The 56,203-nt window shown below is 36.3% G+C and overlaps 3 protein-coding genes across 3 annotated transcripts in view; all 3 read right to left on the bottom strand.

The window, feature by feature from the left end:
* Positions 1–14,777: 14,777 nt before the first annotated feature.
* Positions 14,778–17,744, bottom strand: LOC121243532 (pentatricopeptide repeat-containing protein At1g79540). Its single transcript, XM_041141660.1, has one exon. It carries the CDS (start codon positions 17,536–17,538, stop codon positions 15,163–15,165), a length of 2,376 nt encoding a protein of 791 aa, XP_040997594.1. The 5' UTR covers positions 17,539–17,744; the 3' UTR covers positions 14,778–15,162.
* An 11,938-nt stretch (positions 17,745–29,682) lies between these two features.
* On the bottom strand, positions 29,683–30,138 carry LOC121243003. The gene has a single exon (XM_041141048.1). It carries the CDS (start codon positions 30,063–30,065, stop codon positions 29,817–29,819), a length of 249 nt encoding a protein of 82 aa, XP_040996982.1. The 5' UTR covers positions 30,066–30,138; the 3' UTR covers positions 29,683–29,816.
* A 24,366-nt stretch (positions 30,139–54,504) lies between these two features.
* Positions 54,505–56,203, bottom strand: part of LOC121243097 — a 6,322-nt gene continuing 4,623 nt past the window's right edge. The window contains exon 5 of the mRNA XM_041141157.1: positions 54,505–54,949. Within this exon, the coding sequence (XP_040997091.1) occupies positions 54,560–54,949 (390 nt within the window). The 3' untranslated portion in view covers positions 54,505–54,559. The remainder of the gene's footprint in view (positions 54,950–56,203) is intronic.

Here is a 56,203-nt window from a genome sequence, read left to right as displayed (position 1 = left end):
CTATACTAATAATAGCAGTACTGTCACAATGAATTAATATAGGTGAAACTGGTTTTTTCCACAATGGAATCTCATGTAGTACGTCTCTCAACCAATTTGCTTCCTCACTCGCTGAAGCCAAAGCTATAAACTTAGCTTCCATAGTTGAGTTAGCAATAATAGTTTAGTTTTTAGACTTCCAACATACAACACCACCACCTAAGATAAAAATATCACAAGTAGTTGAAAGATAATCACCTGAGAATATATTCCAATTGGCATCACTAAAGCCTTTGAGTACAATATGATATTTTCTATAAAACAAACCATAATATTTTGAATTAGATAAATAGTTTGTTATCCGATCCATTGCATACTAATGGTCTCTTACTTGCTTGGTAGAAAATCTACTAAGTACTCCTACTGCATAAGAAATGTCAGGTCTAGTACAATTAGTTGCATAACGTAAACTACCAATCATGCTAGCATATTCCTTTTGATTAATCATATCATCATCATTTTTAATAAAAAATAAATTAACCTTAGGATCAAAAGAAGTAACAACATGCTTGCATCCAACATAATTATATTGCTTTAATAATTTTTCTACTTAATACGATTGATCAAGAAAAATACCATCACATGTTTTGATGATTTTCATACCCAAAATAAAATTAGCTTCGTCAAGATCTTTCATATCAAAATGATCACTAAGCATGCTTTTTGTTTTATCTATAACATGCAAATTAGAACCAAATATCAATAAATCATCCACATATAAAATAATAATAACATGAAAATTATCTCAAGATTTATAATAAATACATTTATCACTCTCATTTGGCTTATAGCCATTCTCAATCATGCAAGAGTCCAATTTCTCATGTCACTGTTTAGGGGCCTATTTTAAGTCATATAGGGGTTTTGTCAACTTACACACTTTTCGTTCTTGGACAGGCTCTACAAAGCTTTCGGGTTATTTCTTCATCTAGGTTCCCATTCAAAAAAATTGTTTTAAAATCCATTTGATGAATTTTTAAATTATAGATTGTTGCAACGACAATCAATAATCTAATGGATGTTATTATTGTAAATGGAGAAAATGTATAGAAAAAATCAAGATCAGTTTTTTGTTTAAAATCTTTTGCAACAAGCCTAGACTTGAATTTTTCAACTGTTCAATTCGGTCTAGATTTTTTCCTAAAGACCCATTTACACCTTATAGTTTTGCAACCTGGTGGTAACTCAACTAATTTTCAAGTTTTGTTAGAAGTTGTTGAATCCATCTCATCACTCACAACCTCGTTCCAAAACACATAATTAGATTATGCTAAAGCTTCTTATAGAGTATATGAGTTTTCCTCAATATTATAAATATAATAGTCGGGACCAAAATCTTTCTCAATTCTAGCTCTCTTACTCCTTATTAATTCAAATCTTTCTTCATTTTCATGAGGAGTAGATAAACTAGCTTCAGAAAAAATGTTTTGTCTAAATTCTTGACCTTTACTATTTTTGAATTTAAAAGGAAATTTTTCTTCGTGAAAAATCACAATTCAAAAATCACTTTATTTTCAACATCAACAAATCTATAAGTTGTGCTATTTTTTGCATATTCAAGAAAGATACAAGTGTCTAACACCCAATTTGGCCCTTTTAGGATCCGTTAGCCTTACAAATGCCAAACAGCCCAAAATTTTAAAATATCCCAAATTTGGCTTATACCCTCTCCAAAATTCAAAGGTGTAGTTTTTGAATTTTTAAAAAGCACTCTATTTAAAATATGACAAACATTCAAAATTACTTCACCCCAAAAACTTGAGGGAGCACCTGAATCAATAAGCATCACATTTATCAATTCAATTAACGTTCTATTTTCCTTTCGGCCACACTATTAGATTTAGGTGAGTATGGTGCAATAGTTTCATAGATAATTCTCAATGATTGAACAAAGTAATTAAACTCATTTGAATCATACTTTCAGTCTCTATCAATTTTGAATCTTTTAATCTTTCTACCAAATTGATTTTCAACTTCATAGAGGAAATCTTTAAATTTTTAAAAAGCACCACTTTTATTTTTTAATAAATAAACATACATGTATTTTAAAAAATCATCAATAAAAGTGATAAAATATCTATTTCCTCCACGAGTTAAGATTCCTTCAAATTCACAAAGATTTGTGTGAATTAAATCTAACAATTTGTGTTTTTCTCAACAATTTTAATAGGCCGTTTTGTAATTTTCGCTTGACTAAAAGTTTCACATTTTTGAAAATTCTCTTTCAGTTTGAGAATTAATCCTAAACTACTCATGATTGCAACATATCTACTATTAATATGACCTAAATGTGCATGCCAAAAATTTAAAGAAGAAAGCATATAAACAAAAACATTTGATGCTTTATTATCAACATTCAATTTAAACATTTCATCACAAACATAACCCTTACCACAAAAACTCCATTTTTAGTAATAACATATTGATCAGATTTCATAGTTTGCTTGAAGCCAGCTTTGTTGAGTAGAAAGCTTGACATCAAATTATTTCTCATAGACGGTGTATAGAACACATCTTTGAGTGTCAATATACGTCCAGAAGTGAATTGCAACTCGAGCTCACCACTCCCAAGGACCTTGGTTTTGCTTGAATCACCAAGCATAATAGTTTTCTCTTCTTCTAATATAGTATACTTTTTGAACTAATCTTTATCATAGCAGACATGCATATTGGCACCGAAATCTGCCATTTCTTCATCAAATTGAACCATGTTAATGTCTATAATTATTGCTACAAATGGCTCCTCAGTTATATTCACTTAAGAATTATTTCCTTGTTTTCGAAACTTACTAATTCAAGTAAAGTGCTCACTCTTGCCATTGACAAAACAAGCTTGATTTTGCTAAGGAGATTCTTGGTTCTTATTCTTTTAGCTGGAAAAGCCTTTTTTGTGAGGTCTACTAATATGGGTATGTCCAACAAGAGTCACATAACATCATGTCAAATAAGCAAGGTTGAAGCCCAAATGGAAGTGATCCTGATGCAACAACCGATTGGGTTTTAAGTCCATCATAACCAGCTCAATATACATCCATTTTAAGACTTTCTTATGTCTAAATTGAAGTTCAAGACGTCATATTTCCAACCAAACAAGTTTCAGTCTATTTGGCAGTGCGCAATGGAGATATGACCGTTTTAACTGGAGTGGTTGGGGCTGCCCGAAATTTCAAGATCCCATTTTCTTCCTACTTGACATTTGATAGCATGCTTTGTCCTCTTGACTACTTTCCCATGAATCTAGCATACTTGTCTTTAGATTATTCTCAATCCTATGCTTGGAGGGTTGTTCTAAACTTCTTTAAGTATTTGTGTTTGTAAGTGCCGAGTAGACTGGAGTTTATGAATTGAATCAACCTTTGGCTTTGTGAGAAGAGAGAATTTTCCTTCTTGTAATTATGTATCTCTTTGGTATAATCCTTAGAATGGTGAATTCCTACAGTTCTATACCCCTTGTTTTAATCCTTTGAGTGGTGATATTCTATATCCCTTTGGTGTTATTTCTTGGGTGGTGAACTCCTATCTTTCATTTCTTGGTAGGCCATGGCAGTATGATAGGAAAACTGTCCATAATGGTTTCAAAAATACCTATTCTTTTGTAAAAGATGGAGTTAAGTGACTTTAGCCCCACTAAAAAGGGAAATTACTCCTAAACCTTCTAAATAGGAGGGTTGCAGTTACTTTCTATAGGTGAAGTTGAGAAAACTTTAACTGAATGTGCGAAGGGGTATGCTCCTGTGGTAGTTGAAAAAAAAGACCCCATTGAAATTTCACTTATAATACAACTACTTTTTGAGGAATTCCCTGATGTTATTCCTGAAGAACTTCCACTGGGGCTTCCACCTATAAGGAGTATACAACACCATGTTGATCTTATTCTAGGTTCTGTTTTATCTAACAAAGCAGCCTATAGGATGAACCCAAGGGAGCACGAAGAGTTGCAAAGGCAAGTTGATGATCTCCAAGGCCTTGTGCGAGAAAGCATGAGTTGTTTTGCCATTCCAACACTTCTCGTACCGAAAAAGGATGGCTCGTGGCGTATGTGCATTGACAGTAGGGCTGTCAACAAAATCACCATCTGGTACCACTTTCCCATCCTGTGGTTGGATGATCTCCTGGATTAGCATCATGGCTCCACAATCTTTTCAAACATCGATCTTTGTAGCAGATATCATCAAATTTGCATTGGTGATGAATGGAAGACAACAGTCAAAACAAGATATGGTCTTTATGAATGGATGGTCATGCCATTTGGACTATCTAATGCTCTGAGTACTTTTATGCGCCTTATGAATCATATTTTCAAACCATTTATAAGTCAATTTGTTGTTGTTTACTTTGATGATATCTTAGTTTACAGCAAGTCTCAAGAGCAACATATGGAACATCGTCATCAAGTTTTCCAAACCCTACGAGAACAAAAGTTGTATGTTAACTTGAAGAAGTGTCCTTTCTTCACCAATAGCCTTATGTTCTTTTGGCTATGTTGTTTGCAAAGAAGGAATCATGATGGATCTTAAAGGAGAGACGTTCAAGACTTCTCAAACAGAAAGCAACAAAGGCCCCAGTCCTTACACTCCCAGATTGCTCCAAAGTGTTCGAAGTTGATTGCAATGCCTCTAATTTAGGAGTTGATGGTGTTCTCAGTCAAGAAGGTAAGCCAATTGCCTTCTTTAGTGAAAAACTCAATGAATCTCAAAAGAAGTATTCCACCTATGACAAAGAATTCTATGCTCTTATTCGTGCCTTGGATCATTGGAGTTATTATCTACTCTTTAAGGAGTTTATACTTCATTCAGACCATGAAGTTTTGAAGTACTTAAACAGTCAACAAAAACTCAGCAAGCGACATGCAAAGTGGAGTGAATTTTTGCAAGCTTTTTCATTCTCTATCAATCCCAAGTCAGGTAAACTCAATCAAGTTGCCAATGCTCTGAGTCGATGACACTCTTTACTTAATACCATGCAAGTGCAAGTTTTGGGTTTTGAAATTGTCAAGGAACTTTATAAAGATGATCCTGATTTTGGCAATACATGGAAGGAATGTTCTAAAAGTCCTAACAACCATTTCCTGTTACAAGATGGGTTTCTCTTCAAAGACAATCACTTGTGCATTTCTCAATGTTCGTTGCAAGAAGCCATTATCAAATAAGCCCATGGAGGAGATATTGCTGGTCATTTTGGTAAAGACAAAACTTTAACTCTTGTGCAGGAACATTTTATTTGGCCAAAAATGGTGCGAGATGTTGTGTGACATCTCGGACCATTTTGGCAATGTTGAATTTGCCACCTCGCAAAGAGTCACAAATAGAACACCAAGCTATACATCCCATTACCTGTTCCTAATGCTCCATAGGAATATATTAGTCTTGATTTTGTTGTAGGTTTGCCAAGAACTCAAAGAAACAAAGACTCCATTATGGTGGTAGTTGATCGATTCTCAAAGATGGCTCATTTTGTTCCTTGCAACAAAACTCTTAATGCATCTCATGTTGCCAACTTATACTTTAGAGAAATAGTTAAGTTTCATGGCATTCATAAGACGATCACCTCTGATTGTGATTCCTAGTTTGTCGGACATTTTTGGCATACTCTTTGGCGAAAGCTTGTCACTATCCTTCAATTCAACTCTGCTTATCATCCCCAAACAAACAGTCAAACTAAAGTTATTGAATGGAGTTTGGAAAATCTCTTGAGTAGCATTGTAGGGAAGAACATCCGTCAATGGAATCTCCTCCTAGCTCAAGCTGAATTTGCCTATAATTGGTCTACAAGCCAAACCACTGGTTGTAGCCCATTTGAAGCTGTCTATGGTCTTAAACCCATTAGCCATTTTGATTTGGCTCCACTTCCCACTAGTACTCAATTTAGTGGAGATGCCTATGAGTGAACGAATGAGATCAAGAAGTTACATGAATAGATTCGAAGCCATATTGAAAAGCAAAATGAGAAGTACCGCACACAAACAAATAAACATAGAAAGCCTGCAGCTTTCAAGGAAGGAGATCTGGTATGGATTCATCTTCGAAATGAGCCTTTTCCCGCGAAACGTCGGTCTAAACTTCTACCACAAGCTGATGGTCCATTTAAGGTACTTCAATGCATTGGGAAAAATGCTTACAAGATTGAACTCTATGGAGATTATGGTATATCTGTAACTTTCAATGTGAGTGACTTATCTCCCTATGAAGAAAATGAAGAAATCGTGGACTTGAGAGCAAGTCCTCAGCAACCGGGGGAGCCTGACATGAGTATGTCCAACAAGTGTCACATAACATCATGTCAAGTAAGCAAGGTTGAAGCCTAAATGGAAGTCATCCTGATGCAACAACCGATTGGGTTTTTAGTCCATCATAACCGGCCCAATATATATCTATTTTAAGACTTTTTTATGTCTAAATTGAAGTTCAAGACGTCATATTTCCAACCAGACAAGTTTCAATCTACTTGGAGGTGCACACATGGAGATATGAGCATTTTAACTGGAGTGGTTGGGGCCGCCCGAAATTTCAGGATCACATTTTCTTCCTACTTGACATTTAATGGCATGCTTGGTCCCCTTGACTACTTTCCCACGAATCTAGCATGTTTGTCTTTAGATTATTTTCAATCCTATGCTTAGATGGTTGTTCTAAGCTTCTATAAGTATTTATGTTTTTAAGTGTAGAGTAGACTGGAGTTTATGAATTGAATCAACATTTGGTTTTGTGAGAAGAGAGAATTCTCCTTCTTGTAATTCTATATCTCTTTGGTATAATCCTTAGAGTGGTGAATTCTTTTAGTTCTATATCCCTTATTTTAATCCTTTGGGTGGTGATATTCTATATCCCTTTGGTGTTATTTCTTGGGTGGTGAACTCTAATTTTTCATTTCTTTGTTTGTTTGTTGAGTTTCCTTCATCTCCATTTCAATCCGGTATCTTCTACTAAATTTTTTGAAATTTTTTCTTTGCGGCTTCAAATGACTATCGCTTGAAATCTGACCTTTGGGCAAAGCCACCATTTTTAGAAATTAAATTTACCTTCGTTATGGAAGTCTCATTTTCATTTTGAACCATCAAAATATCTTGGCCTCTAGCTTCCTCTTTACCCAAACACGCGTAATTAAGGTCTCTAACGATGTCTCCTTTTGTTTGTGGCATATCAAATTTTGAAACTCCCTCAATAAAGGTGGTAGCTTGTCAATGATGCCACAAACAGTTAGATTGTCTCCAATTTTGATGCCATCGGATCGAACTTCTGCTATAACCATTTGGGAATCTTGCACTTGCTCTGCAACGGACTTTCCATCTACCAGTTGATATCAAAAGAAGCGACTTACCGCATATTTCTTTGCTCCAACTTCTTCCATGCCATATTTATTCTGTAAGACTTTCCAAATTTTCTTTGCAGAGAAGTAAGTAGTATTGTAGAAATAAAAAAATTGATCTGCAAGACAATTCAAAAGGTAACATCGATAATTATACTCATCTTTTGTATATTTTTCAATTTTTTCTTCATGAGCTTTCACTCATGCTTCAGTTCTGTTCTCGATAGTGATCGTATTAGGATTTTTTGTAGTGAGAACATAGGAGACATTGAGAAGGCTTAGATAGAAGAGCACATTGCACTTCCATATCTTGAAATGGACTCCCTTGAAGCAGAATGGCTTGTTGAGGTCTCCAACACTTTCTGTGGATTTTTCATTTGTAAGCTCCATATGAATCTCCTTAAAATTGTTAGGAAATACGCAGTAATAAAATAACAATTACAATGAAATAAAAAATGCAAATAAAATCAGTTTGGACTGAAGCACTAAAATCCCGTTCTCTTTATGGAGATCCAATCCCTCTGCGGTATGTAAAGTTTCAAATAAGAGGGTGCAATAGATCTCCTCTTGATTTGTCTCCTCCAAGATACAACAACTCAATTGATCATCATATAATTTGAACTAACTTTGTACAAGTGATTGAGCCCAAAACTTCTCTAAAAATAACACATCTCTCTTGTCTGGAAAATTCTCAATAATCTCTAAACACTACATTTTTTTTTTAGCTTCTCACTATAGACAAAAAAAAACTTCAAGATTTTTCTTACCCTACGTACACCCCAATACTCTATTTCTTAAAGCCAATTCTTTTTTTCAAAATACTATACATTAGTTTATTTTTTTCAAATGTGCTCTCCTCCTAGATTCTAGGAACCCAAAAAAGATACAAACGGCTAGCTTTCTCCATAGCCTTTAAAAGCAAATGTTGAAATTTTTTTATTAGTCGGTTATTCACTTTGAAATTTTAGATGTCGAAAATAAATGAATAAATCTTTTTCAACATAAGAAAATGATTCGGTGTAATCCCTCCTCAACAAAATAAGGTTTGAAGGAACGCAACGGTTATATAAAAAAATCATACTAACAAAAACAATCTATTAAAAAATGTCAACATCTTGCAGCAGCCGATGTCATAACCACACTTCACGCCCATGGTCCGTTTTGTTGCAACTTGTGTTGCTCCGCCACAGCATCCACCTCCACACTCCACGGCCCACTCCTTGTCGTAGGTATAAGCTATATAAATATATACATATATACCCTTTTGTTGAGTAGTGAAAATTGAAGAAGAGAAAAATGGTCAGAGGAGGAAAGTAGTCAATTTTCCATCGGTGGTAATAATAGTGGTGGGAGTATTAATATAGTTTTGACTTTTTTTTTCCCTTGCAGTGTATTGTGGACCTGTAGTTTGCACGTAACTATATTTAATATATATTCTTATTTCCTTTTTTTAATTTTATATTATATAGTTCCATGGGTTTTGGGATTGACCCTTAGATATATTCTACGGAACTTGGCATTTGTAGGGTTTGATATTTCTCTGTTTTTTTTTTTTTTTTTTTTTGCTAGGGCAGGGTTTGATCTCTGATTTTTTGAACATCTTTGATATCTATGGATCATTTGGTGATATCCTCTAAACGGCACTTAAGTTTTATTGGATTAACCTAAATACGACTCGTTTAACCCGTTTTCATGTAAATATATTGAACTAACCTGTATATTTATTTTGAACTAATTAAAATAATTTCATTTATAATATGAAAATAATTATATAAATCATTTACAATTACAAATGGATTTATGATAACAAAAATATTTTATGATCAATATCCAAATCAATCATATATAAAAGAAATTTAATATTTCCATAAAATGACATTACATATTACAAAAAAGTTTAATAGTTTGAGATATTTAGTAGTCAAATACTAATACTAATATTACTTTTCAACAATAGTAAAAGCATATAAAATTAAACAATTATGGAATTTAAAAATATAATTTATTTATGTTCTAAGGGTTGATTGTGGGTTTTGGGAGTTGATCTGTGATTGACCCTTTTATTAATAATGTCTTATCGAGTCAACCTATTTTGACCTCATTAATATCACACTCAAATTCAATAATTTTGTGTCATATTCATGTTGATTTCATAGGTCGTGTCATATATTGTTACTCCTAATTGTTAAGACTGTTCACCCAACCTGAACGGGCCAAAATCTACTTTCGACTCAACTTGAATTTAGTTTGAGTTAGAAGAAATATTTATGAACCAAAAAGGTCCAGTCGAATTTCTAACCCGACAGACTTCCGATTTTATTTTTATATTTATTTTTATTTTAATTAGATTTCTTTTGGGTGATTCAGACAATGTAGGTAGATAATTGCGTTGGGTTGGATCGATACGATACATTTCGAAATATTATGGGTGTAACTAGTCCGGTTTTGAATAAATTTAAGACTGAACCGGTATGTACCGGTTTTACATTTTCGAAAACCGATTACACACTGATTACCCTCCTAAACCAGTACTTCCGGTTTTACCGGTTTAGGTCTAGTTCGGTCCAGTTTTCCTATTTTAATAAAATGCAAATTTGTAAAAAAAAAATAATAATAAATAAAAAAATAAATAAAAATAAAAATAAAAAATAAAAATCTATTTATAAAAAATCTGTTACTATTACAAAAGTCTGATTTACTAAAAAAATCCAATAACTGATTTAGAAGTGCATATGGAATTAGAAATTGGGGTCCAGTGAAATTGAGCTATAACAATGCATAATCAAACAACAGTCCAGTGATGATTCACAAAAAACAGATATTTGGAATTGGGGTCCCTACGAGCATATTTAATGGCTGAACCTTATTCACAAAAAACAGTCATGACACCCCATTTTTAAATAAATTAACAGATGGTAATTAAATAATTTCATTTTGTTACAAAGGGGCAGAAAGATTAGTATATAGCATTAATCCAATCATACATTGTTTACAAGGTTGGACCAAACAATGCAAACATTGTCACAGACTCAAAGTCATATTTCTAACGCTTTCTCACCAACCAAACATAGTCACAGTCACAGACAATGAAAATAAATTCAAGAATCATTAACAAAAATTAAAATGAACAAGCAAAGTAGCAGATTAATGAGTAATGACTATGTAAATACTAAATAGTAAATACAAAGTTACATTACAACAACAAAAAAATCATAAATAATCGTGGCCCATGTGATGACTGATGAGGGAGAGAAATGCAGGAGAGAGGAAGAGAAAGTACCGTGGGTCCGTGAGAAATGCATGGCTATGAGAGGGTTTGTGTGCGACGGCGATTGGTGCGAGAGGTGAGGGGAGGTGCGACGACGAGAGTATGGGTCTGTGTGAAGCGGTGCGACGGCGAGAGGTGAGGGTCTATGTGCAATGGGCCAACGGCTGCGTGAGTGACTAGTGAGGCAGGAAGGAAGGGAATATGGGTGTAAATTTTAACTGAAAATAGAATTCGATCGGACTAGTTCACGATAATATATATTTAAATTATTTTTTTAATATTATATATAATATTTTTTATTATATAATATATAATAATATATATTATAATTATATATAAGATATTATATAATTATCACTATGACCATATATTATTATATAGTATTAATATCATTATTAATATATTATATAGTATTAGTATCACTATATCATTATAATATATATATATATATATATCTATATATATACTATATGTAGTAGTAACACTATAATAGTATAATAAATAATATTAGTATATATTAATATATTATAAGAGTTATTGCATAATATATGTATAATAGTATAGTTAACTTAATGTGTTAGTATTAATATCACTATAAATATAGTATATAGTATTAGTAATAATTTAGTATCAATGTATTATTATATAATATATAATATATATTATATGTTTCATAATGAATAGCATATAGTATTAGTACATTGACATATTCTAAGTTAGTGACAAATTAGTAATTAACATCATAAATAAATTTCTTTTTATTGCAGACTTTTTGTATAATATTTTGTTTTATAGCAGAGTTTTTTATACATGGCAGAATTTTTATAGCAGAATTTGTTTTACATAGCAGATTTTTTTTTATAAAGCAAATATTTAAAGCAGAATTTTTTTTACATAGCAAATTTTTTTTATAAAGTAGATTTTTGTAAATGGTAACAGATTTTTTAAAGCAGTTTTTTTTTATAAACAGATTTTTTTATGAAAAATTTGCAATTATTTAAACTAGAAAATCGGACCGAACCAGATCAAAAACTGATAAAATTGGAGGTATCAGTTTAGGAGGATAATCGGTGCGTAATCGATTTTGAAAAATATAAAATTAGTGTATATTGATTTAATCTTAAATTTTATCTAAAATCAGATCAAACCGAATTGATTACACTCCTGGAAGAGAACTGAGGGGACTTGACTGGGGCCTGGGGCTGATTTTAGGATTTATTGGAGAGGAAAAGATGTTGTTTCGGCTGCTGGGCAGATGGGCTTTTTGAGTCCACTAGGCTTTCTGGCTCATTGGGCTTTTTTTTTAATACCTATATAAATATATACGTATTTAATATACTAAATATACATACATGAGACATATCTATACTGTATACACACTAAAATTTATAGTATATTATACTATGATATTTATATTATACACACTAATACTCTATATAGCTTTAGTGCTATTAATAATAACATATTAAGTTAACCATATTATTATAAACTTATACTTACAAGTCTCATAATATATTAATATATACTAGTACTATATATTATATTATTTTAGCGTTACTATCACATATAGTGATATTAATACTATATATAGACTATATAGTCATACATTAAGGAATATAATAATACATTGATACTAAAATATATATAGTTATAGTGATTTAGTTATAATGATTAATATAACTATATAATAGTATTAGTATTATACTATCAATATAACTATATATTTGTAATATTAGTTATAGTGAATAAGTGATTTAGTATAACTATATTAGTATAAGTATAACTATAGTCTATATTACTATATTAGAGTATTTATATTAATATAAATATTAGTATTAGTTATAGTGATTAGAATAACTATACATCAGTATTTGTTATAGTGAGTTTAATTTATTATAACTATATCATTGACTATATCATTGATAGTGATAGTATTAGTATACTAATACTAATAGTGTTAGTAATTTATTATTACTATATCATTATTTCATATGATAGTGATTTATATAGTAATTTATATATAGACTTAAAGTATATTACTAATAGTAATATATTATTAGACTATTAGTATTAGGCCATAAATTGTAAATTGTAATTAATATACATTAAATACTAATGTATATTAGTATTACTAATTTACTAATATACTTATAAAAAATTTATTAGGCCATACAAATTTGGTAATAATATTTGAGTGATTTTCTTCTTTTTTGGTAAATAATATTTTAGTGATCTTATTTACAAATTTGGTATATAAATTCAAATCTTTTGATATTTAGGATTGTTTTTCAATTTTAAGCTGATTTTAAGTGATAAAAAAAATATTGGTCTGATTTATCAATTTCAGTTTAAAGTTTTATGAGTTTAGTTTATTTTTAAATTAATTTATTATTTATCAATTTTATGATTTATTAATTTTATTTTTAAGTATTTTTTCTCAATTTAAGTGGTTCTTGTGATAAAATATTATTAATATATATATATTTATATATATATTATGTTTAAAGCATATGATCAATTAAATTTTTATGTTTAAGATTAAAATTTTATTTTATAAATTATAATAATATTATTTTATATATAATTATATTTTATAGTATTATATATTATATATAAAATTATATATAATATTAAAAAGATAATTTAAAATACATATTATATGGAACTAGTCCAGTCCGGGCTAAAAAGCCTAGAACCGGAACCAAACCTGTTCTGGCCTATTTTCTCCTTACAAAAACTAGTTCCGAACTGGATTGGTCTAAAACTAGACCGGTTCAAACCGGTCTAGACTAATTTTTCGAGTTTTTTTTATACCCCTAAGAAATATTATTAAAACCTTTTCGGTTTTGGGTCGGCCATGCGCCTTTATTTTACATATTTTTCTTTTTCTTATTTTAATACTTTACTTTTTAATATCTTTATGCTTTTGAATTATTATCTTAATTTATTTTCATGTTTTATCTAGTTTTTTTTTATTGTAATATTTTAGTTATCCTTTAAAAAAGTAGTTTATGATTTTTAACTTTTATGTGTTTAAAAGAATTTTCATCTAAAGTTTGTATTTTATTAATCTTTTTTAATTTAGTTATTTTTTTTTTTAGTTTTTGTAACTTTAATTGGTAACTTTATTTATGCTATTTCATTGAGGCTTTTTTTTTTTTTTTTTTTATAATTTTGTTCATATAATTTCACTGTTCATGCTTACGTGGCATGTTAGCTCTACATTTTAAAACTTTAAAATGCTGACTAGATGTACAAATTCCACGTGTTCTTCTCTTATTGCTATCGATGTTTTTCGTCAAGAGATCGATAGAGGAACCATTTTTAAATTTGATCCAAACCACAGGTGTTAGTTATAAACTTTTTGGATTCGGTTGAATAGTGAGATGAGATGAGATGAGATAGTTTTAGATGAGTTGAATTAAATATTATTATAATATTATTTTTTAATATTATTATTATTTTTAGATTTGAAAAAGTTAAATTATTTATTATATTTTGTGTGAGAATTTAGAAAAGTATTCTGAGAATATCTCGATACTATTTATTATTTTATTATTACTTTTCACATATTTAAGCTGCGTTTGGACAATGAAGTATTCTCAGGTATTCTGTGAATAATAGTAAAAAAATAATAAAAAAAATAATAATAGAATATTGAATAGTAGAGAATAGTAGGTAAAAAATAATAATAAAATAATAAATAATAATAAAGTATTTTCAGAATACCATTCTCAGTATTCAAACTAGACCTAATTTTTGGAGGGAGAATTTGATGTGGCATCCTGTTTGATAATTGAAAGAAATTGCGATGACGTGCAGCAGAGATCTGCTGGTTCCTGGAATCAAGCAAACTGGTCCTGAAACTTCAAATAAATATAGGTTTGTTTAAAGAAATTTATAAATATAATACCATATCCAGGTAAAAAGTCATGGGTGCAAACAATTCTTTGGGCCACACTCTCGTGAAAAGCTAGCGATTTAACCAGTTTTGTATAAGAAAATTTTCGAGAGTGCAATGCATGGAACCAGAATTTACTTTGCAGAGGTAGGTCTAAAGGACCGTGCCTTGGAGAGGTTCTCCGATATAAAAAAAAAAAAAAGTAATAATAATAATAAAAATAAATAAATAAATAAAAACTAAAGAGGTAAAAGAGAACCATGCTGAATAAACCACATAATGAATTGTGGAAACAGCTTCTAATTCTTCATAAAATGAATTTCATCCTGCTGTTTCAAGTCAGTAATGTTACAAAAAGTTCAGGTATGCATTACAAAAAAGTTATTAGTATTCATAGGAAATTATCAATGTCATCGACTTCCTCAGAAGTACACCTTTTTACTTATTAACAAACCAATTCCACCCCCATGAACCTACACAAGCAGTCTGGTAAAAATAAAAAAAATAAAATAAATCTCGGGGAGGGGATTTGGTGTCCATTTTAATCAAACCTATTGTTTTACAACAGCTGTCCCAATGAAGTTCAGCTAAAGAATATTGTACCAGAAGAGTCTGTCCCTGACTGCAAGTCATCCACCATAGGCAGCAATCATCCAGGGGAAACATTTTCCGTGTCCCTTGTGTTCCAGCTACCACTACCAAGAAGAAGAAACTTTGTAGATGGGTAAAGATGGACATCCAAATCATATCCAAAAGACTTCATTCTACTTACAAGGCTTGCGACATGCTTCTTATATCGGGAACGAAGTAAGCATTTTAGCAGCTCGTTAACAGGTCGTGGTGACATCATGAAACCACTCTCTAAGGTATATAGGAACACATTTATAGCCAGGTCCAGATTCCCTTCCTGGCATAGACCATGAATCAACTTTGCACAACTTGGGGCAGTGATAATGACCTTGTACTCCTTGAGAATTGAAAATATTGTCATAGCTTCGTTCATTTTTCTTACCTCACAAAATCCAATGAGCAAAATGGTATATGGACTCGACTCAAAATTGTGCATTTTAAAATCCATTTCAAGTATGCCTCGGATTGCCTTTTCCACTACTCCTTTCTCAAAATATTCCTCCACTGCTCTGATGGCTTCCTCTTCCGTGCCTGGAAGGTTTCTCAGATACTTTAACCAAAGACTAAAAGCTAATGAAACCTTCCCTTTCCTGTTTGACCAGGTCATAAGTGATTTATAAACTGAAAAGCTAGGTGTAATCCCATTCTTCTCCATTTGATGGAAGACCCCAAATGCATCCTCTTCTCTGTCAACCCTTTGAAGCCCATCTATAAGTGTTCCATATGTAACGGAATCAGGAGATAACCCTTTCAGTTGCAGGTCCTTGAAGAGCTTGAAAGCACCATTGATGTTCCCAGTCTTGCAAAAACCATTGATCAGAACATTGTAACTTGTAATATTGGGCATGGCCCCACTACTATCAGCAAGACGCATGAGAAGTCTGTAGGCCTTAAGAATTAATCCTGAATCACACAGTTGATCTACCATTTTTTGGAGGCTGGCACTATCAAGAACTGGATTGGAACCTTGAGAGAGCCGAAGAAATATAGAAGGATTTCTCCCTATCTCCATCCTGTAGAACAAAAGATGAGCTTCCTCAAGCTGGCCGGCCTTACAAAGTCCATCAATAAGAGCATTGAAGGTCACAACAGAAGGAACACAACCAAGTTTCTCCATCTCATTAAACATCAGTTGTGCCTCCTTGACCAGCCCATTTCTACACATACCACAAATAAGAATGGTGTAAGTACAGGCATTAGGAAAGCAATCCTGCTTTGAAATCTCAAGTTGGAGGGACTGAGCCTCATCCAGAAGACCCATATCACAAAACCCTTTAATCACAGCATTGTAACAATAAGTATCAGGAACCAAATCCCTCTGAGTCATCTCAGCCAACAATTTCAAAGCCTCCTGAACCTTGCCTCCATCAGATAACCCCCGAATCATTATAGAGTACAAAACCAAATCCGGCTTTACATCCTCCTTGAGCAATTTTCTGAACCACGCATGTGCTTCGTTATCTCTCTTAGCTCTAAACAAACCATCAATCAAAGAACTGTACCCATTGAGTCTAAGTGCATACCCATCCCTCTCGAAGGTTCGCAAAAGTGCATAAGCTTCATCAATCCTACCTAATTTACAGAATCCATTAAGCAAAGCATTGTGAGTAATATCATCGGGGCGCCCACTCTCTCTCATCATATTGAACAGTCGATGTGCCTCACTGGGCCTCTCTGCCTGACACAATCCTGATATACTAATAGTATAGGTTCTCTTGTTGGGCAGGATACCCCTCTGGATCATTTCGTCAAACAGATTGAGTGCATCCCGGGTCTTGCCAGTTTTGAAAAGTCCATTCATCAAGATGCCGTAGGTAGCCGAATCCGTAGTACAATTTGACTTCAACATATTATTATATATTGCTAACGCTAACAAAAACACCCCCTTTCGAACCATAACATTCAATATACAATTGTAGGTAAACACGTCAGGCTTACAGTCGTAATCTTTCATTGTCGAGAAGGCTTCGACGGCCTTTTCTGCCATTCCCATCTTCGCATATCCTGCAATCAACACAGTAAAAGCATTGGAAGTGATCGGTATCCGAAATTTTTTGAGGTCTTGGAGAGTTTTCCAGTACAAGTCAAACCCATGTTTATCCCTGACAAGCATGTCAATGACAAGATTATCAGAGGCCCGGCTACGGAGACGTTTTTTCTGCGTTGCCCAGATGAAGAATCGAAAACCCTGCTGCGGGTCCCGGTGTTGTTGGATGACGTAGGAGACGATGTTGGATGAGAGAGAGGGGACTAGGCGTTCCAAGGCGGGTTCCATTGGGCTAACCTCATGGAGGATGGAAATGACTTGATTGGAAACAGTAGTTTTGAGATGGCTGAAACATTGCAGCTCTGGAGAGGAGGCGGGTGTTCGGATGAACAGAGTCGAGAGTTTCATCGCCTCATTGAGGTCGTGGAAGCGGCACAGGCAGAGATCTTACTGTTATTGTGGAAGATCTATCATTGCAATTGCTGGGATTGGAGTTGGATTGAGGATTGGTTTGAGAGTTTTGCAGCAGTAGCAATTTGCAAAGCTATGGAGTGAAATGCTAGTCTCCGTGAGGTGGAGAGAGCTATGGGTCATTCAACTCTTGGAAGGGAACTCATTAGATGTTGTCATGACTATATAATATGAGAAGCTCTCTTCAGACTCGTCATCACCCAGATTGTAAAGGACACACTACGGATCCTACGGACGGCCTTGTTTGGGTAACGAGATGCGAACGTTCCAAATTTCTGGTAATTTTCTTCTTAAATATTTTCAAAACAAAATATTTTTTAATTTTTAATTTTTAAGATTTTCATTTAATTATTATCTAATCATTATAATTTTTACAAACTTCAAAACAAAATATTAAAGCATAAATTTGTACAACAGCCTGGAAAGCTCACAATAAATAATACATAAAATATAAATAAAGAGAGATATACGAATTTACGTGATTCGGTATAAAAATTTAATTTACGTGGTTCGGTATAAAAACTTACATCGAATAGTTATTTGATGACAAGACCTACTATGATGAGTGATTTTACGATCTCTCATTGCATCACTCATCTCTCAATATAATGGAGGAAATTGAAAATTTTGGAGATTGAAAAAGTTACCATCCTTCTGAAGAGACGAGAATTTTGGAGTCATTGTGCGTAGTAGAGCCCCCAAATTTGAGGAAATTCCCTCCCTTGGAGTAGGGGTGGCAAATTCTATTTTCGTGCCGTATTAAGTCATAAATATTCGACTATATAAATCAATCCTAACCCAACCCATTAAGTTAAACGTGTCAAATTTCTAAACTTTAACCCAACCTATTTAGATAACGGATCGTATCGTGTTATCCATTTTAACCCGTTTAATAATTAATTAGAAATATATTAACATGATACGACTCATTTAAACCTGTTTGTTTCATTTAAATGGGTTGAACTAAAAAGCATAACTCATTTGTCTTGACTAATATAATTTCACATAAAAGTTAAAATCTATATTTATTAATAACCACAATATTTTAAAAAATATATATCAATATTTTTCAAATTTTAACATATAATAAAACCAATATTACTAACCATAAAATAACAAATATGAGTATAGATCTAAAATTATAATCCCAACAATAAAAACAATAAAAATATTGGCATACTAAAAAAGATCAATATTACAACTTAACAATAATAAAATGTTAATTTTGAAATAAATTCTAAACGGGTCAAAATGGGTTGATTTCGTATTAAGCAGGTTGACCTGTTATTGACCCGTTTATAAGTTGTGTCTTATCAAGTCAACCCGTTTTGACCCGAACCCATTAACATTAAATCCAAACTCGCTAATTTCGTGACGTATTCGTGTTGGATTCACGAGTCGTGTTACATATTGTCACCCCTACCTTGGAGTAATTGAGTCATACTTGTCTTATGAAGCCTTTTCCTTTTACGTGTTTGAGTCAACTTACATTATCTCTTCTTGACCTTATATCTGGGCTTGATTCTTGGATGTTGATTTTATACCCAACAAATGCCCGCGATTCTTAAGATCGATTTGTTCAACAAGAAGACATTGAGAATTTTTAAGTCAACCGTTATAGAGATGGTCTGTAGATATAAATTTTGAGAAGTTTCTTTGCGTGAACGTTTTCCTAATAATTGAGTGTTTGGATGGTCGTTTGTAACTATTTATTGTGAGCAAAGAGCGCATATTTTCGTATTTAGCAATCGTTTTTATTTTTGTCGGCGCTAGTTGATTTTTTGCCTTTTAAGGCAATTTGTTGTTTGGGGGGGGTGTGTCCATCATAACTTGCACTTAGATGGTCAGGGAGCACATCGGCTCTCTAGGTCCATTCTAGTGAGTTGTTCAACCCATCGACTTGCTCTCAAAGGCAACCCATTCTAGGGAGTTTTGTTTAGAGGGTAATTCCTGGCCATGCACAATACACGTGTTCACGGTTCTGTTTACATGAGATTGTGCATATCATCATCTTGTACATTATCTCTTATTAGTAGTCTTGTCATAACTATTTAACCTATCTTTGATTTCGTTTATCGGAATCATAGACTTTGATGCAAAGGTAGATCTAGTAGAGGTACCCGAGGAAGAATGACCAACTCAGCCCGAACAATAGATATGGAGGCATGTCTCCATTAATAGTAACTATATTTGTTAATGCCAAAAATCGCATAACGGGCCGAAATGAGAGAAAGAGTCATCCTTAGCCCACGGTAGTGCCTCGATCGGTGTCGTCAGATGCCCACAGTTATTCGCAGGGAGTCAAAGGACTCAAATTTGTGTGCGAGGTAATAGGCAGGTAAGGGACTGTCACTGCCCAAAGTTCACGGCGAATCAAAAGACCCTACTTTGTACGTGAGGGTCGAGCAATCAAGGGATTGTCATTGCCCGTAGTTTGTGGCGAGTTAAGGGATTCATCTTAGTACGGGAGGGTTGGGCAGTCAAGGAACTGTTACCGCCCAAAGTTTGTGGCGAGTTAAGGTACTCGGCTTTGAGTTTGTTGGTAGTAACCCATAATAAGTGGTCAGGGAGCCTGTCTACCCCCTAGGTCCATCTCAAGCAGTTGCCAAGCTCGTCAACTCGCTCCTGAAGGTAACTCGTGCGAGGTAGTTGTGGCACAAGTGTACACACTTTGTATTTGCTGGAGAAGATGTTGCACTAGTGCTATTGTTCAGGTGCGAGTCCACTGACTCGACTTTTATGTGCATGATGGTCAGACAGTCAAGGGACTGTCATTGCCTATTGGTTTGCGACAAGTCTAGCGACTCGACCTTTGCAACACCCCACTTAAAAACCCCTTAGGCCTTAACCTTAGTAGCTATGACCCTAGTTAATTAGGAGTTAGGCTATTTGAAAGTAAGAACATTTTCGGAACTTGAGTTGGCAAAAAGGACTGTATACTTTGGGTTTAGTAGAATTATTAGAACTTTAGAAAACCTTTTTAAGTGCTTTATTAATTTTGATTGCCAAGAGGCCAACAAGGGAATGACACATGGCATATTGGAAGTTTTCCATATAAATGGGCTAAGTAATTTGGGTTAATTACTAAATGGATTTAGGAAGGTCCAAGAGATTGATTTATTAAGGGCCCAAACTTTTTTATTATAAAGGCTTAGGAGAGACTAAGGCTCAAGCCCAACTTGTTGGACACAAGGCTATGGACGTAACTTGTTAGTTTTTCTTATATTAGGCCCAACCTAGTAACCATAAGGTTATTAGGCCCAACTTAATAAGATTCAAGGATTTGGCCCAATTGAAGAAAGACACAAAGCTAAGACCCAACCGAGTGGGTTATTGAGGCCAAGGATAGGCCCAATAGATCTGGACATAAGACTCATGGGTAAGCCCACAACCAAGGCTTGTTCATATGGTCTTATAAAAGCCCAAGCTTTGTATTTTATTTCATTCTTCCAAATGGGACCCACATACACCATACCATTAGTTTTCCTTCTTCCACAACTCAACCACATGTCCCTAGGGTTCTCAATTCAACCTTGGTTAAGTTTTTAACTTGAGTTAAGATCACTATTAATCTCACCCATGAATAGTAACTCAAACATCATGATTTTTGCATAGTTTCTTGAAACCTTTTTTTATCATAATTTTTAAAATATGAAATTCTTGTCTTTTGCACTTATTTTTCATCACTCTTAGACAACTCTTGAAGGTTAGGATTAACCCAACCCATGTCACATAAACCAAAGGCATGTCAATGCCAACTAAACCACCGATTGGCACCCTTGGTGCATCACCATGCAACACTTCAACAAACCAGCCCCAAACCCATGCCTCTTCCGTAATTTTTCAAAGGATTTTCTACACCTCTCAACCATTATTACATCATAAAAAATCAGGCCTAAAAAGGAGCCAAAAAAAGTCCCATAGATCAAGCCAAAAACCTAACTATTCAGTGAGTTAGCTTCAAACCCGAGTAGCTTTGGCTCCTCAAGAATTTTTTTGCACCAAAATAGCCCCCTTCGCAAGCCACCACCCTTGTCATTTTGTCCCTTGGAAGGCCTCAAAGCACACAAGTGCTTGCTTGTCCAATTACCACCCTAAGGCAGCCTGACCGATTGGCTCAAAGAGAGGCACACTTGAAACCACTCGGTTGAACCATCACCCATTTCATCCCTTCCATTTTTCTGCTCAAGTATGATCACTTGGCTGCCAATCCCTCCTCTCTTCCTCACCTGGAAAATCCTTCAAATGATGGGTATAATTACCCCAATTCAGACCAAGGAGATGGGACAAGATGTGATAAAAAAAACTAGACATCATGGGAAGAACCAAACCGTCGGCCATCTTCATGACTTCCTTCTTGTTATTTGATTCTTTTTTATTCAAATTTCTGAACCAATGCAGCACCCTGGACCTCTAGACACATTATAGCACCTGACCTTGATGAAATCATAAAGCTTTATATGACTATTTAGCTGACAAAGCATGACAAAATCTAGAACAATTTCTCTCAACACTCCACCGCGCACTTCCACCACTGACAAGCCTCCCCTTAAGCCAAACCAACTCCTCTCAACCTCCATTGAGCCCTATAAATACCCATCTTCACTCCTCACTTCCGCACACAACTCTCTCAAGTTTTCTCTTGGTGTTCTTGAGAGCTATACACTCTTAGTGTGAGAAAAGTGAGAAACTGATTGGGTTGAGAGTTTGATCTTGAAGTGAGTTTGTTCTTGGAGCATCAGAGCCATGTTTTGGTGAGTAATCTTGACTTATCTCTTGTTGGGTTTTAGATTAACATGTTAGTCTTTGATTTATGGCATGATAATGGGGATTTGATTGATTTATAAAAGGTTTTACTCAAAGTGTTGCATTTCGGCCAGATTTGAAGTTTAGCATGTATAAATTGTTTTGGGATGTAATTTTAGCCATGACATGTCTTGATATGATCTTATATATTTTATTAATTTCTTGAGGGATTTATTGAGAGTTTAAATTTGAGGAAATAGCATGTCATGATAGGATTAGAAATCAATATCTTGTGTTGATCATCAAGCATGTTTTGGTTTTCACATGATTGAAGTTTATTTTATGAAGTCTTAGTTCAATTTTCCCCAGCTTGAGTAATGAGCATTTAGAAAAGCCTTGTGATTGGGATAAGAATAAAAAATACATGATTTATTTAGGTTTTAAACCTCGCTTTAACAAGGAAAAGCTAGAAACATCATGCATATGCTCGATTTGATGGTTTTGTGATAATTTGGTTTTAATCAATGCATAAGTATTGGGATGAATTTGTGCGAACTGAATCTAAGCTATAAACATGTCCCTCAGATCATATTTATGGTTGCCACTTGATGAAATTTGAGCACACATGCATCCATAGAGGTTATAGACTTGAAATCACAAATAGGCCTACAAAGATGCATGCCACAGGTTGGTCGATTTTGGAATACTTTTGAATTAATTCTTGCAATAATAAAGGCATAAATGGTTTTAGAACATAGAAAATATAGAGTTTGTGAAATTTGATAAATTTTGGAGCTCAATTGCAAATAATAAAAATTTAGGGCCTAAGTGGGAATTTGAGGAAAATATAAGGGTAATTTTGAAAATACTGATTTTGAACCTTTTGATTATGAACATTTTCCTTAGTTGTGTAACTCCTAATTTAGAATAAGTCTTATTACAGCCGCACCAATTTCCTAGCACTTGAAAATTTTGTAAGTTAGTTTCTAACTTATTCTTAGATAATTTATTTATGATTTATGTATAAATATCATTTTGAGTATGAAACATCATGTGACATATCATTGGATATTTAATTACTTGCTTATATGACATGTAATGTTTTACCATTTTAGCATATTTTATGAAATTTGTCATTTTCTCATAAAGCATACTTCACAAGCACTTGTCATGAAAAACATTTTCAAGCATAGTATGAAAAACTTTTTTTTGTCACGATCCCAAAGGCTTTCTGTCTACTCTAGAGTGAGTAAAAATTGAGCGGGCTTTTGCATACGACTCTGCCACCTCCTTAGTCTTTTTGTGTAGTTCTGAAAATTTTGTACATGACAGCAAAGGTCTTGTCCTTGACCATTGCTCATCTTCAGCTCGTTCTTCGCCTTTGTATGTTTGGTGACTTTTTGAACTAGGAGCCTCTTAAGCTCGTTCTCACCCAAGTGCTTGCCAGCCCTCTCGTTGGACTGGCTGCAGTCTGCACACTATCGATAACTCGTTTTTCACCCAAACTGAGGAAGGATCATCGCGAAACCAAGTGGAAGGCAAAGATCATTTGTCCATGAAATATCATTTGTCCTCGGAAGGTAAAGTTCCAAAAAGATCACCCATCCTCGAAATTCGATGAGGATGTGATCTTGACCTTGATGATCTTAGGAGCCTATCCTTGCCTTTTACTCGGCAAGTATAGGCTCCTAAGATCATTGTTTTCCACCTAAATTGAGAAAGGATCATCTTTGTCTACTCTCTTTCGCTGACGCAGTCCTCACATCCTCCCCTCATTACAAGGAATTTTGTCCTCGAAATTCGTAGGATGTGAACTTGATCTGACCTGACAAGTGAGGCTCACAAAGTGGGGAATTCTCTATCGACACTGCCTGGAGCACATCCCTCCCCTCCCCTCGATCCATCAACTAATATTCATTGTCTACATTCAGGACACAAGCTCTCTCTTCCGTCGGCTTCCACCGTGTTTCTCAGCCCGAGGTGCCTTAGTTGCACCATCATATTCTAGCATTTCTACTATTAGGTTCCCTGCCCTCTGAGAACTCTCTTTGTCTCAACGATGCTCCTCCTCCGCTTGTTGTCATACGACCTCCAGTCTCGTTTCCTCATGTCTTTCTTCCAAGAACCATCACATTATTTCGAGTGGTACAACTGCCCTCCATGTAGTTTTGATATAAACCCGCATGAATGGAATCCCTTGAACCCACAATCAATTTGAAAGCTCACCCAAGAAAGCCAAAATCAAGTCAATGGATGGAGAGCCTAGACTCGTTGAGAACTCGTTTCAAGAATCTAGATTATATTAAAATCTAGACCTATTGAAGAACCTGTCTCAAGAACCCAGATTACAAGGAGGAACACCACAAATGTTGTGATTTACCTTTGATAAATTCAAAAGTTCAATCAAGAACTAGAGGAGATAAACTCAACTTACAATGAATAAATTCATCAAATTTTATAAACTAATTAAAATGAGGCTACAAAGAATATTTAAAGCAAAACCTAATCAAACCCTAGCCACAATAAATCCCCATCTTTCAAAAATGCCCCTGAGTGAATAGTATCACGGCTACAGTAACTCGCTACAGTACCTCTTTAAACCCTAATTCCTAAAAAGTAACTTTCCAAATAAGCCCTTAGCCAAAATACAGGGTCTTCCCAAAAGCCTTAGTTCATAAGAAATAAGATATATGTGGGCCAAACATCCTCAAACCCAATTATTCTGGACTAATTCCTATAACTAATAAAATAAGTCCCTTTAATGAAATAAACAAGTCCATGGCCTTCAATCACATAATCATAATAATAGGTCCTAATTTATGTTGCACTGTTCCATAGCTTGTATCACGCAGATGATCACTGGATCTCTTTCTTTCAAGCCCATATTGAATATTTGGCTCTTGCTAGACTCATCCCAAGTGGATTGCACCAATCCTTGTATTACTTCCTTGATCTTCTTAGCTCTTGATCTTGTAATTGGTCTATTTAGAACTTGCAAAGGATCTTTAAGTTTAAGTCCACTTTGGTTCCCATCAGGTTCTCTTTTCTTGCACCGTAGCTATGCTTCTAAGTCTTATGACTTAAAAAGGGTAAACTAGTGGCCTATTTATAGCCTTACCCAGGTTCTGGATTGGACTGATTTGCCCTAGCCTTGAATGTTACAATGCACTTATTATGACTAGAATAAATATGGGAACTGTTCCTGCGTGACTTGTTTGCTTTCTCAAATAGAACTCCTTGTTTCTTGCATCTCTCCACTACACCTTTAGTAAGGGTATGACCTTAGAACACAATCTCTGCTCCTTCCTATCTACAATTCATACTGGCCTTTCTACATAAGTAAGTTTCGGTTGCAATGGAACTAGATCCGGACTAATTAATTAGGGTTGATGATCCTTAAAACTTATTCTTAACCAGGAAATGTGGAATACGTCATGAATCCCTTTGTATTCCATTGGCAACGTGACTCGATACACTATTGGGCCTACCTTCTCTCCATCACTTGGTATGGGCCAACATACCTTGGGCTTAACATCCCTTTTAGCCTAAATCTTTTTTGCCTACTCTGAGCCGCAACCAGGCTGGGATGAGCTTGACCTGCTCTGTCATCTCATGGACAATCTTTAGCCTAATCATTCTGGCTTCCACTACTTCATCCCAACATATTGGCGAACTACACCTCCTCCCATACAATGTCTCGTATGGTGTCATCTCGATGGTCGCCTGGTAACTATTGTTGTATGCAAACTCTATGAGTGGGACATGACTATCCCAGGATCCTTTAAAATCCAAAATGCATGACCCCCCAAACATGTCTTCCAAAGTCTGAATGGTCCTTTTCGACTGCCCATCGGTTTAGGGGTGATAAGCACTACTAAACCTCAACTTAGTTTTTGTAAGCTCTTCCAAAAACGAGACGTGAATCTCGAGTCTCAGTCCAACACTATAGTCTTAGGTACTCCGTGTAACCTAACTATCTCCTTTATGTACAACCAAGTAAACTTACTTAAAGTGTCCGTAGTGTTGATCGATAAGAAGTGGGCACTCCTAGTCAACCGATCTATAACTACCCATATGGCATTTGTGTCACTAGGGGTTCGAGGTAACCTAACCATAAATCCATGTCGATATGCTATCATTTCTATTATGGGGATCAACAAGGGCTATAGATTCTCAACCAGTCTCTAATGCTCAGCCTTCAAACCGAAGAATGATCATTCTTGCCTTCCACTGGGCAAGGATAAACTCTCTTCTTCGCCTTCCTTATGTTCCTAGATGGTGGTCTGCTCTCTTTCGTTGACGCAGTCCTCACAACGATAAAAGACTTATCTTCTTAGATATTTTTGGTGTGGTTTTTTCTTGGTCTAAACCTCTATTCCTTCTTTCCTATTGTAACCCTCCATTCAGTGAAGTGCCTCCTTAGTGCAAAATTCGCCTTTATTGGGTCATGCAACCTCTTATTCAGACGATTTGTCCATCTCATAGATGGCGCCAAACTATTGATGCAATTTTCAACGATGCTCTTCACATACTCTACTAACATGGAACCAGAATAAGAGCTTTGGGGAACCCAATGGGAGATGCCTCCGATGGTTAAGTTAGAGAGGGAACTATTTCTCTCTATAAGCAACTTAGAATCCCCTTATAACATACTTGATAGGATATCTATAGCGGTTGAGGTGTTCTATTATGGCATTACCCTTTCAGGAGCATGATTATTGGTACCCGTTTAGGAGTGTTACTTTCCTGAGCTTGATTCTATTGTTGACAGTGCTCTTCCTTTGTCTTCGCAATGGGCTTCCAATGGGTTAGACCCAATTCATTTTGTATCCAATAATGATTGAATTGGTCTTTTCATTAGAAATCAATTAGAAAATAGTTAAATACCACATAAGAATAATGATGATTTGATATCCTTAGTTTGACATGACCCAATAAAAACCAATCATTTGGTCATGTTCTAGACTTTTACATTCTATGGTCAGGAAGTTTTGGCTTATTTCCAAACTTCATTTTCTATCTTGAGTTTTAGGTTTTTGTAGTGTCAAATCTCAAACGTATTATGCTTGGAAAGGGTGTTTACATCCCTAATGGGATGGGCTCAGCTTACCCATGAGGCCTAAGGACTGAAGTTAAGTCGGCTCAAAAGTTAGAGAAAGGGGAAAAAGGCATGGGGCCCCTAGAGAAGGAAGTAGACGTGGAATGATGGAATGCCGGCATTTCTTACACTGCCCTGCACACGCATGTAATGATAAGGCAATACCACCCTTATGTACTACCACGAGATGCAGATAGGGATCACGATGAAGTGTCCTATCTCTGATAGTGTGTGCGATGCTGCACTTGTCCTTGGCAAAGTGCGCTGAAGGTGGTCGTACTCATCGACCTACCACAAGGATGTAACTCAAGAAGGCCACGCCACAACAACGACGACGGCGTGGAGGCCCCACATGAAAGATAGGCACCTCTGCTGCAGGATACAGAAGACCCCACAATAGGCAGTATAAATGCTAAACACTAGGTCATAATTAAGATCCATGCTCTCTTGCACTTAGGCATTGGAGGTGTCCCTTCCACTCTGAGCTCATCATCTTCTTTGTGTTGCAAGTGACTAAGTCCAATACCCGGTGTGTAAAACACATCGTTAACAATACTAATTGTATTTCTACATTTTTTTTAATTAGACCTTTTATATAATACCTGAAATACCAATCAACCAATTAGGCAAGGGGATGTATAACAGAAGAGAGGGAAGACATTGCGGAAAAGAAAGAAAAAAGATATATAGAGATAGAGGGAGGGCAGAAAAATAAGGTGTGTTTAGGCTAAGTATTATTTGAAGAAAAAGAGAGGAGTGTGTATGCAAGTTGTGTACATATTAGAAAAAGGGCGAGATCGAGCCCCATCACCGTAATTGCTCAGCTGAAGACTTGAACTTCAATGGTCAAGTATATGTAGTGGTACGTTATATAGCCATTTAGGCATCATTAGATCCTCTTGATTGTATTTCACTCTTATGGTAAACTATATATATAATAAATATCTGACTAAGTATACTCATAATTACATAATTGTCTACAACTCTACAAATCATAGCATGTGTAAATTTGCACAATTAGTCGGAAAGAAAGAGAGTTAATGTGTAAATTTGCACAATAAATCGAAAAGGAAGAGAGAGTCATCTCAACCATGATCATGGTAGTTTGAGGCCCCTCGATGGCACATTAAAAAACCACGATTATAATTTGAGTGCTGACGAACGTTCAATATCTATGAAAAAAATAATAAATAAATATGTAAAATATAAATAAAGAAAAATACACGAATTTACATGATTCGACGTAAAAACCTACGTATATGAATCATTTTAGGGTAAAATCCACTTTAATGAATAATTTTATAATCTCTCATTACCTCTCATCTCTCAAATTTCTCAACATGACGAAGGAAACTTCCATTTCTAGAAGTTGAAAAATATATCATCCCCTTATTTTCCTTCCTTGATATAATTGAGTCATACTTATTTTTTAAAATCTTTTCTTTTTACGTGTCTGGACCCAGCTTGTTTTATACCCATCACATGAAGTTGGATACATCAAGCTACTTACAACGATCTTATCTGATTAGAAAAAATCTATCTAAAAAGGGAGAGAGAACAAATTGTAGACTCATTCAGTTTGGATATCTAACCGATTAAATGTAAACCCATTCCTTAGTATACACTCATTCATCTCATAAAAAAAAAAAAAAAAAAATTATATTTGCAATTTAAAGAATATTCTTACAAAAAAAAATAGTCTTAAATAATGAGAAAATATATTTGCAACCGTGAATTATGTAACTACACAATAGAATATGAGATCTGTATGAAAAAAAATTAATTTTTTAATAGTGAACTCTACTTTTTTTCAAAGCGATTACGTATGTGACGTTTACGTACTTCATAATTGTATGTAGAATTACTTCTTAAATTATTCTTACAAATCAAATCCCAAAAATATCATGTGTGTCCGATCTTTCGCGACTACAGAGATAGAAAATTTGTACATCTATTTTTCCTCCCAACCCATGATTTTGATACACCAATTTCAATTATTATTTTAATAGAAGTTATGTTGTCTTGTATACTATTTGATTACAATTTACACCCAACATCTCCTTATTATAAACCTTTTCGTTTTGGTTCAAATTCTACTGATTCTTTAATTATATATGTTTGTTGCCGCGCGAGCAGGAGACCTGATCCATTGAATCAAAATATTGTTTCGAGAAAAGAAAGGATTTTATTCAAATATGAAAAGGATAAGACTAAAAAAGCACTATCTATATATAGGGTTCTACATGAAACACTAAAATGCATGCATGCATGCAAGCCATAGTACTGCAGATTACAACACAAGTTTACAGCATATATATATATATATATATAGAGAGAGAGAGAGAGAGAGAGAGAGAGAGGGGCAGGAAAATTAGCCGGTCCCAGTAACGCCGGGGTCCTGCTTCTCCTGGTCTTTAGCGAAAACAAAGGCAGGGCCAGCGCCAACTCTTCCAGCAATATTATCATCATCGACCTTGTCCTGCTCTTTCTCTACCTGAATCATACCCTGATCCTCCTTTGAACGTAGGTCTGTCTTCGTCTTGTTCTCTCCGCCCGGCACCGACTCGTACGTCGTCGGAGTCTTCAACTCCGGCGGCATCGTTCCTTGTGCACCCGACATCACTTTATCTTATATATATGGATGACCTTAATTTCTTCCTTAATTTCTTTTATAAAGATCTGTATTTACGATTAGCTTTCGATTGAGAATATATATATATAGAGGACCATAGTCTGTGTATGGAACTGCCGGAATCGTGTGGCTTCCGAATAAAGGCCACGTTATAATTTATCTCAGTCAACGTGGCATTCAAAGAGCACTCGCTCTTTGCTGTTCTTTTCTGTAGCAGTGATCTCCGAGTCACGTGAACAGCCAGTCGTTCAGCTGCAAGTGATAAGCATTAAGGATGGTGCCACGTCCACCGCTCTCAATTCTCACTAGAGCTACCGTTAGGCATGATGAGTGTTTTTTTTTTTTTTTTTTTAATAGCTTTTTTACATATATTTTTTAACACTTTTTTATATTTTTTTTAAAAAAATTAAAAAATTATAATATTATTAAAAAATACTTTTTTAATCATTAAGTAAAAAGGAAAAAAAAATCTAACGGTAAAAACGAACGATGAGAGTATCATTTTCCAAGCATTAATGCTTCGCCTTTCAAAATCTCAGAAACTGTTTTCAGAGATCTTGAGAAGGACAAGATTCTCAAAAAAATAAAAAAGGTTATTTCTCAAAATAATTTTGTGAATCTTGCTTTTCATACGATCGGACAACAGTTAGATTGGATAGAAGAAAAGGTTGAAAAGCCTGATCATATTTCTTTGGTTTTAACTACAGATCAACCAAAGAAAATAATTGAAAAGCTTTTGATTATCTTACCTGAAAGTCAAGCCAAAATTGATTTTAAAAATCCACAGGTAAAGACTTTAGATAAGATTGATCAAATGCTTAATGATCTGAAAAGAGAACAGACTTCCACTAGTGCTTTGTCTAATAAAGAAATAGAAGAAAAAGTTCTTGTTGAAACTACAGATGAGTCTTCTAACGATCACTCTTCTGAAGAAAATGATCTTGATTTACTTGAAAAGAATTTTCAAGATATTGTTTTAAAACCTGAAATATCCAGATTTTCTTCAAAAGGACCCAGACCAATGAGTCTAACGAAGAACTGGTATTCCAGGCCTACTCCTCCTGATTTACAGTTTAAAGAAAAATTTTTTCAAAGCCAATCTTCTTACTCTGCCGACAAGGTCTACGAGTGGAATATTGATGGTTTCTTCGAACAAGAAATCATGAATACCATGAGTAAAATGTCTCTTGTGGCAAATGCTTATGTAAATAACAATATTAGGTATGTATATATATATTTTAGATAAATATGTATTTTTAGTAGTATAATAAGTAAACTTGGAGGCTGGGGTTATCTCGAATAATCCCTACATGTGATTCAATCTTGATTCAATAATACCAAGAACCAATCTTTCCATTCTTTTCTTGTTTCTTGATCATTGTTCCTTACATCCCTTTTGCTTAACAGTACTTTCTAGAAAATCATTGAGATCTTGATCTCTCCTTATTAGGTTTGTTGAAGTAGTAGATCTAACAAAAGAATTTTTTCTTTTATTGATCAATAAAGGTCTATTAACCTTATTATCAAAACTTATATTGATAGTACCATTAAGATATTGTTGAATATAATCAAGATTAATTTCATCAGAAACAAATTTAGTAGGCTAGGATTCATGTTCTAGTAACCATTCATTAGGAAGAGTAACATATTTCCAATAAATCATTTTAGGAATTTGGATCTTAGTATCAAAGGTAGAACTTTAGATTAGCAAAGTTTTATCACCTGAAATTATCAAATTAGCTTTAGGATGTAAATTAGTTTTTAGCACTCTATAGTAAATATGATAAACTATATCAAGGGATTTACTCTGTTCATCCATATCATAACAAGATGTCAAGATATTTAAAGTTAAAGTTTTAAGAATATTAAAATCATCCAAAGCAAACGTTAGATTAGGAAAGCAATCAAAATGAACTAGGCCATTAAACAAAGACGATTGAATCATACCAAGTATGCTAATTTCAAACTTTTTTAATCTAGCATCCCTTAAACATAAAGCACAGAAGCATTTATATCCTAACAAGTAAGGGGCTTAACAACAGTTTGAACATACCCAATTTGCATAAATTTATAACTTTTTTCGTGGGTTTTGGATATAGCATAAGTCTATTCAACAACCTTAACATTAAATTCAATCTTAAAAAGCATACTGAATCCAACTAGTTTTGTAAATAGCCTTACTATCAATCTTAGGAATACTCCATTTATTAAAATCAATGCAATTAAGTTCTTCAACAGAGTAGTTTTTCTCATTAATAATATCATGGGGTAAACTAGATTTGGAGCTAATAGATGAATTGAGTCTAAACATCCTACTCATAGTTAATCACTCTAAAACCCTAAGGTCAATACTTACTTAGGCAGTCTTTCTCTAGTCCTTGATACATTTCATAATACATACCCTAATTAACCAGATACCACTCATGCCCTATACACCGAACGAGGCTTACTGTTTGGTGGTCGAAATACACTTTACAACTTGGGTGGCGCCAACAGTAACAAGAAAAAGACAAAATCAAGAAAAGGGTGAGGATAGGGAAGTAGAAGATAAGAAATGAACAAAAAGAATAAGAGCAATTCAACTATCACTAGCCAAATCGAGTTGGCTCTGATACCAGAAGGGGCAGAAGCAAGTAAAGAAAAAGGAGTAAGTAGAAAAGTGACCAGATTGACTAGAGTTGAAAACGGGACCAGATAACTGGAGTCAGAAGTATCAGATAACTTCAGTGATAGTGCAAGTAAGTAAAGTAAGTAAATAATTAAATATTGGGACCAGATAACTGGAATCCAAGTTGTAAGCAAGTACTAAAGAGCAATATAAAAATATTATTGCAGTAAAAAAGAGCAAGACAAAAATACTGAAAATACTCACGGATTAGCAATTGAAACAAATGAAGTTCTTCATTTGAAATGAACAATAATACATGAAAACATTGTAGGATTACAAAAGAAGAGCAAGGAAGTAGGGGAAGAGAAGTATACTTAGGTTCTGGAGATCCTAAGGATTCCTAAAAAAATTAGTTGTTAAAGAAGAAGAAGAGACATCTTCCATGTCTCCTACTGCTTCTGATTTTGTTGCTCCTATTATTCACAACTAGTTAGTTATCTATGATAAAAAAGAGCTTTTGAAATTGATCTAATTTCCTTGTATGATGAGTATACTTCTATTAAAAACAAAGAAAAAAAATAAAATGTTATCATGCTACTTTTGATAACAAAGAAAAATTACGTGTTAAAAAGAAAATAGAAAAAAAAATGCATGATATGCAAAAGCATATACTATTTTTTTTATTTAATTGAAAACTACTATAATAGTTTATGTATGGTCAAAAAATCAAATTTTGTTACAGAAAACAAATCTATTATTCGATCAAGCCATCCACCTCTTGAGATGGTTCTTATTGACCATCAAGGATCTAAGGTTAAAGCTTTCCCTTTTAAAATTCTCGTTTTTGATTCAAATGCTCCTACTTCTATTGAGACAAAAAAGACTATTGAACAAAATAATTTTATCCATAATTATTTAAATGTTATTGGTTAACAAATGGATTGAAGAAAGATTTGAAAAAACCTATTAAGATTGAAAAACATTTGCTCAACTTACCTGAAACATGGCAAGGTCTAAGTCTAATGCTAACCAAGCCAAAAAAATTGAAAATTTTGACAAAATGCTTTCTGATTTACAAAAGGTAAAAATTGATAATACCAAGACTTATGCTAGTAACACTGCTTGTGTTATTAATAGTAAAAGTAAAAAGGTAATCTCTTATGAAAACTCATAAACCGAATCTTCTAATTTCTTCACCGATTAGGATATTGCTTTAGTTGAAGAAAATCTTGAGAAAATTAATTTGGTAAAACTTGAGATAAAAAGGTTTTCAAAAAAACTTAATCCCATGAGTTTTAGTATTCCAAACCTACTCCTCTTGGTCTATAGTTTGCAAAAATATTTTCCCAAACACCGTTTCTGTTTTTTACCATAAACTTTATAAATGGAATATTGATGGATTATCTGAACAAGAAATCCTCAATACAATAAATAAAATGTCTATGGTTGCTAAGGCTTATGTTACTAGCCATAATCTTACTCATGTCGAAATTGCTTATTTATTAATTACGAGATTTTATATTACTCTTTATCATTGGATAAGTATCTTATTGATGAATCAAGACAAACCATCATAAATATTGTTAAACATGATGATGATGGTATGCTTATTTTTTATATAACTATAGGTCAGGGTATCCTTGATAGTGTTAACACTTTGAGTTATACTATTGTTAAACATTTTATTAGCATCCCTTCTAATATTACTACTCGTATTAGTGATTATTTGAATAATTTAAGATGCCATACTATGTCTAACTACAGACGATATCAAGATGTTTTCATTTCTAGAGTAATGCTATAGAAAGATAGTTTAAAATCTTATTGGAAGGAGATATTCATTGATGGACTGCCTCATCTTTTTGCGCATAAGGTCAATGATGAACTTACCAACATTACTAGTTTGCTTAACTATGATTGTTTTACATATGATGATATTTTCAGTACTGTAAAAAAAGCTTGGTATCAACATGTGTAATGATAAAAAAATGTTACGACAACAGCTGAAAAATACCAACAAAGCAAAATATGAAATGAGATATTTCTGTGAACAATTTGATTTTCCTTCTATTGCCCCTTATAGGAAAAAAAGCTATATAATGTCTGATAGAACGAGAAAAGTTTTTATTAATTTATCTCATTTTTCAAATACACTATAACAAATAATAAAATGCAAAATATTAATTGATTTTACATTCCCACACTTCTCAAAGTAAAATATTAATAATGACATATTATATATTTAAATTATCAACAAGTTATAATTTGTTTCTTTTTGAAAATTTATAATTATAGTATTTCACCTATTATTATTACTCTTAACAGTTAAAATCGAATGCGTATGTTATATATTATTTATTTGTAGAATAAATATGTAACGTATCAATTTTAATAATATAAACTATAGTACTACGTGTTAAATAATTTGACCACATAATTATAATGTAAAGCCCTATCCTTACGCCAAGAAAAATAAAATAAAGAAATTGTAATACAATTCAAACCAAAAATTAGCTTCAAATTTCAAAAATAATTTAAGGTTAATGAATAAATTATTCAATTCATAGGAAGACGATGAAAAGATCTCATTTTCAAAATTATATATCTTAATAGATGAATAAGAACAAATCATTAACAAATGCAATATATATATATATATATATATACACACTAGGGAACGGCCTCGGGTGCGTTAGTCCCGGAGTGCACTTGACATAATGATTTAAATAAAAAAAAAAGTGAAAAAGTCAATAGCTTATTTGTCTAGGAAAATAAAATACAAGATTAAAGAAAGACAAAAATTAAAAATTAAAAAAAAATCTAAACTTCAGCAAAGTATCTAACCGTAGGGCTATTAAGGGTCTTTTAGTAAAACATAATCCTTCATTAAATTCTACAAGGGACAAGGGAGCTAAACATTAAATAGTCAAGAGTCTTAAGGACATTTTGGTAAAACATAATCCTTCATCAAATTCTATAAGGAAGCTACACGTCAAATGGTTAAGGGTTTTAAGGGCTTTTTGGTAAAACAAGACTTAATGGACTTAACAGAAAAATAAGAAAAATTAACGGAAAAAAAAAATAAAAGTTACTATTTATAGTTAGATAACCACTTATTATAATAGTGTATATATATAAACAACTATAGATTCATACTAAAATGTAACAAATCACCTAAATATTCACAGAGGTCAAAGTTAAAGAAAATAAAATGTTGCCCAACATTAAAGTTCATTTTTTAAGAGTTTCTTTTCTTTATAAGAATTTTATGAAAATTTACTATCATTTTTCAAGGAAAAAAAATTATAGGCCATTTATGATAAATTCTTAAGTGGGTTAGTCTGTAGAACCCAAAAAAACCACACACTCTCCCATTTCTCAAAACCCTCTCTCTCTCTCTTCCATTGTAATAACCAATAAAAAAAAAAAAAAAAAAACCCACCCCACGCATAAAGGCTAAGCCTCCTCCATTTGACGAAGTCGCAAGAATCTCGGGCAACTCTTCTCTTCTATCTCTCTCTCTTTTCGTCAATCTGTCGGGCTCTCTCTTTTCTTTTTTCTATTTCATCGGTGTTCTACCAACTACCGCCGCCACCCTCCACAAAATCACAAAAAGTTGTGTCTAGTCTGAAGAGATCAAAGAACAACATCACAAGCCGTGGGTGGTGGGTCTAAGAATACCTCAGATCTCCCTTCTCTTTGTTTCATGAATCCTCTCTGCATGATTTTTTTTAAGTATATATTACATAATGTATTTGGTTTGGTCTGATTTCATTTTTTGTTTGGTCTGATTTCTATGAGGAATTGGGAAACACAGCACTGAAAATATGAGAGAGACAAAATTTTCATGGGAAAGGTGCAAGTAAAAGAGTGAAAAAGGTTGTGGAAGAAATAAACTCAAACAAAACCCACTGTATAAGGATAGTAAAAGAAGTCAGCAGACAAATAAACTTCTAAACAATTCCGAGGGACAAAATAAACAAATCCATGAGAGGGATAAAACCATAAAAAAAAAAAAAAGAACAAAAAAACACTGTTGCTTTTAGGATAGCCACTTTTATATATAGAAGATATATAAATATATATATATATATATATAAGTATTTATAAATGATAAATATTACCGGCTCATTTGGACACTTGAAATATCTTAAAATTTTGTAAATAATAGTGAAATAGTCTGTAAATAGTAATAAATAACTTGAGTTAAGATGTTTTATTGTGTTCTAAAAAATGAGAAAGAAAAGGTTGAGCAAAAATATTATAGAGTTTAATTTTTTAATATATATTTTTTTTAAGTATGAGAAAGTTGTATTAATTTTTGTGTTTTGTTTTAAAGTTTATAAAAATTGTAATGATTAAATCAAATAAATTAAATTAGGGGTGGGCAGCGGGGCCCTGCCCCCGCTACCCCATCCCGTTTCCGCTCCACCCCCGTGTGGCGGGGCGGAGTCCCCTGTCAGTCAGATGCAGGGGACGGGTGGCCCCACCCGCATTCAACTCCCATGACGAGGGAGGGATAGGGGTGACCCCCGCCCCGCCCCACTTAAATATATAATTAGATATAAGTATATATATATATATAAATAAAAAATAAAAAACCAGGCATTGCCTGGTTTCTTTTACTTAATAACAAATAACGAAACAATGTCGTTTTGTTAATAGAAAAACGGTGTCGTTTCGTTATTTGTTTAGATCTCCCCCCCCCCCCCCCCACGCGAGCTTACCTTACCCAGAGATTAGAATCTCTCTCTCTCTCTCTCTCTGAGTCTATGTGGCTCGCTTGTCGCTCACTTCTGCAATCTGCATCTCCGTTGCCATCGCCGTCACTGTCACCGTAGCATTCCATGACTCTGTCTTCATCTCCATCACCAATTGTAAGAAACTCTAAATCTTCTTTAGTTTTTTGTGATTTATATTTTATGGAATGGAGATTGGAGGAATGATGGAGTTTAATAGAAGATGGAGGATAGGATTTTTTGAATTGTGTGCTGTGGAGACTTAATTGTGCATGTGGTTTGAATGATTGATGAACGATATGTACTGTGTAGTCGTGTGTGAATCTATATGTGATTTATTTTTTCATTTTTTTTCAAAATACCCTAAAATAATTTAGGGATTTCAATTAATTTAGGGTTCCAATTTGAAACCCTAAAATAATTTAGGGTTTTCAATCTTTGAAACCCCTAAATTATTTTGAAACCCCTAAATTATTTTAGGGTTTCGATACCTGTCCTCATAATCTGACTGATTTTCTCTTTGTTATAATGAAATAACATCATTTGAGTTCAACTTAAACCCTTTACGCTATTGATTAGTTTTATTTTCTTAATTAGCTACAAAAATAACCACATACTTGGGTTGAATATATAAACTTGATTCAGATAACTCTTATTCAACAGATTGTCCAACCATCTAAGCAGGATTCATAACAACGATGTACACGTACGTCCTTGCCCTTTATTCTCTTTTTCCATCATACAACTTGTTCTAGCATTTTAAACTACGTAATGACAAATAAAAAGAACATCCAATTGCAAATCAGTACATATATCACAGCCTGACGAATTGACTTATCTTGGAAGGAACAAACAACTTTAAACAAATAATATAGGCTAGAAGAGTGAAAAAAATAAGATAACTGCAGCAAAACAAAGTCCAAACCAAAGGACGCAAGCTACCCAATCATTATGGATGTTTGATGTTATCAAGATCAATAGCTACTTGCTTACTCCAAGAGTACATATTACTAATAAAACTCCATAGATTCATGTTCAGCCACGTACTATATATGGTCTGGACGAAACAAAATTAAATCAATTTATGCTAACAGCCTAACAGGTAAGTAACACAACAAGCCAACTATATTAGACTCGGGACCTTAACCATGACAGATCATCAATACCTAGCATGAATTCATTTTCTAATTCTCAGCACTGATTCCCTAGGCTGGATAATGTTCTAATGGATTATCCCAGGTCAAAAGAATTTTTTCACATTTATCTCTTTCATCTGGTTTGATCATAATCATGTCCTAAACTCACTTACCGGATATTCATTATCTCTTGGTAATAATATATCGAGAAATGCTTGCCTCAAAGTTGACAGTATTGTGCACATATCAATAAATAAATAATATATATATTTAGAAAAAAAATATATTTATTATTTCATTTATGAATACACTCAATACAGTATTCATAATGATTTCCTGTTTTTTGATACTCATCCAATCCGAAAGTTGTTTTATTTCTTCCATACACATTGATGCTTCGTCTTAATCTCTTTTTAATTTGGGTATTTAATTTTTTTTTTTTTTTTTATGTTTGATGTTTTTAATTTGGGTATTTCATTTTTTTATGTTTGATGTTTGATCATTGATGTTTGATCTTCCAACTTCCAATATATATGTTAATGCTTGGATGTTAATTATTTGGCATGTTGCTATGTTTGCTATAATTTCATATTTCTTGTTTGCTTGAGTTCATGGATATGCCAGCAGATTCTAGTGCGAGCTCTCATTTTCATGCCTAGGGTACTCCTACCTCTACCCCTACCCCTACACCTACTTCTATTTCTACTCCTACCCCTACCACTGGCCCAATACCTATTGCTACGGCACCTTGCCCCGCCCCCAAGCCTATCAAGAAACCTGCTTCCATAGTTTGGGCTTATTTTACCAAACTAGAGGATGGTGACCCCAATAACCCCCAAGCCAAGTGTAACCATTGTGAAAAATTTTATGGATGCACTATAGGATATATGACACCTTACAATTAAATGTGCACTTAGAAGAGCAATGTAAAAAAAGTCTAACATAAAGATCATTACAAGAGAAGAGTCAATCTAGGCTAGAAATTGGACTTAAAAAAATGGTGGATGGGACTAATGGAGATGCAACTTTGAGGGAGTATACTAAGTATGATCTCGATGAGTGTAGAAGACACCTAGCACGTATGGTCATCATGGACAAGCTACATTTTCAAGTTGTTGATGGAAAAGGGTTCCAAGCGTCTCGCTAATTAGAATCAAGTTTTAATATTTCTTCTTGCCACACGGTGGCAAAGAATGTGAAAAAAATTTTTTGGTCTGAAAAAGAGAAGTTGATGGGTGAATTGGCGGGTCAATTTGTTTGCCTTACCACTGATACTTGGACATCAGTCCAAAATTTTAATTATATGTCTTTAACTGTGCATTTTGTTGATTATCATTGGACATTGCATAAAAAAATTATAAAATTTTGTCAAATCACCGATCACAAGGGTGAGACAATTGGGAAGGCCTTGGAGGCCGCAATAAAGGAGTGGGGGTTGACCCAAGTTGTTATAGTCACAGTTGATAATGTCTCGTCTAACAATATCGTATTGGGACATCTGAAGACCTATCTTAGAGAGACAAATAAGACAATCTTGGGTGATAAGTGTTCGCATGTGAGATGTGCAGCACATATTCTGAATCTTATTGTCACTGATGGTTTGAAGGATCTTTATGACTCAATTGCTCGGGTCAGGACTATTGTGAGATAGGTGAGATCTTCTCCTTCGAGGTTGGAGAAATTCAAGGTTGCTGCGAGGTCTGCTGGCCTAACATCCAAGAAGGGTCTTTGTACTGATATGCCTACATGATGGAACTTAACATTTTTTATGTTGGAAGCAGCTCAAGAATATAAGCTAGCATTTGCATTATTGGGTGATGAAGACATCTAATATGTTAAATATTTTGATGATCACAGGGGATTGGGGAAACCCATAGATGATAATTGGGAAATTGTATCTATTTTTGTAGAATTTTTGAGAATTTTTTACAAGGTCACCACAACGATATCTAGAACTTTGTACCCTAGATCCCATCAATTCTGTTAGCAAATATATAGGGTAAAATAAGAATTAGATGACATGGTCACGGATGGTCACATTAGGCTGCGGGAGATGTCATTGGTTATAAGGTCAAAGTACGACAAGTATTGGGGAGATTTTACTAGAGCTAATATTTTGTTATATGTAGCTTAACCTGAGGTTTAAGGTGGATGACATGGTATTTGGATTGGGCCTTGCATACGGGCAAGTATAGACGGAGCTTATTGTAGCGAGGGTTCGGAAAACCCTTAGTAGATTATTTGATGAGTTTACCGTCCTGCGGGGTGGTAATATTGCGGCACTTACACTTACCCCCCCACAGGTACCATAAGTCGAGGTTAGGAAAAGACGTAGATTGGACTGGGGTGAGATGTTTGAGTAGACCCCATTCATCTAAAGTTCTATAGAGGCTTAGTCCGAGATAGACAGATACTTAGCAGTGGAGCTTCTACCATTTTCACAAGACTTCGATATATTAAGTTGCTGGAAGGTGAATGCTGTGAAGTATCCCATCCTTGGAGAGATAGCCTGCAATCTTTTGGCCATCTCTGTTAGTACCGTAGCCTCAGAGTCAGCCTTTAGCACCGGAGAACGTGTATTGGATTTATTTCAGAATTCATTAGCTCCTACCACTGTGAATGATTTGATTTGCACGCAGAATTGGATCAAGGGAACTCTAATTCATGTTCCAGATGTTCTTGAGTATGAGGAGGCCGACGTTGAGGAGGAAGGTGGTGATCAACCTGGATCTGGTATTTATTTTAATTTTATTTTCTAATTTTTTATTAATTTATTTATTTTCATTTAATTGGTATTCATTAATTTCATTTCAAAATTAATTGTTATAGTGATACATAAGACGGCGTCTACGGCTACGTCCGATGCAATATGACTTTATATTGAACCCACCATTGCCACGGTTTGCACAATTTTTTCCTTATTTATTTTTTTGCATTTATAATTTTATATCATATTTTAGTATCTAATTATTTTGCTTGTATGTTTTTTAGCTTTTATATTCTCAATATATATATATCGAATCCTAATGACCGATCTATACTCATCTGCCTCATCTTCATCTCAGATTCCAATGGCCCAATCTCAGATTCCCAATCTCATCTTGGTTAGTACTTTTAATATTTTGTATTTTAATATTTTTAATTTTTGTTTCATTTTATAACTTTATAATTATAATTTGTTTTATTTTTAACTTATTAATATTTCAAGTTTTATAACTTATTAACTTTTATGATCTTGATTTTCAGTCTTACAGCAGTCGACACAACTCACCACTCAGTGAACTCACCGCCACAGCGCCACTCCAAATTGATCAAATTGAAAAGTTATGATTTTGTCAATTTACAATTAGGTGTAATGTTGCTACAATAGTTAATAGTATAATTCATTAATTTGTAATATTTAATATTTTTAGAGGAGTTTGTAATATTTTTATAGTTTATTAGTTCTCTTAATTTGTATAGTTGTAAATTGTAATATTTTAGGGCCATAGTGATGATTATTACTTAATTAGTTTATAGTTGAAACTTAGTATATAATAAGCAGTTATATATATATATATATTCAATTTTTAAATATATATTTTTTTTCAGTTAAATTCTGGGTCCAAAGTGGCCCAAAAACGAATTTTGGGCCATTTAGGGCCCATAAAACTGAGCTGGGCCAAAGGCCCAGTAGGGGAAGGTGGGCAGAAGGATGGAGGCCCACCCCCGCACCTCAGCAAGCGGATGGGGTCCACCCCCGCCCATGTGGGGGAGGGGGCGGGGAAGGGGCGGCCCCGCCCAATAGGGGGTGGGTAGTACCCCTAAATTAAATATTTGAAATTGAAAAATATTTTATATTTAAGTGATATAAAACATTTGGAATACAAGATTTTTTTAATATATTTTTTTGCAATTAATAGGGTTCTATTCCCACCAAGTATCGTAACTGCTGTGTACTTTATTCCTTGTTTGGATAGCAAGATACTCTCATCTCGTCCTATCTCATGTCAATATTAAAAAATCACAACTACAAACACTTTTCAATTTTAAATTTTCAATATTTTCATCTAATTATTAGTTAATCATTACAATTTTTCTAAACTTTCAAACAAATAATAAAAAATATTAAACTTTTTTTAAATCCCAAAACAAAACCTATATTCTAACAATATTTTAACATTATAATATTTTCATTCAATTTTTTCTCTCATTTTCAAAAATCTCATAAACATTTTATCTCAAACAATTTCACTACTATTTACAAACCATCTTGTAAGAAAATTTTCTCCACTTTACAAAGCCCACTGGGCCTCGGCCCGATATATGGCACAGAGGTCACCAATTCCGCATAAGTGGCAAAACCTCTACCAGGAAAGGGAGTTGAGTAGTAGACAAGACAGGTCAATCTGATAGCTTGTAGCTGCATTCAGAGCACAGAAACCTGTACAAAGCACGACGGGAAATGCAAACGGCCCTTGATCAGTTAACATCAGACTATCTACGACACACAAGGAATAGACGAAAAGCTAGGAAACCATGCCGCATTAATGATGCCACTACCGAGCTACATGCCACATTTATGGTGCCGTCGTAGAGTCGTGCTGCATTAAAAGACTTTGATAACAAAAACAAAAGAGAAGGCACTAACTTTGTGGAGACAAAGACGATCTGCACCTCCCCCAACCCACGGTATAAATAGCAAGATCCAGGTATGAAAAAACTCTCTAATCCCTAGACTCCTTTACTTATTTACAAACTTTCAAGAATACTTACTAATTTTGGCATCGGAGGTTCTCCGGCCCCAAGGCTGCCCTCTCCTACTTACATTCTCCATCATCTTTTGCTGGCCCATTTCAGAAGACCTAAGTTGTCGCAACTTGGCCCAAAGGTGTGTGAAACACGACGTTAACAGTAGCGCCGTCTGTGGGATCGTTATAGATCTTATGTGTACTTCGTGCGCCTGAGGCAAACTGTTCTAGGTGACTCCGAAGCTTGTTAGTGCTACCGGTGGCATGGAGGTCAATCAACAAGAGAGCCAAGTACAAAGGAGTGAGAAGGGCACAATGGAAGAAAGCTATACACACGCCTCCAAAGAGATGCCAACGAACGGCGGGGTAAGCAAGGCATATCCTGTAGAGGATGCCAGCACCTTGACACCAGCCCCAGATTGCGTGGAGTCATAAGCGAAGTCCGAGAGGAGCAAGAGCTCCAGAAAGCGGAACTAATCGGGTCATTGGAGCTTGTCACTCTCAACGCAGGTCGGCTAGAAGTCAGAGTAAAAATTAGCAACGAAATGATGCTCGAAGCCCGAGGTGCCATGCGACAACTCCTCACTGAGTTCCAGGACGTATTCGCATGGAGCCACGAGGATATGCCTGGAATACCACCCAAAATCATACAACATAGCCTTAGCGTGGACCCAAAGGCTAAAGGAGTGAGACAGAAGTGTCGAAGTGTCAGTGTAGAAAATAACTTCGTCATAGCCGAGGAAGTGGACCAATTGCTGAGCACAAGATTTATTCAAAAAGCTCGTTACCCAAAGTGGATGTCTAATGTAGTGCTTGTAAAGAAGTCGAGCGGCAAATAGAGGATGTGCGTCGACTTCACCAACCTCTACAAGGTTTGCCCAAAGGATAGCTTCCCGCTTCCTCGCATCAACCTAATTGTCGACTCCACGACGGGTCATCGCATGCTCAGCTTCATGGTTGCCTACTCTGGGTATAATCTAATTCGTATGAACCCCGAGGATGAGGAGAAAACCTCGTTCATCACCAACTGAGACTTGTATTGCTACATGGCAATGCCCTTCAGGCTTAGAACGCAGGTGCCACCTACCAGCGGTTGGTCAATCATATGTTCAAAGACCAGATAGGAAGAAATATGAAGGTATACGTGGATGATCTCCTGATTAAAAGTAGAACCCTAGAACAATACCTGAATGACCTAAGGGAGACTTTCGCCATACTATGACAGTATCAAATGAAATTAAATTCGGTAAAATAAGCTTTCGGTGTGGGATCGAGAAAGTTTTTAGGATTCATGGTGTCTGAACATGGAATTAAGGCCAACCCTGAGAAGGTGGAAGCCATCCTCGGCATGGCCCCACTTCGAAACATAAACGAAGTACAAAGGCTGGCTAGGTGGGTAGCCGCCCTCAACAGGTTCGTGTCAAGATCCATTGACAAATGACTACCTTTCTTCAAAGACTTGTGAAAGGCAAAGGCGTGGGACGACGAGTGCGATTTGGCATTCGAAACCCTCAAGCAGTACCTCACGAGTCCACTGCTCCTCAACTAACCCCAGTGTGGGGAAACGTTGACCCTATACTTGGTGATCTCCCCTCAGGCTGCCTCCTCAGCATTGGTGCGTGAAGAGGAAGGGGTCCAGAGGCTAGTCTACTACACCAGCCAGGCGTATCAAGGGACCGAAGCCAAGTACCCCCGCATAGAGTGGCTGGCTTTTGCACTAGTAGTAACTACGCGCAAGCTGCATCTGTACTTTCAAACTTACTCGGTGCAGGTCCTTACAGAAACCCCTCTAAAAAAGGTGTTGCAGAGACCGAACGCCTCAGGCCAGCTTATGAATTGGGCAGTAGAATTGAGTGAGTTCGACATGGACTATGCGCCACGAAACACCATAAATGGGCAAGTGTTTGCAGATTTTGTCACTGAATTTACTGGCTTTCTCATAGAGAACAATGGTGCACCTCTTGTAAAGCTCTGACAAGTATTTGTTGATGGCTTGTCTTGCCGGGATGGAGGGGGAGTGGGGTGCATATTGCTGCATCTGAAGGAGAAAAACATAATTACACCATCAAGTATGTATTCAAAACAACGAATAACGAGGCAGGGTACATAGCGTTACTTTTAGGGTTGTTGGTGGCCAGGTCTTTAGGTGCCACCGAGATCAAAGTATGGGCCGATTCTCAGGTAGTGGTGAATCAAGTGCAAGGGGAGTTTGCTGTAAAAAGTGAAAAGTTGAAGAAATATCTAGCACTGGTAGAGGCCAAACACACTCATTTCAAGTATTTCTAGATTTAGCAAGTGTCGTGGACGAAAAATCAGTAAGCGGACAAGTTGGCATGTGTTGCATCCAGACAGGAGGACTCCCTCCTACTAGAAAATACAGTGATCTGAACTGTGGAAGTATCTGCAGTGGGAATCGAGGTAATGGAAATACGGCCTAGAGTCCCAGATTGGGCGGTAGACATAATCAGATATTTGGAAACCCATAAAGTACCTGAGGACTGACAGGAGGCAAGGAAGATCATAAATAAAATGGCACGCTACACCATGATCGAGGGGGTTCTATATCGGAGGGGTCACTCAATTCCTCTTTTAAGGTGTATCTCCTCGGATGAAGCTCAGTACATGTTAGCAGAAATACACGAAGGGATTTGTTGAAATCCCTTAGGAGGATAAGCGTTGGTCGGAAAGGTAATGAGAGCAGGCTATTACTGGCCTCAGGCTCTGCGGGATGCCAAGGTGTACAAGCTGAAGTGTTGGAAGTGCCGAGAGTATGCCAGGATGCCCCATTGCCCATCGAAGGAATTGACGTCGATCATGTTGCGTTGGCCTTTTGCCCAATGGAGAATCAACTTGGTAGGCCCACTCCCCCGGGCAAAAGGGGAATCTAGTTTGTGGTGGTGGTTGTGAACTACTTCACCAAGTGGGTCAAAGCTGAGGCCTTAGCAACCATCGCGGTGAACAACATCACGCAGTTTCTATAAAGGTCGGTAGTTTGCAGGTTTGGCATCCCACGCACCGTCATATCAGATAATGGAAGGCAATTCGATTCCGACCACTACCGCAATTGGTGTCGGGAATTGGGGGTCGAGTTCCTATACTCATCCCCTGGACATCTCCAGTCTAACGGGCAAGTTGAGGCAACCAACCAAACATTGATGGGAATGCTCAAGAAGTGGCTCAGCGATAGAAAGGGGGCGTGAGCAGAAGAACTCCCTTCCGTCCTATGGGCCTACAAGGTCATGGTGAAAACACCGATCGGGAAAACCCCCTTCACCCTCACATACGGCCACGAGGCGATGCCGCTAATAGAGATCGGAATCCCCACCTATAGAGTTCAGCACTTCGAGCAAGAATCCAATGATAGGCAGCTAGAAGAACAGCTAGACCTATTAAAAGAAGTCCAACTAGAAGTTGAGATTAGAACAGTAGCCAACAAAAGAAGGGCCGAGAGATGCTTTAACAAGCGCGTGCAACCGATAACATTCAAGGTTGGGGATCTTGTACTCAAAGAGACTGGAAAAACGACACAGGATGTTGAGGGAAAGCTAGGCCTCCGATGGGAGGGCCTTTACTTGGTCATCACCAAAAATCGCTTAGGCTCTTACCACCTTATAGATTCCCAAGGAAGCGAGCTGCCACACCCAGAAACGCCGATGAAATATTATTGCTAAGCTGGTTTATTCTTGTAAATTTATATGTTCTGATGCACCTGTTGCAGGCCCTAATAAAAGAAGTTTCAGTATTTCAATGGCTAATTTCAGGAACATAACAAAACCTGCCAAGCGAACTCCCCTAAGACCAAATCAATAATCTCCATCAGTAAAGTCAACTCCACTAAATGGGAACTCCATCAACAATTTACCTCTCCGCTAGGCAAAAAGGAAAAGGTAGGCCTAAAAGGTTGCCTTATCCCTCTCGCAGAAGAGTGCGGTTCAGTCCTTGACCACCTGAAGAGAAAGGCTTACCTTCCGCGTTAATAGTCAACAGGGGGAGCGGGTCCAATAATAAACTGTCCAAATGACTTACCTCCTTGTGGGATACGATAAGGGAATGTAGGCCAAAATGTTGCCTTATCCCTCTCACAGTGGAGAGTGGAATCAACCTCACGGCTACCTGAATAACTTACCCTGGCCTCCGCTGCGACAAAGTATGGGATCAGCACCAGCCAGACCCAAATTTACCCTTGGTGTGATGTCAACGAGCGGAAGCGGGTCCAGAACAAACTACCCGAACAACTTACTTTCGTAGGAATGATGATAGGTGAGCAGGTGGCTCAACCTCCTCGTCCGGGCGAGCGGGACCAGCCCCCAAGGTGGCCTGAATAACTTATCCCAACCCTATCACGGCGAAAGAGCAGATCAACCACATCCCTGTCCAAATTACCTCCTTGCAGGGCAACAAAGGGAAAGTTAGGCCTAAAGGTTGCCTTATTCTTCCTGCGGTGAAGTGCGGGGTCAGCCCTCAGCTATCTGAAGGAAAAAACTTTTACCTTCCTCGTAAACGTCAACGGGTGGGAGCGGGTTTAATAACAAACTGTTGGAACGACTTACCTCCCTACGGAATACTATAAGGAAAGGTAGGCCAAAAGGTTGCCTTATCCCTCCCACAGTGGAGAGCTGGATTAGCCTCACAACTACCCGAATAACTTACATTGACCCCTGCTACGATGAAACGTGGGATCAGCGCTAGCCTGACCCAAACTTACCCTTTCCTACAGTGTCAACGGGCGAGAGCGGGTCCAGAACAGATTGCCCAAACAACATACCTCCTGTAGGGGACAAAGGGATGAGATGAGCCAAAGGCCGTCTTGTTCCTCCTGTGAAGGATAGTAGGTTCAGACCCGAGGCTACCCGAACACTTACCCTGACCCCCACTGCAACGAAGAAGCAGACCAGCCGCATCGCTGTCCGAATTACCTCCTTGAGGGAGAAAGAGGCGGTTTGGCATAAGGCATACCGACCTCTCCCCAATGGAGTGCGGGCTGAGTCCACATACATGCCCGAATGGTGAAGTAAAAGGTGTGAACATTATCAACACAGACGACGGTGACACAAGACATCAGCATGAACATCATCAACAAGCATCGTACGACATAGATCGGAGGACCCAAGTTTGCGACATTAACTTATGTGGCCAAAAGCAAATAATGATAACATTCTTGTTTCCCGAATAGGGCAGACACATCTATGCTAATGGAGGAAGACAGACACATCTCCAAATTGGCTAGACTATCTTACCACCCTGCAGCGGAGAGAGGGATCACCCTCACAGCTACCCGAAGGGCAACTCTACGCTGATGGAGGAAGATAGGTAAAGTTTCAAATTGCCCAAGCCTAAAGGTTATCTTATCCTTCTTGCGGAGAGCGGAATTAGCACCACGACTACCCGAAGAGCAAAGCTATGCTAAAGGAAAATGTGAAGAACACCCATCCCATTAAGCAAAGTCTTTAAGGCCCGAAAGAATGGCTACATGGCGAAGGCCAACGAAAAAAGCGCAAGCCAAAAGGCCGCCGGCTGGCGGGGTTGTCAAATATTGGCCAATCACTAGCGGGGTGGACCGCAAAAGGCACACTGTGGTAAATCCTTGTAGCCAAACTCCCCCCGGGCTGACCCACAACCAAAAAAGAAGAAGAAGAAGAGAAAAGCAAGAAGAGTTACAACATAAGACCCTATATCTTCAAGAAACAAGTTCCAATGCAAGATCGTAAACCTAGACCGTAAAGCAGCCGTGTAAAATCCAAGGGATCCAAAAGTCTGCATTTTTCTCAGACCTTTCTGAAATAGGATAAGTTGAAAATCTCAAGCGACGACGAAGATACCGCCAAGAATAAGAACATCTCGAAGTTGATTTCTACATTGAGAACCGCTTATCGGACGAAGGAAACCACCGCAACTGAGCTCAATAAAATTATATATTCCATGCAAGCAGCAAACCGAGGCCACCATCACTACGACGTGTCGATAACACCTGAAGTTACCTCGAAAAATCAGCAGTGATGTAATAAGGCAACTAATTGAGTCGTGCGGTGATGACCATCGCCCCAAAGCCGCCCAAAACCATCCACCGGCTGTGGAAAGGGAGAAGAAACTGTTGGAAGAAGTGAAGATGTTGGGTGGGAATGGCTTCGAAGTCGAGTCTAATAAGCAAAAGGGTGGGAACGAGAAGAAGGGGCCCAAGACCCCAACAACAGAGGAATGGCAAGGAGATCTACAAGGAAAAGGCCGTGGAGGCTTGGGACAATAACAACATTGAAGAGCGAGAAGATCTGCCTGGAAAGTCCACTCAACAGACGGGATTGCTCCCTACAGGGTCATCACCAAGGCCGCTCGGAACCAGACTTTTCCTGAGGAGATCACACCGTCTCAGAGACTCCTCATGCGAGGAAAAATCCCCCACCTCCATGACCCTAAGGTCTCATTGTGGGTCTGAAGAATATGGGTCTTCATCCGCTCTAAGCTGTCATTATAGCTGAAGCACCGTGCATCATTGCTGATGCCACGGAGGTAAGACAACTCCTCCCGCATGCTTTGAATGGAGGCATCACGAGCTTTCAGAACCTGCCTGGCTTCGTCTAGGGCAACCTTAGCTTCTCTCTTTAGTTTCCTTTCCTCCTCGAAGGTCGTCCTTTTCTTCGTCAAGGACTCATTGGCATCGTCGGCCTGCTTCATCAGCCACCTATTCGACCGACCGTCAGAGTCCTGCTATTTGCACAGCTCCCGGTTGGCCACCTGCAACTGTTCGCTCTGCTGGCATTCATCAAGAGACCGCTGCAATGTCTCCCTCTCCTCGGAAGCAAGTAAGGCCTCAATGGGAAGCTTGCCGACTTCACCTTGAGACCTTGTCAAGTGGCAAGGGCCTTCTCGACTTCTTCCACTCCTTGGCCATACAGTCCAAGGCCAGCTGTGCAAGTGAACAGAGAGCCCAGTTCTCTGTCCTCACCTCCTCTTGGCCATCCACGATGATGGCCGCCAGACGCTCCAACCCCTATCACAGAAATTAGAGTCAAGGCTTAGAAAAGAAACAAACAAAGAGTCCGAGGAGTTTGCAAGTTGAGAATTTTACCTTTGCGAATAGCCTCTAAAGTCTATCCTCCATCTCGTGGATTTGATCAGCATCACAAGGCAAAGCGGTCATCTGAAGGCCCGCTAAGACTTCTTCGACAACCTCCTAACCTTTCCCCTCATTGGAAAGTCCAGACACCATCACCTCCTCGGCCAGAACAGTGGTCCCTGCCACTTTGATGTCATCTTCTGGGACTCAGACCAGCGACGCGACGTGACGCGAGAAGGATTTGCTATCGTCGTCATCTTCTTAGGAGAGCCCTTGGTTTTGCCTGGATGAAAATCGCCATAACGGACGGTCACCCTGGGGGGATGGGGACATTGTCAAAATCAAACTAGGCAGGTGAGATCCTCCTGGGCTTCTTCCCTTTCCCCTCTACCAGCAGGCTGGAGGAGCGACTATGAGCAGGCGACGTAACCGGGTTTATGGGAAATCCCACATCAGAATGCAAGTTGGCCAGGGGAGCCAAATATCGGCGCAGGGTATCCTCTGTCAGCAAAGCTTCTGAAGAAACATCATTTGGATGCGCCTTCACCCATGCTCAAACAATCTTGAGCCTAAATGCCTTCTGCGGGGTCAGTTGTGGGTGGGCATGTGTCCCTACCAATAGCACCCCAAATGGTGTACATAGGAAACTGACACTTGATGGCATGTCCGACTGGGTACTCTCATCCATCGCCCGCAAAGAAGAAGAATCGACAAGTATATCCCTTCACCACAGCATGCTACACCTCCAACAGAACCAATTCTCAGACCGGCTGGAAGTTGTAGAGGTGCCGACCCTTCTGCACAATGTTATGAGTAATGAAGAACTCACGGGCTATGAGGTCCGTGAAATTTGTTCCGGCCTCCTCCAATGCACGATGCCAGATAACGCAGCATGAAACAAGAATCTTCCATGCAATAAGAGGAAGTTGGGTAGGCACCAACTCGAAGAAGCCTAAAACTTTTTGCCCCGGCCGGCAAAACGATGATCTAAGGCCGCAAGAGAACATGGCGGGATACATCGTGACCTTGGACCATAGCCCTCGGAATCCACCGCTCCTTGGGTGGGGGAGGGCACCACAAACTCCACTTTCCAAGGGACCCTATAGGTCACCTTCAATTCCTCCAGTTCAGAGGGGGTCACCACAGATCGCCATGAAAATCTGGCAAAATCGTCAAGAATGGAATCACCCTGTCCCACAGAAGCCCGGGCACCACTAGAGGACCCAATCTGTCTAGAAGGGCATGAAGATTTCTTTGGAGCCATGAGAGGTTGAAAGAGAAGTGAAGAACTTTTGGGAGAAAATCGAAGGAAAACAAAGGAACGAAGAACTTAAATAGTGAGTAATGAGCGCAGGAAACAAAGCAAAAGGCAGAATGAGTATTGATGAGTGTACGAAAGTGCACTCTAAATACCCTATTATTGGACTAAAATGCTAAAATGTTAATAGAAATCATTGAAATTAATGTGTATTCTTGAATTGAGTTTTTATTTACTTTGGGATACTCCTAAGCAAATTTTTATGTTTAATTTCAGAGTCTATAAAAGAGCAAGTCCAAACCCATTCAAATTCAAAAGACTTTCCAGTGGGCAAGACATTAGAACAACCTAAGAAATTTCAACGAGTGTAGGACTCTTCAAATAAGGATAATGATAGGGTTTGAGAGTAATTCGGATCAGAGTCCAAAATGCGCTAGGAGACAGAATGAACACACTTTAGTATTTTAACCATAACGTTCTGCTCAAATATTAGATTGATGCGATTTTTGATGTGTTGGAAAGCTATCTTAAAGGGCTAAAAAGTTGTCTCTAATAAGAATTTCCAAATTAGAACTCTTGAAGCACATACGTGGCTGCCAAGTTGAGTCCTAAAATTTAGGCAATTTTGTGTGCGGGAATATGAAGACATTAGGGTTTATTTCCTACCTTATTTAAGCATATCATTAGCACGAAATTTGGGAGTTCAGAAGAGAGGAGATGACTCAGTTTGAAGGAGGAAGATTTGAAATTAATTTCCATGGCCGCCGTTTGCTCTATTTTTCTCTTGAGATTTTTGTTGTCCATTATATTTATGGGTAACTAAATTCTCAAGTAGGCTTAGAGATGAACTTACACATTAGATGGTATTTTTAATTTATTTTTTATTTATGTATTTGATTTTCAATTACTAAAACTCTTTTGTTTTATCATTCTCAATTTATTATTGATGTTTTCTTCTCCGAATAATCATATAATTTATTCTATTTATGGATTCAATCATGCTTTTTCTATTGAATGGATTAACTCTTTGATTATATTTGGATTAATTATTTATCTATATTGATTTAATTCTTTACTGTAATATCGATTCCTGAGTATATTGTCGTCGTTGGATTTTCTCAATAGTGATAATAATTTACGTATTTTAAAAGTGGTGAATGATTTTTCAAACGGTTATATTTGGTTTAATCTTGGTTTATAAATCTATACATTCCAATTGGGAATATTAGGAATTGAGTTCCCAATTGAGTTATTCAATGAATTAAGAATAATTAAAATACTATATTTGTGCAAGTGATTCCTGACGCTTTACTGTTTGTCAAACTTGAGTACTTTTTCCGTTAGTCACTTTGCTTCACTTTAATTTGCATTTAAAATTAATCTTCGTTTTCCATTAATAATTTAATCTCTTTCTTTAGTTTCTTTATTCCTTCTATAATTCTTTTAATTTGTCTCTCTGTGGAATCGACACTCTAAAACTATGCTACAACTACCGCATTATTCTTTTGGCGTAATTAAGTATAATGGATTTCTCAATAGGGAGGAAGGGTTCTTATATAGGCAGGGTTAACGTTTGAACTCCTAAGGCAATGTAACTCCACGTAACACCAAGTGTTCCCAAAGTACCAGAATCCCTTCATTGTCGCAACTTCTGCAGGGTATATCTGCTTATATGATGTGCAGAACAAATGGTTGCGTAACACGAAGTCACAACACAGGAACCAAAGGGATGACATTCAATGCGAAAACATAACCGACACCATACTGCCACGTGAAATTGGCGGGGTAACTGTAAGAGGACTTTCCCCACTTCACAAAGCCCACTGGGACTCGACCTGATACCTGGCTCAAAGGTTACTAAGCCTGCATAAGGGGCAAAACCTCTACCAAGAAAGGGAGTTGAGTAGTCAACAAGACAAGTTAGCCTGATAGTCGCATTCAAAGCACATAAATCTGTACAGAGCACAATGGGAAATGAGGAGGGCCCTCGATCCATCGACATCAGACCATCTACAGCTCATAAGGAATAAAGTCAATAGACGGAAAGTCAAGAAACCACACCGCATTAATGACGCCACTATCGAGCTACACGCCACATTAATGGTGTCGTCGCAGAATCATGCTGCATTAAAGGACTCCGACAGCATAAACAAAAGGGAGGGCATGAACTTTGTGGAGACAAAGATGATCTGCACCTCCCCAACCCACGGTATAAATAGCAAGCTTCAAGTACAAAAAGCTCTCTGATCCCTTGACTCTTTTACTTATTTTTAAATTTCCAAGAATACTTACTAACTTTGGTATCGGAAGTTCCCCAACTCCAAGGCCGCCCTCTCCTAGTTGCATTCTCCATCATCTTTTGCAGGCCCATTTCGGAATACCTGAGTTGTTGGAAGTTGGCCCAAAAGTATGCAAAATACGACGTTAACACATCTAATCTCATCTCATTATCCAAATTGAGGCCTTAAAGAAGTTTTTAATTCAAAAAAGTATCACTAATTTGAAAAAAAAAATTTGAGAACCAAAACTCTTGCAAATTAAGTTTTGCGAGAAAAGCCCTCATCTTTTGCTCAAATTTTTGAATTTAACAATCAGGTTCTAATTCAGTCAACCCTTTAGAAACAACATCGTAAAACAATGGAATGCCTGCCTTCGTGTTGCTAGATGATCAGGGCGATTCCAAAATATATTTCTTTGTAAGCATATTGGCATCTAAAATTTATCATTGAAGTGCACCGATGGAGTGCAAATCTGGTAATTTTCTTTGGCTCTATATTCTTTCATAACATATGCCTGGGAAAGTTTTGAAACAAGCAGGGAATTCTTTTATGACAGATACTGTGGGGATTAGTGAAGTGGTGGGATATTATTTGGGTGCTACATTGATGTTGCAATGAACACAATATGCCTAAGAATACTGTAAAGTAGTAAAATAATAAGGCATACAGCAAAATAGGGTATTACATTATGGTATATACAGCTAAGCTAACAAAGAAACCAAGCAAAGCACCTGCTATGACTTCAATCTCAGTGTGGCCGATTGATTCTTTTAATGGAATTAAATTATCAGTAGTTCTTTCTTCTTCAACATCAGCTTGTTCAGTAGACAGCACTGCTTGACTAGTTTGCCTCCTTTTGTCATCCGGTCGAAGTAATAGAGAAGAATTAGTTGGTTTTGATGAAATAGAAGTTGCTTCCTTGGACAGAAGTTGCCCAAGGCTCTCCAAACTTCTGGGATACGATGTTCCCGATTGAATATCAATGACATCATCTGTATCCTTGGTGGGAACTGAATGGTCCAGCACTTTGTTCAGCACTTTTGCATGATTTCCTACTTCCCTTCGCACACCCTGCAGCAAGTACAAATCCAAACCAGATGGAAGATTCAGTTCGTACGATGTTGTTTCTATTTCTAATTTAGGAAGAACTGAAAATGTAATGAAAAGTAACCCTACACAATTTGTGCAAAACAAAAGTAGATCATGAGAACATATTGGCAACATTCTAAACATTTAAAAGTGCAGAATCTAGATATAATACACTTTTCATCCTCCAACCAAATAGGCGTTTTACCAATTGCACCCCAAACTACCAACAAGGATATACTGTATTCTCAAACTACCAAAGTATTACAATGTACACCGTTAAGATCTAACGATTAAGATTGTCACATAACCTATTTTCACATATTTCTCATCCATATGAACATAATTAAATGAAAGTGCTACTTATGAATTTTTTGGTAATTAGAGAATGCAATGTGTCAATTTTAGTCGTTTGGGGGCGGTATTAATACATATCCCCCTATATTCTAGAATGAATTATGAGTTGTCTCTCATTCTTGGAAGACAATACAGTAGGGTTTGACCTATAACAAATGCCTTCACAAAAGTAAATTTTCCGCTTGGCTTCAATACTACAACTAGGTTAAGCCACTAGATTTCTTATCTTTTTCTTCTTTTTTTTTTATAAGAGGCCAATACCCCACAATTTTATTTTTAAAAAAAAAAGAAAAGAAAAGGAAAACCAGATTCACAACACAAAGTAAAGACCATACAACAAAAACCAGATTCTCCTAAGTAAAACTATACAGTATGCAAACAATGGTATCCTATTTTATTCAAGTCTCGAATAAGAACAACCTAATCTGTCCAACCTAATCTGCTATCCAAAAACTCACCACGCTTTGCAAAGAAATAAGCAGCACTATTCACCTCCCTAAAAACATGGGACACTCAACAGAAACAGCATTCCTTACTTCCATGACTTCTTCCCATTTAAGCCACATATATACCTCAGATTTATTCATCAACCAATTGACAACCAAGCAAGAATCAGAATCCAAATCGATATGAGTCAAGCTTAGTTGAATACAAAGCTTTAACCCATCTCGTACTGCTGCTAACTCTGCTTCAGTGTTGGTTCCAGTCCCATAGCTAGCAGATAATCCAGTAACAAAAAATCCCTCAGTCCTGAATGATACCACCACCACCACCACAATTTCCCGGGTTGCCAAAAGAGCTGCAATCAACATTCAATTTCACTCTACCTGGTGAAGGTTTTAGCCACTTCAAGACTTGGACAGTAGGTCTATGTAATGGTAG

The sequence above is a fragment of the Juglans microcarpa x Juglans regia genome, chromosome 8D (genome assembly GCF_004785595.1).
Source record: "Juglans microcarpa x Juglans regia isolate MS1-56 chromosome 8D, Jm3101_v1.0, whole genome shotgun sequence".
NCBI lineage: Eukaryota > Viridiplantae > Streptophyta > Magnoliopsida > Fagales > Juglandaceae > Juglans > Juglans microcarpa x Juglans regia.
Note: the sequence above shows the minus strand (reverse complement) of the source record. Positions and strands in the feature narration are given on the sequence as shown.

Excerpts from the sequence above, each read along its gene's own strand:
- LOC121243532 (XM_041141660.1), bottom strand. The coding sequence starts at position 17,538 with ATGAAACTCTCGACTCTGTTCATCCGAACACCCGCCTCCTCTCCAGAG.
- LOC121243003 (XM_041141048.1), bottom strand. The coding sequence starts at position 30,065 with ATGTCGGGTGCACAAGGAACGATGCCGCCGGAGTTGAAGACTCCGACG.